General features: G+C 32.0%; 6 protein-coding genes and 2 long non-coding RNA genes across 12 annotated transcripts; 4 read left to right on the forward strand and 4 right to left on the reverse strand.

Moving 5' to 3' along the window:
• Positions 1 to 4,064: 4,064 nt before the first annotated feature.
• On the reverse strand, positions 4,065 to 4,649 carry LOC140176467 (uncharacterized). The gene has a single exon (XM_072207959.1). The coding sequence runs from the start codon at positions 4,647 to 4,649 to the stop codon at positions 4,065 to 4,067; it is 585 nt and encodes a 194-aa protein (XP_072064060.1).
• Positions 4,650 to 27,838: 23,189 nt separating this feature from the next.
• On the forward strand, positions 27,839 to 32,656 carry LOC112720841 (CBL-interacting serine/threonine-protein kinase 9). Of its 2 annotated transcripts, none has more exons than XM_029291113.2 (15): positions 27,839 to 28,258; positions 28,802 to 28,864; positions 29,300 to 29,371; positions 29,471 to 29,578; positions 29,673 to 29,747; positions 30,021 to 30,074; positions 30,161 to 30,286; positions 30,389 to 30,478; positions 30,596 to 30,718; positions 30,816 to 30,923; positions 31,098 to 31,214; positions 31,300 to 31,356; positions 31,642 to 31,716; positions 32,061 to 32,133; positions 32,412 to 32,656. In XM_029291113.2, the coding sequence occupies exons 1-14, from the start codon at positions 28,034 to 28,036 to the stop codon at positions 32,121 to 32,123; spliced, it is 1,356 nt and encodes a 451-aa protein (XP_029146946.1). In that variant the 5' UTR covers positions 27,839 to 28,033; the 3' UTR covers positions 32,124 to 32,133; positions 32,412 to 32,656. The 2 variants fall into 2 exon arrangements, with proteins under 2 accessions (XP_029146946.1, XP_072069669.1); XM_072213568.1 differs by having other exon boundaries at positions 27,886 to 28,258; positions 29,295 to 29,371.
• A 1,374-nt stretch (positions 32,657 to 34,030) lies between these two features.
• Positions 34,031 to 37,588, reverse strand: LOC112734210 (vacuolar-sorting protein BRO1). Its single transcript, XM_025783443.3, has 3 exons — positions 35,773 to 37,588; positions 34,570 to 35,671; positions 34,031 to 34,473 (listed from the first exon to the last, which is right to left on the reverse strand). Exons 1-2 carry the CDS (start codon positions 36,487 to 36,489, stop codon positions 34,958 to 34,960), a joined length of 1,431 nt encoding a protein of 476 aa, XP_025639228.1. The 5' UTR covers positions 36,490 to 37,588; the 3' UTR covers positions 34,031 to 34,473; positions 34,570 to 34,957.
• A 729-nt stretch (positions 37,589 to 38,317) lies between these two features.
• Positions 38,318 to 39,843, forward strand: LOC112734218 (uncharacterized). The gene is made up of 4 exons (XR_003168334.3): positions 38,318 to 38,647; positions 38,820 to 38,930; positions 39,060 to 39,172; positions 39,634 to 39,843. It is a non-coding gene; the product is annotated as an uncharacterized lncRNA (long non-coding RNA).
• Positions 39,844 to 42,206: 2,363 nt separating this feature from the next.
• Positions 42,207 to 45,356, forward strand: LOC112734224 (uncharacterized). 2 transcript variants are annotated; one of them, XR_003168337.3, is made up of 3 exons: positions 42,544 to 42,799; positions 44,248 to 44,402; positions 45,137 to 45,356. It is a non-coding gene; the product is annotated as an uncharacterized lncRNA (long non-coding RNA). The 2 variants fall into 2 exon arrangements; XR_011870512.1 differs by having other exon boundaries at positions 42,207 to 42,799; positions 44,248 to 45,356.
• A 1,369-nt stretch (positions 45,357 to 46,725) lies between these two features.
• Positions 46,726 to 48,152, forward strand: LOC140178232 (serine/threonine-protein phosphatase 7 long form homolog). The gene is made up of 2 exons (XM_072213563.1): positions 46,726 to 46,940; positions 47,364 to 48,152. The coding sequence occupies exons 1-2, from the start codon at positions 46,869 to 46,871 to the stop codon at positions 48,108 to 48,110; spliced, it is 819 nt and encodes a 272-aa protein (XP_072069664.1). The 5' UTR covers positions 46,726 to 46,868; the 3' UTR covers positions 48,111 to 48,152.
• On the reverse strand, positions 47,317 to 51,136 carry LOC112734232 (uncharacterized). 3 transcript variants are annotated; one of them, XR_011870515.1, is made up of 4 exons: positions 49,993 to 51,136; positions 48,888 to 49,892; positions 48,367 to 48,792; positions 47,317 to 48,057 (listed from the first exon to the last, which is right to left on the reverse strand). XR_011870515.1 is itself a non-coding variant. In XM_025783474.3 (3 exons), the coding sequence occupies exons 1-3, from the start codon at positions 50,716 to 50,718 to the stop codon at positions 48,460 to 48,462; spliced, it is 2,064 nt and encodes a 687-aa protein (XP_025639259.1). In that variant the 5' UTR covers positions 50,719 to 51,136; the 3' UTR covers positions 48,194 to 48,459. The 3 variants fall into 3 exon arrangements, 2 of the variants coding, with proteins under 2 accessions (XP_025639259.1, XP_025639250.1); XM_025783474.3 differs by lacking the exon at positions 47,317 to 48,057 and having other exon boundaries at positions 48,194 to 48,792; XM_025783465.3 differs by lacking the exon at positions 47,317 to 48,057 and having other exon boundaries at positions 48,194 to 48,792; positions 48,888 to 49,910.
• Positions 51,137 to 55,520: 4,384 nt separating this feature from the next.
• Positions 55,521 to 57,711, reverse strand: LOC112734242 (uncharacterized). The gene is made up of 3 exons (XM_025783485.3): positions 57,259 to 57,711; positions 56,049 to 57,157; positions 55,521 to 55,952 (listed from the first exon to the last, which is right to left on the reverse strand). The coding sequence occupies exons 1-2, from the start codon at positions 57,709 to 57,711 to the stop codon at positions 56,162 to 56,164; spliced, it is 1,449 nt and encodes a 482-aa protein (XP_025639270.1). The 3' UTR covers positions 55,521 to 55,952; positions 56,049 to 56,161.
• Positions 57,712 to 60,948: the final 3,237 nt, after the last annotated feature.

Below are 60,948 nucleotides of genomic sequence, written 5' to 3' on the forward strand. Positions count from 1 at the left end.
AGCAATTAGTGACTCTTGAGTTATCTAATTCCTTTGTTGATTGATAATTAGAAGTTGCTAATTGATTTGAATGCCTCTAAAGCTAGTCTTTCCTTTAGGAGTTGATTAGGACTTGAGGAGTAAAATTGATTCATCCACTTGACTTTCCTCCATGGTTAGAGGTTAACTAAGTGGGAGTGATAAACCCCATTTTTAGGGTTTATCTTGTATTGAATTTAGAGTATTTTGATAACCTTTTGTCACATTTAGCCTATGAATTAGCATGGTTTTGTTATCTCTCCCATATTTGTGCTTAAGTGTAAAAACATGCTTTTTAAGCCTTATTTTGATGAATTCTAATTTCTCCTTGATTCCATAAGATGCCTTGATGTGTTTACTAGTAATTCCAGGATTGAAATAGGCTAGGCATGGATCAAAGGAGCAAGGAAGGAAGCATGCAAGTGGAGAGAAGCACAAAAGAAAAAAGAATTGATCTCGGCTAAGCACGCGCACGAGCACAAGGCGCTCGCGCGCACATTGCAGAATCGGCCAGGGACGTGCACGCGTACCGTACGCGCACGCGTCGATGACCGCACATGACTTCATTAATGCAACACGTGCCTGGCGATTTGAGAGGGTTTCTGAACCCATTTTTGGCGCCAATGGCTGATAGGAAGGAATAAAAGGATCAAGGATTGAGGAGAAGTGATCATCATTGAATGAAGGAATCATATAGCATAATTAGGATTAGTTTAGAGTTAGTTTCTAGAGAGAGAAGCTCTCACTTCTCTCTAGAATTAGGATTAGGTTTAGGTTAATCTCTCTTCTTAGATCTAGGTTTAATTCATGCTTTAATTCACTTTTCCTTTATCAATTCTTAATCTTCTCATCTTCCTCTTTCTAGTTATGTGCTCTAATAATTGTAATTCTTCATTTTGTTTTGGATAGATTGTTGTTCCTTTGTTTTCTTTCAATAATGCAAGTTGAGGTAATTCATGATAATTGTGATTTCCTTGATTGTTGTTGTTAATTCTTTGCAATAATTGTTGTTAGATTCTATTCTTGTTCTCAATTTACTATGCTTTTCTTTTATGCCTTCCAAGTGTTTGATGAAATGCTTGGTTGGATTTTAGTGTAGGTTTTGTTCCTCTTGGCCTAGGTAGAGTAATTAGTGACTCTTGAGTTATCTAATTCCTTTGTTGATTGATAATTAGAAGTTGCTAATTGATTTGAATGCCTCTAAAGCTAGTCGTTCCTTTAGGAGTTAATTAGGACTTGAGGAATTAAATTGATTCATCCACTTGACTTCCCTCCATGGTTAGAGGTTAACTAAGTGGTAGCAATGAACAATTCTCATCACAATTGAGGAGGATAACTAGGATAGGATTTCTAGTTCTCATATCTTGCCAAGAGCTTTTATAGTTGTTAGTTTATTTTCATTGCCATTTACTTTTCATGCTTCTTATCCAAAACCCCAAAATAACTCACAACCAATAACAAGACACTTTATTGTAATTCCTATGGAGAACGACCCGAGGTCCAATACTTCGGTTTATAAATTTAGGGGTTTGTACTTGTGACAAACAACTTTTTGTATGAAAGGATTATTGTTTGGTTTAAAAACTATACTTGCAACGAGATTTCAATTGTGAAATTCTAAACCGTCAAAAATCTAATCATCAGGGAGCAATGGACAATTTGTCATCACAATTGAGGAGGATAACTAGGATAGGACTTCTAGTTCTCATATCTTGCCAAGAGCTTTGCTAGTTGTTAGTTTATTTTCTTTGCCATTTATATTTCTTGTCTAAAATCTTAAAAACCCCAATTACAACTCACAACCAATAACAAGACACTTCATTACAATTCCTAGGGAGAACGACCAGAGGTTTGAATACTTCGGTTTATAAAATTAGGGGTTTGTTACTTGTGACAAACAATCTTTTGCATGAGAGGATTTTTGATTGGTTTGGAAACTATACTTCGACGAGATTTTATTTGTGAAATTCTATACCATCAAAAATCCAATCATTAAGTCATCCACCCGAGATTTAAGCTGGAGACAGATAGAATGTTTGATTTACTATCTGACTTGATAATGGAAGGCTCTTTGAGGGTTTCTTATATCAGACTTCTGTTATTTCTCCCAGGCTTGGTACTTGCCAATTTAGAAAGGGCATCTGCTCGGCTATTAAGTTCACGAGTTATATATCGGACCTCGGTACCACTAAATTGCTGAATACGTTCAAGCGTTTTCTCTAAGTATCTCTTCATGTTAGGGTCCTTTGCTTGGTACTCTCAATTGATTTGTGAGGTTACTATCTGGGAATCACTAAAGACTGCCACTTTAGCCGCCCCAACTTCTTTGGCGAGTTTCAGTCCTGCAATCAGAGCTTCATACTCGGCCTGATTGTTGGAAGCAGGGAATCTAAATTTCAAAGAGACCTCTATTTGAGTTCCTTCTTCATTAACCAGTATGATACCCGCACCACTTCCGACTGGAATATCCATCTACATAGAGGTTCCAGGTCGTGGAAGTTTCAGTCTTATCACCTGTATATTCTGCTATGAAGTTGGTGAGGCATTGATCTTTAATCGCTGTCTGAGTTTCATACTTCAAATCAAACTCAAACAGTTCTATAGCCCACTGTACCATCCGACCTGCTATGTCTGTCTTCTAGAGGATCTGCTTCATTGGTTGATTCGTCTGAACTCTTATGGTGTGCGTTTGGAAGTAAGGTTAGAGTCTCCTAGACGACATAATTAAGGCGTATGCAAATTTTTCAATTTTTTAATACCTTAATTCTGGCCATTGGAAGACTTTACTAGTGAAATAAATGGGATGCTGTCCGACCTCATCTTCTCGTATCAGCGCCGACGCTACTGCCTTTTCGGCACCAGCTAGGTACAGCACGAGCTCTTATTCCGTTTCTGGCCGGGTAAGGATGGGTGGTTCACTTAAGAATTTCTTGAATTCTTGAAAGGCCTCTTCGCACTCATAGGTCCACTCAAATGAGCATCCCTTTCTAAGTAGTGAGAAAAATGGCAAGGACTTCAAGGCTGATCTTGCCAAAAATCTGGACAACACTACAAGTTGGCCATTCAACTGTTGGACTTCTTTTAAACAAGTCGGATTTCTCATTTCTATGATAGCTTTACACTTGTCGGGGTTGGCTTTAATTTCCCTTTGCGTGAGCATAAATCCCAAAAATTTTCTTACTTCTACTGCAAAGGTGTATTTGATGGGATTTAGTTTCATCCCATGTCTTCTTATGGTGTCGAAGACTTGTGAGAGGTCGGACAGAAGACTGGCCTCATCCTTAGGTTTTACTAACATGTCGTCCACATATACTTCCATTAAGTTTCCGAGGTAAGGTGCAAACATCTTGTTCATCAACCTTTGATTTGTGGCCCCTGCATTTTTTTAATCCAAAGGGCATGACCACGTAGCAGTAATTCGCTCTGGCTGTGATGAATGACATCTTCTCCTAGTCCGACTTTTGCATCGGGATTTGATTATATCCCGAGTAGGTATCCATGAAGGATAGGTATTGGTATCCTGAAGAGGAATCCACCAGAGCATCGATATTGGGTAGGGGATATGGGTCCTTCGGACAGGCTTTGTTAAGGTCAGTGTAATCAACACACATCCTTCATTTCCTATTTTGCTTTTTTACCACTACCACATTTGCTAACCATGTCAGATACTTGACCTCCCTGATGAATCTGTCTTCAAGTAGAGCTTGAATTTGTTCTTCGACCACTTGAGCTCGCTCTGGTCTGAGTTTGCGCCGTCTTTGTTAGACGGGTCGGGACCCGGGATAGACGGCCAGCTTGTGTGTCATGAGCTCGGGGTGTATTTCGGGCATATCGGTAGCCTTCCAAGCGAAGAGGTCGGAATTCTCCTGCAGGAGTCATACGAGTTCCTTCTTCAATTCTATTCTTATATTAACCCCTATGTTGGTATTTTTTGCGACTTCTTCCCTGATTTGAACTTTTTCTATCTTCCCTTCAGGTTGTGGTCGTAGCTCTTCTCTTCCTCGGATTCCTTTGATTTCAATGGCATTGACTTCTTTAACTTTGCCTCACAGGTTCAAGCTTTCATTATAACATTTTCTAGCCAGTTTTGAATCTGCCTTGATGGTAGCAATTTCTTCATGTGTTAGGAATTTCATGCAGAGGTGAGGGGTAGAAACAATAGCTCCCAGCCGATTTAATGTTGTCCTGCCAATTAGCGCATTGTAGGATGAAGCGATATCGACAACAATATTGTCAATATTTAGGGTTTTTGACTTCAATCCCTTTCCAAAGGTAGTATATAGGGAACTGAACCCTAGTGGCCTAATCGACGTATCTCCCAACCCAAAAAAGGTATCCGGATAGGACTTCAATTCTTTTTCTTCCAACCCTAACTTGTCGAATGTAGGCTTAAATAATATGTCGGCTGAGCTTCTTTGGTCCACCAAAGTTCTGTGTAAATTTGCATTAGCAAGTATCATGATAATTACCACGAGATCATCATGTCCTGGTACAATTTCCTTTGTGTCCTCTTTTGTAAAAGAGATGGTAGGGAGATCGGGAGTCTCTTCTCCCACATAGTAGACCTCTTTCAAGTATCTCTTTCGAGATGACTTGGTCAATCCTCCACCAGAAAAACCTCCTGCTATCATGTCGTTCCAGAGTTTGTGGGGGGTTGACCTCTTCAGCCGACTTTTTCGTCGTCTCTCTTCCTCTTTCCATGACTGTCTGACCTTTTCATGAGATATCTATCTAGCCAACTTTCCCTGGCCAATTTTTCTATCACATTTTTCAAGTTGTAACAATCATTTATAGAGTGCTCATACAACTTATGTTACTTGCAATACTCGTTGCAGCTTCCCCCTTTTTATTCTTGATCGGATGCCGGGGGAGGGGGGCTTCTCGGTATGACAAATTTTTCTATAGACATCCACGAGAGAAACTCGTAGCTGGGTGTAATTGTGATACCTCCTAGACTTCTTCGAGTTGTATTCTTCTTTCTTCTTAGGCTCTTTTTCTTTTTCCCGTGCTTGGTGAGGGTTCACTAGTCGCTAGTTCGGTTCTAACAGCCTGGCGTTTTCTTCCATATTGATGTACTTTTTGCCTCGTTATTGTACATCACTTAAGGAAGTCAGGTGTCTCCTTGAAATAGACTGGAAAAAGGGGCCTTCTCGGAGACTATTGACTAGTCCCATTATTATTGCCTCAGTGGGTAAGTTCTGGATTTTCAAACACGCCTTATTGAATTTCTCCATGTAGTCTCTGAGAGACTCGCCGACCTCCTGTTTGACTCCAAGTAGACTGGGTGCATGCTTGACCTTGTCCTTCTGAATTAAAAATCACGTAAGGAATTTTCACGCAAGGTCATCGAAACTGGTAACCGACCTAGATGGCAGGCCGTCAAACCATTTCATGGCCAACTTTGTCAAGGTTTTTGGGAAGGCCTTGCAGCGAGTAACATCGGAGGCATCAGCCAAGTACATCCGACTTTTGAATTCGCTCAGATGGTGTCTCGCATCAGTGGTTCCGTCATATAGATGCATGTCTGGGCTTTTGAAGTTTTTAGGAACTCGAGCCCTCATGATATCTTCGGTGAAAGGATCTTCTCCTCCCAATAGGGAACCTTCCCGAGTTGTACGTGAGCTCTTCCCTCGGATGTCAGATTCTAGCTTCATGAGCTTTTCCTCCAACTCTCTTCATCGTTTGATTTCACTTCTCAGATTTCTCTCTGCCTCCTGCTGTCATTCTAACTCCTGTTCTAGTTGTTCAAGTCGGCCATGATGTTCATGTAGTAGCCCCACGAAGTCAGTAGAATGGGGTTGTTCTCCTCCTTCCGGGTGACGAACCTCGGAGGGGATCCTTCTACGGTGTTGACCGTCCGAGGTGCCTTCACTGCGTGGTTCCTCCGTTATTGGAGGAGGTACCGTGAGAGCTTGGTCGTTGTTGACTGTGTCTTGGTCGGGATCCGATTCTGACGCTGTGTGTCCGTCTTCAAAGTGATCGTCCTCCATGGAGTGTCGATTTCCAGGTCCCCGACAACGGCGCCAATGATTCGAGGGTTACCTGAAATGTTGATTTGGGTCTGAACGTGAGGTCCAAGTCCCTTTAAGTGGCAGCGTCCGATCTCTTTGTTGCCGAGGTGCCGCCTATCCGAGTTCCGCGTGAGGAGGTGGGGGTGGTACCTGCAAGAGACTCCAATGCTTAAGTTAGTAAGGACTGTAAGCAGGTTTAACTGTATTGGGACTTAAGTATACCTGAAGGGTATCAGTGTATTTATAGGTGATGAGCCAATAACTACCGTTGGAGTAGTTCCACTTCTGATGGTGGATAACCGTCCTTTTATATTAAAGTTGTTGAGATCTCTTTTCTAGAAGTGAGTGAGAAATATTAAGAGTTAGTTATAACTCCTTTGGAAGTGAAGGGGTCGTCATGCAGTGCTTCGGTCCAACATGTGAAGTGGTCGATTATGAACAATTGTATTTTGGACTTTCTCTATTTTTGGGTCTGACTTATGGTTTGGGCTAAATATAAATAAATATTTTTTTAACTATTTTTAACCTGACTTGCTCATGGACTCTCATAATAATAAATTCCCCGTTGATTTAATCATTTATTAATTATTCACTCTTGTTCCTGTTTGATATTGGTTTGCTCTTTTTAAAACTCTTGTACTTCCTCTACTCTTCTAAATAATTGTACACTTGGAAAATTCAGTTTGTTCACAAATAGTTATTTATTTGGAAAATTGAAAATTTTATGCAATCCTTTATTTTCTCAACTATACCCCTAAGAATTACATATCTAGTCATGAATTAAAAAATATTAATTGGATGTAAAAGAGAAGAAATATAAAAAAATTAATTAAAGGTAATTCTATAAAATACCTTTTGGTTTTTGTAAATTATTTTAATGTTTCTCAATCGTTTTCTTAATCTAGGTGAAGATTTAACAGTGAATATTATTTGAAAACAGAAAGAGTGCATAATAGATGAGGTTCACTTGCCTTAGCAATTAATTTGTGGATAAACTATATTTTTGTCTTAAATATTTGTGATTTTTTTAAAATATTTTTAATATTTAATTTTATTTTTAATATTTTTGATTTATTTTAATATTATCTCTTAATGTTAATTTTATATTTAAAATATTAGGTACGAAATTAAAAATATTTTAGAATAGTTTTGACAAATTTAAAATATTAAGAATAAATTAAAATGAATAAAAAATATTATAGATAAAATTAAATAAAATTAACTGTTAGGAGTATTTTTTTTTAAAAAAATCATAAACATAAAAAAATGTAATTTAATTTCATAGTAAGTAGTAAGTACTTGCAATTTTAATCTAAGTCAAACACTGCATAATACTTTTCTAAAATTAAGCAATAAAGAAGAGTACATCAACCATTGATTGTTCAATCTTCTTTAGCCCTTTTTATCTTTGCCCCTCTTTTGAGAATCATGCAACACTCTTTATACGTTCTATCTATTTTCTCCTGTTCCTACTTTCTATATATATATATATATATCCTTCAAGATCACAATATATATGCAAGATAATTTAAATTAGGTTAGTGTAGTGGTTAACTCATTAGCTCATTTAAACAAGTGTCAGATACTTAAATAAATTCAGTACAATGACAAATTAATTTTTGGTTTGTTAGATTGGAAGATACCATGAAAAATCAAATAAAAAAAACAATATATGCAAAGATAGTATGACATTCCAAGTCAACAACAAATGTTTACATATTTTCAGAATACTTTTAATACACATATTCTAATTAAGAATAACTACCACTACTCTCTTAAGACTTTTTAACTGCAATAGACTTCTTAACTTTTTAATTATAAATTTAGATAGTATTGATACTTTAATTAACTGCAATAGATAAACTATGTAGTATTGTATTAAAATTAAATAGTTGGGGAAAAAAAAGGAAAATGAAGAACCTGATGGAATTTTCGGGTAAAACAAATTATGTGTAAATTGTGGCGGTTCAAAACTTCTAACAAATGTGTTTTGTATGTGACTAAAATTTTTATATATGAATAATTTTAATATAAAATACAAAGTATTTGATTATTTTAGTGTTTTACATAATTGTGATAATAGCACAAAATGTTATTAATGTTTTGTAATAAAAAAAAATTTAATTATGAAAGAACAAAACGTCACTGACATTTTATAATAAAAAATATTATTTTAATTGTAAAAATACAAAACGTTATTGAAGTTTTACAAATGATCATAGCAGTCTTTAACACATAATTTAGTCTATTATGAAAGATTTTACACTTAATAATACAATATAAAAAAGAAAAAGTTCTTTTGTATGTTGTAACATTTGCAACAGTTCAAAAGCGCTGCAAAAAATCAAAATGAAAATTTAAATAACTGTTACCAAAACTCCTACAAAAGATACAATTTTTTAAGGACTAGAGCAATGAGCCTGGCATTCTAAAAACCGTTATAGAAAATTGCCATAGATAACAATGGCAGTAGTTTAAAATTGTTGTACATAAAAGCAACTCTATACCTTTTTGTTGCATTGTTATGTGTCCTCATCCTCATTCACCTTCTCTAAAAAAAAAATTTCAAGTGGCAAATTTTTTGGAATTGTACATTGAGATAATATATTTCAGTTCCATTATATTTTGTCCTTCTTTCTCTGTGTTTCAATACATCCGTACCAAACATATTTTAATTATAATATGTTCATGTATTTTGTGCATATAAACTATAAAGTGTAGAATCTAATCAAATATAACCTAAATCTTAATTAAACCTTCATTAGGCTGATGGATTTTGTTGAAGGCCAACAAATTCTCCGGTATGTATGTATGTATGTATGTATTTATGGTTATTAAGAGATTGTAACGTTGATTCAACTATGAAATGTTGGTTCTTCACTCTTTATTAGGTTCAATTAGAGCTTTTCTAGTGAAGAGGATTATTTGTCCCCAATTGCATCCTGTTTTATACCCAATTTTACAATAATGTCATATCAAAATTGCACGCAATTTCAATGATTAACATTTCTATGCTATTTTTTCCCTTTGTCTCCATATTTTTGTGCATATATATATCACTAGCTAGGATTGTATGTGGGATTTGATTGATCAAAATAACTGTCACTACCATGTTTTCTAATCTTTTTCGGTTAGTGTCACCATCAATCCGATTTTTATTATCTTGCACTTAATGGTATGTATTCATTGAACAAAAATATAGTAATAACATGTCAAAATATTAAGTCCAAAATTCAGATTCATTATTGTTTACGCCCAATAATTGCCACATGCATGAAGATACATAAATACACAACACATTATTATCAATCCTTCCAGGCTTCCACTGAATTTTTCATTTTTTCCAACCCTCCAAATGGATCTGATATATATATATATATGAAGTGACAGTAGCATATTTGGTTTTTAGTTTGATTATTGTTTTGTAGAATTTTAAACATGTTAGGTCACTAATTCGTCTTGCATGACTATTATGTGATCATAGATTCTATGATCACTTTATTAGAATTTCAACTAATGCGACTTAATTTAAAAACCGAAATAGTTAATTAAGGGTGGTAAATTTTTGTCTCTCTAACCAATCTTACGTTAATACTAATTCATTTGTTTAATCGGAAATGTTTGATAACAAAAAAAATCAGCCAAAAACAGCCATAACTTACCTTATTTAGCATTCATTAATTGTTGCGACAATTAATGAATGCTAAATAAAACAAGTTTTGGCTGTTTTTTTTGTCTCCCTAATATTACCCATAAATCTTAAATTTTATATTCTATACTAAATTCTAATCTTAAACTCTAGATTATCTAAAAGAAAATCTTTCAATTAAAAAAAGTAATATTAATTATTTAAAAATTAATTTTCTATATTTATATATACAAACATAATAGAGAAATAATATACAATCACATTAAATACTTGAGAAATAATAATATTACTCTTTTAGCCTTTTACCTCTTTTTTTTCTCTTACAATTCTGTTTCATCTTTCTGCATAATCACATTGTTCTTTTTATACCTTGCACATCAAGAAACTTCACACTTACTATTGGGAATTCAACTGATATGATCTGAGAACCTATAACTACAAAATTTAGAAAGATTTTGTTCAATTCAAGAGTTCAAATAAACTCGAAATTACTAAGAAGAAAATGTACTTCTATATCACTCCACTATCTTGGTATAATTTTTCTCTTACCAATGTAACATATTGCTTTAAGATTATTAGGAATATTTTATGCGATTTTGATCAAATATCCTTTCCCTTGTATAACTAACAAATATGAAGAGAAATTCATACCATAGTAATAAGCACAATTTGATTAATAAATTTGGTGCATATTATTCATATAATAATAAATTGTATGTATCCATGACCAATAATATTATTTAATTAATTAACAATTTTATTCCTGGTGAAGGCTGCGCCTCCTTCCACAACCAAAGTGCTTGTTTCCCGTTGACCATATTCAACTAGCTCCAATTGTTTGGATAATACAATGTGATAGCTTTTAATTAATTAATTTAAAACGTTATTAGTTGGTTAAATGGAATCAATGACTTCTAGAAAAAGCATATAGTGTCATTTTCTTTTATGGATAACTATTGGGCCCATGGCTGCCTTGCTTTCTAGCCTACTTGCGGCTTGGGCCACAAGATTTTCTTTCTAATATACTTATCCGATAAATAAATTTAGATTAGTCGAATCGTCAGAGTGGGAATTTAAATTTTGTATTGTGCAGTAACTTACTAGCCAACCAAAAATACAATTGATTCTATTTTATAATACAGTAATCTATTGACCGAATCATAATAAATTAAAAAATATTGGTAAACTTTTAAAATAAAAAATTAATTATTTTTAATCTAAAATAATAAAATTTACATATAATAAAAATTATAAATTTAAAGGTGATTAATTACTCACTTTATTATTTATCCATCAAGAATAATACAAGTGATAATTGGTTGGATTGCTCAAGTGTTATGCAGAGTTTAATTCTTAAGGGCATCATGTAATAATAGATTTTATGACCAGTCTTCTACTATCGAAAAATAAAATAAAACATTATTAAAGATTAGTTATTAGCTTATGATTAACTTAATATTCAAAAATTTACTCTTAATTAATGACCTAAAAAAGTAAATTACCATATCATGTTATCATATTATATGGCCATTTTTTTTATTGTTAAGTTATAGCCTCGAATTAAATAGAGAGAATAGTTTTATGAATAACTTATGGTTGATTATATAATTCTTTTGATATTGTCATCAACGTTACGTAAACATTTCACAAGTCCTCTAACATGTTAAAAAGATAAAGTATTTCAATGCAAATATCAAAACAGAACAAAAGAATCAAAATACAATGCCAATCAATACATAATTTTCAATCTGAGGAGATCCTCTTTAAAAAATTGAATATGTTCTTAGTTTTTTTTGTGACATTAAAACCAATTACCTTAAGGGAGTGTTTATTTTGAGGTATTGATATTTGATATAGAGATTGAGAAACTGCGATTCAATATCATGTTTGTTAGTTGAGAGACTGGTATTAAAATTTATGTCTCTGTCCCTAAAATTCTAGTATTTCAGTACCTCCAAAAAATAGGGACACAAGGGACTAAAATTTTTAGAGATAGAGACTGAAATTTTAATAACATTTTATACTTAAAATATTCTCATTTCAATTAATTAATTCCAATTTTACCCTTTATACAAATTAAATTAGAGTTTTATTCTTGTTTCAATTTTTGTCTCTCACTTTACACCAAACAAAATATTGAGATTTATTTCAATCTCTATCTCTTAGTCTCTGTCTCTCAGTCTCAATCTTTCCGTTACTGTCTCTCCACCAAACACTACCTTAATGCTTAGCACATAACTAAAGAAATCTTTTCGCACCTAAGTTAACGATGACTCTTAATTATATCAACGCAACAAATATGTTTAGCTACCACAATCTCCTCTTTAAAATGGAGGTTCTAACTTCCGTTATATATGTTTGTTGTTCATTATTATACTAAAATTTGACTATTTATAATAACGATTAGCTCTTTTATTGTTATTATTACTTCTTCAAGTATAAATATGGACATTTTCTTATTATAACTTAGATTTTGCTCTTCATTATTAACACAAAATTTTGATTATTATTCAACAGTAAAATAAATGTTGATTCTTTAAACAAACGATGCTTAGACATCAATTATTCACGATTCTCTATTCCATTAAATAAACGTTGATCCTCTGGCGAATAAATTAAGTTTGAACATCAATCTCAAATAAATAATAAATTTGGTGCTAGAAAGATTTTGTTAATTACCTCAATGTACTTTTATACACGAACTTATTAATATTTGATTAATTTTATATTTTAGCGTATGAAATATAATTTAATTAAGGTAAATTTTATTCAATTCTCTTTAAAATAACATATAATTTATCTTCTATAATATCTTAATTATAATAGAACTATTTTATAATTAATTGTTATTATTTAAAATAAATAAATAATTATATAATTTTTTAAAATATTAATAACAAAACTGATCATCATCAAATTCACACCACACTCCACTACTTTTTTTATAGTATTAATAATTAGATGCAGTTCAATTTAAAAGAAATCTCATCTTTAAAATTCCAGTGTAATTTATTTACAATAAGCTACTAAAATTAACACTCGTATTTATATTCAGTGGCATATTAATCACAAACTGACACTTATTTATAAAGTAATTTTTGCGCTCCAACACCTCTTTATGAAAAGTAGCAAATGAATAATGAGTAGCATTTTAAACACAATCAATTTTATATATGAAGTAATCTATTAGTTTCCTAATACAGTTATATAATTTAATTAGAGTTGATTTTTTATTGATGAAATTAATTAATTATAAGTAGCAAAACTGAGATTGAGATTAATAATAAAGGGCAATGGTGAAGCTTGGAAGGATGAGAATATATAGAAGATTTGTTTTTAGGTAGAATAATTTAGAGAAAAGAGGAATTTGATTATTAATATTTTAAAAAATTATATAATTATTTATTTTAAATAATATTTTAATTATAAAATTATTTTATTATAATTAATATATCATTAAATTAAAAATTGACATATCATAACAGATAAATTATATATTATTTTAAAAGTAATGGGATAAAACTTTTTACATTTAATTAATGACTTGACTCTTAAATATATTTTGAACGTTGTTTCAAATAATAACCTAATCATATCCAAAAGTAAAAATATTAATATTTTTCTTAAAGTAGTTCATGTTCTTCCCATGCATCCACATCCTTATTGGCTTTTTAGTTTTTATCCCTTTTAAGCATTTTTTACTTTTTATTTTTTCTCCCCGGATTGCAGTTTTTTTATTATTGGAAAGCCATGTCATCCTTTCTGGAAATAAATTGAAAAATCAGGGACGGTTGTAAGAATCATGCTTTATTATTACTTTATGAGTTTGTATTGAAAGCTACCGTTATGTTACAATTAGACTTACCAAATTAATTAATGTGCTTAATTAGTCTTCTAATTGGATATAATCTGGTGAAGCTAACAACTCTTAATTATTTTTCTATCACTTCTTTGTCAATTCTTATGTTGCTTGTGCATCATGTTTGACTTAGATTATTCTCATATATTTTCGTTTCCCTCTTTTATTTTTTTTTTAGTTACACATATTTTGTTTTTAATCACAAAAAAATGTATGTTATAATAAAACTGGAAAAATATCTTGTCCCAGATATCAACTCATAGAAATAAGCAGGAAAGGGAATATAAATTAATACTAAAAAAAGTGATGGATCTGTCCTACATTCACTAAATCCAAATAAATAAACTTCACAAGTCTGATAAATTATCCTACAAGTTTATCACCAAATAATAATAATAATAATAATAATAATAATAATAATAATAATAATAATAAAGGAAGAACTAGAGATAATAAAGTAGGCTACAACATTCACCAAGAAACATTTTTGAAGTGTTTTTTCAAGCAAAATTAAAATTATTTGTAATTAATTACTCCGATCCTTTTAATTAGTAATCACTGCTATTTTGAGTGTTTTTTACACACTAATAAAATAAAATGCAGTATCATAACAAAGATTATGTCTAAATTTATTAATATACCAAAAAAAAATTCAAATGATCATTAATTATTATAAACAATATATAGAGATACTAATAATAAATTACTTGCTAATTAATTGCACAAGTCAAAATGAAGAAAAGAACATAGACTGTGGAGGTTCCTCAAAGTGATTGATCCAATGGATGAATTTGATGATGATGATTCACCATCCCATGTTCTTGTTTTTGCTCATCATCATCAATCTTGGAAATACAAAAGTCTGAGATGAATATTGAGAACCAAACAAAGGCTGGTGTGAGGAAGAGAATGAGACTAAAGGGTACCATCCAAAGATGCTTATTTGATGGATGATACTTATGTAACCACCATCCAAGCATACATCCTCCAAATATGCTTATCAACAAAGACAACAACAAAATCATCATGTATGTCTTTTTAGTTATCATCCTTTGTTGCCTTTCCTTGTAGTAATCTCCGATATTCTTCATTCCTTTAGACTCCGGTTGAATACTGTCTCGAAACACGACTTTAATACTTGTAATTGCTTCTATCATCTGATAAATAAGAAGTGCAATCAGTCGATCAGAAATTAAATAAAACCTAACTGCTTCGTAAATTAGATTCCGAATTACAAAAAATAATAATCCTACCTATTTTATGCAAAATTGTGTGTCTTAATATAAAGATATTTAGTATTTTTTGAAGAAAAGTTAGACCTCCCTCGTGATGAATAAGGACACAAGAAAACTTGCCTGCAAAAGGTGCTATATATAAGTGAAAGAATTAGATGAAGTATATAGAACATGATCAAGGAGATAGGGATGTTGAAGATCTAAATATGAAGGGACAAGAGAGAGAAAAAATAGGAACTTATTAGGTGCATGAATTTCAGGGATATATGTGCTAAGGAGGCAAGAGGGACATGAAGTGTGACGTTGTTTTTGTGCAAGTAAGTTCCTATTGAGGAATTGTAATTATGTGGGGATGTTAATGTTTTAGATTTTCAAGTTTGATAAATAAAAAAGTCTTCATTCTTTATTGAAGGACAAGAAAGAAAAAAATATATATGAGGGAGGAATTAAAGTGAATTGCGTCTTGGGTTTGGACACTCTTTAATAGAAGTGGAGTTAACTGGGGTAGGAATAATATAATTGATGGGTATAATTAATTTTGGTTGCATGTGTTGTTTGGTTCCTTTTTTCTACTTTGACAATTAGTTTGTTTATTGGGATATTCCGTTCCAATTTGGAGTATTCAAAACCCCACTAAAACAGCCCAAAACCACCACCCAAAGTATAAAATTCTGTTAGTGCTAGGAAATTACCAGGTTATTACATCATTGTTAATAAAATATCGTCATTAAAATATAGTGTTTATTATAAAAATAAAAATATGACGTATTATTAAAGATAAATTATTAAATTAATTATTATGTATTTAGGTATAAATATATATTATTTTATTTATTTTTAATTTATATTTTATATTTGAATATATATTCTATATATGAGTGGTTATTAACTGATTTTTAGTGTGTACGTATTATTACATAATATATTTGAATAAAAATATATGCATATAACAAAACAAAATTGATATAAAATTGTTATTGAATCTCTTATTTTACAATGGTTTCTTATTGAATAAGAGAGGTGTGCTTGTATAAATTTTGATACTTAAATAAATATGGATCTTAGAAATTGAAAAACAAAGATGAGTTATGTAAGATTTTGAATAAAGATATGGTATGTTAATTTTCTAACTTTGGATCCGTTACTTTTGCCTTTTTATTTATAATTTTGTATGCGTCATTTTTTTAAATGCTATTTTTTATTAGCAATTTCTACGTATTTTTGTTATATAATACCCCAAAACTTATTATCATTTTTTTTCAAAAAAAAATGAAAATTGATTATTCGAAATAAATATATATTGTAGAATGTAGACCGTCAATGAATTTAAGGTTTAATTACTCTACTAATCTTTATAATTTTATCAAATTTTTAATTAAATTTCTATACTTTTTTTAATTGAATCCCTATATCGTATCAAATTTTGTAACTAAGTCCCTGGTTTGTCGCCACAAAAATAGGAATCAATTGAATATTTTGTTAAATAAAATAGAATATTTATTTAAGTGTTAGACATATTCATTTTATTTAATAGAATATTTTTTAATTCTAACATTTTGTTACAGCATGAATTTAATTATAAAATCTGATATAATATAAAGGTTTAAATAAAATATATACATAAAGATTTAATTAAAAATTTAATAAAATTATAAAGAACTAAATTTAAAGACATATTAATATATTATGACATTAGATAGAAATAAATTGTCACTTTAACCTGATTTTTAGTTTGATCATACTTAAAATACGGGAAAATGGTGAATATGATTTGTGATTAGGGACCACTACAACACCATTTAATTTAATTTTGAAGTTCCGCAGATGCAACGAAATGCCACTCAGTTGGAACTTACGTATAAAGCATAAGTATGGTATAATTAATCTAATTAACATGTCAGCTAACCCAACCATATAACTTGTCATTAATTAATAATTTTTATATTATATAATAAGGATACATTCTGAAATGGATTTGGGATGAGATTTGCAGAGATATGGGGTGCACACCAAAACTACAATGGCCATTTGTAAATTATCGTCCGATAAAAATATCATGAACGTACAAATTTTGTCATGAAAAACAATAGTTATTTATATTTATGTATATTATTTTATATATAATTTTTAAAATAATTTAAATAATTAAATCTATTGCGACAGAATAATTAAATTTTGGTAGTTGGATTTTAATATCTATATATATAATATGCTTGATTTCTTAAATTCTATCGTATATTATTATTTTACATAAATTATTTTACATAAATTATACTATTATTAACGCCATATCTTAAGTAGTAGGAGTATAAACAGACTAAAACTTATCAGGTTGATTGTCTAATTTATTAAAAAAATTGGTTATTAAATTAAAAAAATTGAACTTGCTAAAATTAAAAATCCGCCCAAAGTGAAAAATCACTTAACCCACGGGCTTTAATTTAAATTTTTTTATTAAATGTAAAAGCCAAAATTTCAATGCTTCTTATTTTATTCAGTTTTTGCTATCACCATTAATTTCTAACATCTTACTAAGCCAACATTTCCTCGTTTTTATTTTTTCTATAGAAAAAAAGACAGATAGATCCCTATCTTTTTAAGTTTTTGACAAATATATTCTTGACGAAATTTAAATACAAAAAAATCCCTAATTTTCATAGATAGAGGATAATTTCATCTTTTCATTTATTTGTCTCTCATAAATCAAACAGAACTGATTGACATAATTATAATAGTGACCAAGTGTCCATTACAATGCCATATTGGATGGAGGCTAAAATTTGTAGGACAAAAAAGTTCTTGGTCATAAAAACAGCGTCGTTTTGCAAATTTTAAATTTTTATTAAAAACCTTTTTGAAAGACATAAATTACTATACATTACCTTAATCCTTTCAAAAAAAATCAGAGTTTTCAGCTCTCCAAAACGAAACTGAAGTGTCATCCAGGAAGGTGAAGTAAGAGAAACGAAGCTAGTTTGCTGAAGTAGTTCAGTCATCAAGCAAGATAAGCAAATTCGTAACCTTTTTTATTTCTTCGCGTTAGGATTCCATATAGTGTAGGGTGCAATGAATGCAAATGCCTATTAAGTTCTCTACTTTACTTTCTGTTTGAGTTTTGTTGAGAAAAGTTATTGCCTCCCCAGTTTAAAAGTTTCTGAAGTTTTGAAATTTGTGGTTTGATTTTATTTTTGTTAAAAAATTTCAAATGACTAAAAGATTTGTGATTCCTATTTTCACCATGGAGAAAATTTTATGAGGAATGGTAATGAGGTCTTGTTTGAAAAAGTAAAAAAAATTCAGAAATAGACGTAAATTTTATCAACTTTGGTGATTTGATGGTGAAGTTGTTTGTGGATTTAGGATATTCCGACTACAAGACAATATATTGGTTTGATAGTACGGCGAGTGATATTGAGTGTGGACTTTATCTTTTATCATGGGATAGTGAGATTCGTGAATTATGTGACAATTTTATGAGGAATAAAAGAAAATGAGTTTTACATTTATTTTGATCATGTTAGTAATGAACCTAAGTATGTAGAGGAAGCAAGAGCCGGGAATGTAGGAACTGAAAATGTTGAGTGTATAAAACTAAATGACATTTGTGATAATCTGATGACGGCTATAAGAGCACGGAAGATGAACCTTACAAACTTTCATCTCCAAGGTATGATGATGACAGTGATGATGAGGAGAAAAGTGGAGAAGAGAAGCATGCCAAAAAAAAAAGAGAACAAGAAGGATCCACTAAAAAAGAAGGATGCACCAATGAAGAATAGATCAAATATTACTGAAAAAAACTCAATATACAACCAAATGTTGGGCCCAATATAGACCAAAGAGTTGGGTCTTCTTTACAAATTGGTGGGCCTAGTAATGAGCTTATTATACACTCAAACTCCACTGATTCAGAGTATGACTATGAATATCATTTAGAGGATTTGCATACCCATGTTTCTTCTTATGAAGAAGTTGAGAAGCAGCATTGGCCCGAGTTCAATGATGAGTATGGATTTGGAGAAGGCCACTTTGAAGTAGGGACCAAGTTTGCAATTCTTGATGATTTTAAAGAAGTGGTGAAGGACTTGTTCATATCTGAGGGCAGGGAGTTTCAATAGGTTAAAAACGATAAGGAAAGGGTTCGGTGGGTTGCAAAGGAGAAGAATGTCCATGGGTTGTATATGTATCCTACAATAATTCTCTTAGATATTTTAGGTTAAAATTTTTAAATTTGAGCAGACATATGCAAGGGACATGGACAATAATGCTACTGACTAGTACTGGCTAAACAAGAAAATTGAAAAATACTAGCTATCTATCCTCAAATAACTAGGAAGGAGGCAACTAATTTTCCGAAAGATGAGTTTGGCATACATATGATAAAGTGGTTTACAGGACATTAAAAAAGGTAAGAGATAGAATTGTCAGAAGCGAAAGAGAACAATATGGAAAGCTGAAGGATCATCTATTCAGACTCCTATGCAGCAAGCTTGGATCTACTGCACTCCTAGAAACGATACCAATTCTACAGTTTTCACTAGTGTTTGATAATATATATATATATATATATATATATATATATATATATATATATATATATATATATATATATATATATATATATATATATATATATAAGAATTCAAGAGTGTAGACCTCTAATAAGCTTGGATGAATGCTTTTTAAAAGGATACTTTGGTGGACAGTTATTTTTGGCAATGACACAAAATGCCAATAATCATTTTTATACCATTGCTTATGTTGTTGTTAGATTAGAAACAAAGGAGTCGTGGAAAGAATATGGTATGACAATATTCCTATGTTATGCTTTAGGTTGATTGAATGAATTATATATGCTTGTTTAATATTATATAGTCCTTATCTATGTTATGCCTTATTTCTGGCTTAGGTTCATTGAGTGAAAATAAACATTAATTTACAAGAATTCTATATCTATTCAAGGCAATAAGATATGGATAATTCAAATCTTCATTCTTTCATTCATATTAATTAAATAGTCAACTGACATAATTCACTACAATCTCCATTTTTTTCATATCTTAAACAAACAAATACCAAAAACTACAACAATCAAGCCTATCTCTATAATCCAGAAGTTATTGTTTTTCTTGTTCTTTAGATAGATTATTCTTTATTCTATATCAACCATTCTGTTCTCCAATTCTTTCTTTCTAAAATGTTCTTCAATATCTAAGCTCTGATTGTCTCCTAATGTCCTTGTTATTTTCATGCACCCAATTATTTTAATGTGATCATCAACCCACACAAAGAATTTACAAAGGTGGTTGTTTCACCTAAATCAATTCAGATAGAATAAAATGTGTTGGTAAAAAGAACTTTTAACTTTATCTATATACATGAAAAATTGCTAGCTCACCTTGAAGAATGGGAATCCAAAACATAGCTTGTTTGGATTGGTGTTTGTTTTCGACATATAAAATATGACATACACTTTCACATAAGCATTTAGGACAACGCCATCTTTTTCATCCCCAACTTACACTGAACATGGGTCCACATTTACGACCGAGCCTTCCTGTCATCTGCCACCACCTTTCGCATCGTCTCATGCTTGATGAGCTCCAATCACTGGTCATCAATATAAGCAACACAACCATGAACAATTATAAACAACTGCTGCATATGTTACTTTAGAAAATTCAATTTAAATCTCATTAGGGCCACTTTTGCAAAACGACGTCGTTTTTATGATTAGGGTTTTTTTTGTCCTACAAACTTTAGCCTCTTTTTAGTATGACACCGTAAAGAACACCTAGACACCGTTATAATCACGTCAGCTAGTTTCGTTTGATTTGTGAGATGCAAATAAACGGATAAATAAAATTTATCCTCCATTTGTAAAAGTCAAAAAATTTTTATATTTAAATTTCTTTAGAAATATATTTGTCAAAAACTTAAAAGGACAGGAATTTATCTATTTTTTTTCTTTTTTATAAATCCATTTGATTTTGGTTATTGTTCTTTGAATGGAATTTTTAATTTTTATTGTTTACCATTAAAATCTAGATAATGAATAATTAGTAATCAAAAAAATTAATTTTTTCTTTAAATCACATTTTTTGGTAGGTCGATGTGCCTCTTACTGTGTTGGCCAAAAAACAAGAATAATTTAACATTTTTAACCTGGCTATTTGAATATAACACATACAAATTTATTGTTTAAAGACAAACTTATTGGAAACAAAACGGTGCGAGACATACAAATTTGTTTACCAATCCTATATATTATCCCATATATTTGGGTCTAAAAGAAACCATTTAAGTAGAAAAAAACCATATAACAATAAAAACTTAAAAAGTATTCTTTTCGGGGCTCCATGAAAAGGAAGTTCAGTTTTTTAAAATAGTTGTACGCAATGTTCAGACAAATATGGGCAATAAATTTGATATGGGCAATGATGTATACCTATAGGCCCAGTCAAATTCTAGTGGCTCTACTTTAAAATCTTTTTTGTTTCAAGACCCAAAAACAAATTTTTGTTTGGATTCAAATGTACGTTAGCACTATTGACAAAAAGCCAAATCTTCATGGCAGAATTTACAAGTTGGAATCTTTTCTAAAAAAGGGAATCTTCAATTTTCTCTCTTGATTTTCCTTTCATATAAGGATACGGTGTTCATCGATAGTATTTGATCAGCATATCCGTCATATTTATGTGAATTCGATTAAAAAATTACTGATATTGATTCAATCTGTAAGGTTATTGCATCGGATCCAATTCGATTTACACATTAATAACATCGAATTGTATATTTCATATATCGAAATTTTGATTATATTCAATTTAATCCGATCCGTATTCACTTTTACTTTCATATGCTTTTATTTCACAAATTTGCACGGAAAGTAATTAATCGCATACAATAATAATACCTTTTTTTGGAGAAAATTAATTATATCAATAGTAGGGTAAAATAAGATCTTACACTCGAAACTCAAAATTATTTTTTTAAATAATAATTTAATTATATAAATTAAATAATTATTATTTACAAATATACCATGTACACACACGCACACACACATAATTTTATAAATAACATGTTTTAAAATAGAGAAACTTACTTATTGATGTATTGTTCTAATTAGTAATGCTATACGAGGTTAAAAAATTTACTTATTTTATTTTTATTGGAATAATATTCAAAGATGAGATTTGATGGTTGAAGTCTTAGCTTCCCACATCATATGAGATGCAGGTTTTTTATTTTTATTTTTAATTAAAGATATCATCTCTTAAACTATGAGAAGCTTTTGGATTAATCTTTTTTTTTTTAAATAAATCTGACAAGATACACTTATTGGTAATAGAGTCGCTCATCATCATTATCATCATCGATTCTCCTTTTTTTAGATCCTTTAAATTTAATTTTATCATCATTATCACTTAATTCAATTCTAATTTAAAAATTAAATAAATCGTATCTTACTCAAATTGATAAAAAAAGTTGAATTATACTAAAAATCAGTAGTAGAAAATCGAAATAACTAGTTATAATGGACATAAAAAAAAACTATATTATTATTTTCTTTTCAACAATTATTAGATCCTCATTTTTCTAATGGCATGTAGTAATTTTTATTTTCTTTTGCAACAACACCATTAGCATCAGTATCAATTTTCACTCCCTATTATATTTCATTTATAGCTAATTTATCATCATCAACAATCATCAACAACAGTAGTGGTGAAAAATAATAGTGATATATTAAGACAAATAAACTATATTCAGATCTTGAGTTTCTAAGATGCCTCATTCCTTTATTCCATTATTTTCTCTTATTGTTTCAATTTTATTACAAAACGGATCTAAAAGAGTAATAATAATAGTAGGAATTGATTTTTCATTATTTGCAACAATAAATCAAAATTACATATGGAGTTATATACATACACCTTGGGGTTGTCTCAAAAAATGTCTATCTACGATGAATAGGGTATATTTAGAAAAACACAACAAAAAATAACCACAAAAATACACACGACCAATTAATTAAATATCGAAAGAAATATCTGGTCCGATATAAATATAAATTATATGGTATATATATAATGTGGACAATGTTCATCCTATTGTACTGAAGGTGTACATAATCATCGATAGCAATACTCCAATAATGTTTATATCTTTTGGACCACCTTTATTAATAATTTAATATGTATCATTCATGGGCCATCTTATTTCTAAACATGTGGATTCTTGCACCTTTGGGTGTATGCTTCTTGTATTCTTTCATGTTATCAATCAATCAAATATTGTAACATCATTATCCCCGCTTGTTTCTTTCCACCTCTACAAATTTCTAACCATACATACACATATATAGTCAAAAAAATTATAAGGAACTAAGATTTTATTAGTCATTATTAATTAATTTTTATTCTTAAAATTATTTTTAATCCTTATCTTTTAAAAGATTTAGAATTTAAAAATTTTAGGCTTATAATTTAATATTTATAATTCAGAATTTATTGTTTACAACGATCGAAGGAGGTGAAGGCAGAGTGGTTGATAGCAGTGGTGGTGGAAACTGCAACATGGGTTGTCAGCAACAAAAAGTGAAGTTGTGATGGTGTTAAGAGCAATGTTGGAAAAAAGAAAGAAAAAAATACGATAAAAAGAGTAAAAAAAAATTTTAAGAATTTTCGGTGCATGTGTGTTGATAAGTTTTTCATAATTTAAAACTCTTCTTCTTCTTCTTCATCTTCTGCTCCTTGACTGCTTCTTCTTCTTCTTTTCATTATTATCATCATCTTCTTTCTTTTTCTTATTTATCTTTTTTTTTGTTTTATCTTCTCAAGTTTCTTCTTGTTTTACTCTCTTAACAATAATAAAAACAATCAAACAAAGAAAAAGAAATACATAATGCTACAAAATTATTTGGAAGATGATGAACTTACATTCATTCACTTAAAAGAAAGAAAGAAATAAGAAAAAAAAGAAAAAGATAAAAATGTAGCATTAGAGGAAATATGTTTCTGTATTTATAGCATATTTCGGTGTAACACGAAGATATTTAAGTATATTGTTTAAGAATTTTCGGTGTTTTTGTACCGACAAGTTCTGCATAATTCAAAACTCTTCCTCTTCCTCCTCCTCATCTTCTGTTGCTTCTTCTTCTCTTTTTTCATCATCATCACCATCTTGTTCTTTTTTTTATTTATCTTTTCCTTTTTGTTTTATCTTCTCAAGTTTCTTTTTGTTTTACTCTTTTAACAAGAATAAAAAAAATCAAACAAAGAAGAAGAAACACAAAATGCTGTAAAATTATTTGGAAGAATATGAACTTACATTTATTCAACTAAAAGAAAGAAAGAAATAAGAAGAAGAAGAAGAAGAAAAAAAATGCAACATTAGAAGAAACAATTTTCTGTATTTGCAGCAAATTTCGGTGTAACACGAAGATATTTAAGTGTATTGTTTAAAAATTTTCGGTGTATGTGTGCTGATAAGTTCTGCATAATTCAAAACTCTTTTTCTTCCTTCTCCTCATCTTCTGTTGCTTCTTCTTCTTCATTTTCTTATTTTATTTTTTTATAATTCTTTTCGAATTCAGTTTCGCAACTTCCTTCACTTCTCGCGATGATTTTAAAAAAATTTTAAAAATTTTTGATTCTTGTTTAAATTTTAAACATTGCAATTTTGATTGAAAAAGAAGAACTGTTTGTACTATTCAAAAATTAAAAAAATATGTATTTACACATAATCTAAATTAAAAATTATTTTTATTAGATTTAGACCAACTTGAATAAATTTACATTATATACCAAAAAAACATGTATATATAACCGTCCTCCTAATTTTAACACACCCTAAACTATTACTGATTTAAATATTAGAATATCTTGCCGTTATACTCCATCTCTACAGAAATGCCAACTTGGATTACGAAAATTCGTTATAGTCTTACGTCCCAATTCCACAAATTCATGTTCTACTATCATAGGAAATAATCCAGTTCTCACGTCTCGAATAAAACTTATTTATATATGTAACGGAAGTTGTATAAAAATATTTGACTCCACTATACCTGCCTACCTTTCTACTAATATAAAAGAGAATTGTATTAATGATATATCAAAATTAATTTGATTTGAATTCAAGATGAACTACTCTGATCTCTTTCGTTACGGGAAAAAAGAAGAATTATTTGTTATTCATGTTGGTGACCATGTCATTAAAAAAAAAAATAAATAAACGTGTTTTATAAGGATAAACTAACGAGCAATTTTAAAGGAAAGAGTTTTTTATTGAAAAAAAATTATTATAATGTATTAAAAAATTTTGAGAGAACAAATTAATTATGGTGAAAATTCAGGTGCAGTCGATTTTACGTAAAATTAATAATTGAGAGTTGTTAAATAAAAATTTAATTAAATCAGTTAAATTATTTAACGATTTTCAATTATCAACTTCACGTAAAGTCGATTGTACCTGAGTTTTCACCGTTAATTATTATGATGAGAGAATTTAAAGTCTTATAATGTGAGGTTTTTTTTTTAATATTAATCCTATAAAACTCATAATATAATATTCTTTTTTTTAATATTAATTTAAAACTCATAATAAATGACACTTTATTTGATCTTTGACCGGTAAAAATTCTCTACTAATAATCAAAACCCTACACAGGTAACCCAAACTCTCAATAAGAGTACCAAATATAATGATTAATGAACTATGAGATTTTAGGATTCACAAAAACTAATTATTATAGTGAGAAAATCTAACATCTTATATAAGTTTTTTTTTTTTTTTTTTTTTTTTTTTTTTTTTTTTTTTACCTTAAGTGACTCATGTCAGTTTCTTGGAACCTTCATCCAAGTCCAAATAATTAATTGGTCAATTTGATGCAAGAATAGGACACGGTAACTTAAATTTATACCATATATGCATGCACCCAATTAAGGTACATGATAAGGAAGATTTTAACCTTTGAAGAATAAAGCAAAATAGCAAATAAATCCAAATTCAGTCTATCCACACAATTAAAAGACAGAAGATGACAAATTAAAGAAAGAAACATTGAATGTGGAAAAGATGGCGTTAGGACTTAGGAACACATGGTTGGTTTGGCCACTTGTTTTTTTCTTCATCATCTCTTCAACCAACAAGAACAACCCATACGTACCCTAAATCACATGTATGTTTTTGGGTGTTAAAATATAGAAATCAAAATCTCAAATATTTATTTTATAAGAAGATTAAATTTATCTATAGTATACAAGATGCATGATTAGATATTTGTTATTTATTGACGTAAGAACATAACTAACTTTTTTTCCTACAGAACGTAAGAACATAAATTTAATTATGTGTTATTGTTCCTTTCTAGTTTTTACTTTTTTACAACAATGTAATTCAGGTAGATTGATAGATACAGCTTTCTTTTTTTAAATATTTTTTAATTTAATTATAAATATAAAACATTATTGTTCAAAAAATTATTATGTATGTGCTAAACTAAATAATTTAGCCACCACTTATATTTTATATTTTCCCTTGCCAAGATTGTGAAACCCCCTCACCACCTTCCTTTTTTTTTTAACCAAGAATTTGATTACTTTAACTAAAAATATTTTTAAAAAATATTAGATAAATAAATCATTTTTATAATTAAATTTGATCAGTTCAACCAAATCTTTTTTTTTTCTTATGTCTTTTTTTTTAACTAAAATTTTTGAATATCAATTGTTAAGTTATTAGATTAATTTAGTTAAATTTAATTACTAAAATAACTTAGTTATGCAGTATTATTATTTCGTAATCCAAATTAGAATTTAATTTGACGCTGACAAGAAAATGGTACGAGTTTGCCTAATACTTTACTAATAAGAACTTAGTAGTAATCTACTTTAAAAGTAAACAGACATTTGTACTATTTAGATTTCTGCATAATAATTTTCTCAAAATAAAAAATTCAAGATAAAGTAGATAAACAATCATTAGTGCATATGAAGAATAAGGAATATAAATAAGCCAATTATTTTAAAATATTAAAAATTAAAAATTATATCGTATAACCAATAATTTGGGATAAAATATGTTTTTTTTATCTCTAAGGTTTATGATTTAAAAAAAAAACATTCTTAATATTTAATTTTATTTTTAAATTCTTTTATTATATCAAAATTATTCTACAATATTTTTAATTTGTGTTAAAATTATATTCTTAATTTTATTTCTAATATTTTAAATAAAATTAACATCCAAATATAAATTTAAAACAAATAAATAATTTTAAACACAAAATTAAATAAAATTAAACGTTAAAATTATTTTAAAAAATACAAATATTAAAAAGATATTTTACCCTTTATAGTCAATACAATAGAAAGCTACTACATATCAATTACGGAATATAGCAAAAAAATCCTAAATTTTGTACTTCACTGTTATACAAATTGACATAAAATTACTTGATAAAAACTATAAATAATTATATATGAAATATAAAATAATTTATATACAATTATTTTTATATTAATAATTAAAAATTATTAAATACAATTTAATTAATTATGTTAAATTATTCAACAATATTCAACTAACAATCTTATATAGATTTTTATTAACATTCAATAATTTATAGTTAGAAATTTAAGTGAAGTCAATTTTAGGTGAAATTGATATTTAAAAGTTATATTAGATAAAAATTTAATCAAATCAATTAAATTATCTAACAACTATTAAATACTAACTTCACTGATATCATGTATTAAAACTCGCATATTAACTTTTGTTAGTTTATGAAAAATGCAAATACAGTGATAAATACTATGATAAAGATAACGAAAAAGTTATAACTTTCGCATCTAAAATTTCTTTCATTTTAAAAGAAGTTTAAAAATAATCTTAAATAGAACGATCTCTCTATTTAAATAATTTTTTATTTTATTTTTTTTGTTTAGTATATTTGAGTCCAAAAAAACTTTACTGCACTAAGTTTTAGGTGCAGTATAAAAACAAAAAATTTATATGTCCGAACAAAATGAGGAAAGTGTCCCCACACGCTTTCGCCACGCACTCACAAACACACACAAATCCATTCCGTGCAGTTCGTAATTCGTATATATCTCTCTTCTCTTCTCTTTTCTCTTCTATCTTCAATTATTTGATTAATTTATTATCACACTCTCTCCGTTTTGTACTCATTCACTTGCAACTTCTTTTTCTGTTTTCTTTTCCTATTCAAAGAGCTCAATAATATATAATCATGAGTAGCAGCAAGAGCAACAAGAAAGGAGGAAGAGGAGGAGGAGCGCCACCGCCTCCAAGGGCGCCGGCTCGCACCTGCGTGGGGAAGTATGAGCTTGGAAAGACTATCGGAGAAGGAAGCTTCGCGAAGGTTAAGTTCGCCAAGAACGTTGAGAATGGAGATCATGTTGCCATCAAGATCCTTGACAAGTCCCATGTCCTCAAACATAAGATGATTGAGCAGGTACTACTTTCTCATTTTTATTATTCATCATTTTTTCATTTTCACCAATGGATTCTCTCCTGTCAGATAGTATTATCAATATTCTGTTTGGTCTTTTTCCTTTTATGCCAAAGTAAAAAAATAAAAAATAAATGTGACTTTAAAAAATAATAGAAAATACTATCTATACGCTATAAATGTATATATTTATATACGCTATAAATGTATATATTTATATATAAATTTATGAATAATTTAATTTTTTAATATATTTTATATTTTAACTGCTGATGTACGCATGTACACATAAGATAGTTGAAAAATAATAGTAAACTAAGAATTCGTTCTGATCTTAATTCTATCTTATTGGTTTTGTTTTTGATTAGTTTAAAGAAGTAGTTGAGAATTTTGTATTAAAAAGATTTGCACTTGATCCAGATAAAGTGTAAAATATTACATTTTTGTGAGAGTAGTGTGTAGTGAATTATTATTATTTTTTTCTTGGCTTCAAATGAAAAATAATTTTTTCCTTTTTAATTTAGTTTTTTTAATCAATGTTTGCAGCTGAAGAAGGAAATCTCGGCGATGAAGCTGATCAACCATCCAAACGTTGTAAGAATATTTGAGGTAACCAACCACTTTTCCCAAAAAGTGTTCCATTTTGAGCATAAATTGCTGAAAGCTAAAATTGAATGAATTAAGATATTATTTTATGTTATTGCTAAACGCTAATGTTTATAATTTATTATCATTGTTCTTTTTGGTGACACTGTGATACACCACTATTCATAGTGAATTTAGAATCACCTTAAAATGTTCTTAGAATTTTTGTACTGTTATGCTGTGCAAGATTTTTCCTTGTTCTGGCATGGTGGAAAAGATTCTTCTGATTGAAAAATTAGTTTGTTGCGGTTTAATCTAAAATTGATACATTTACTGGAAGGGACATTTATTTTAAAACAGAAGAAGTATTATTTTCCTTTCCTAGAATCATAATCAATTGCAAACATTGTTAAATATGTTATATTCTAAGTTAAATACGTGTTCTATGTTTAAGAATAGGTGATGGCAAGCAAAACAAAGATTTACATTGTTCTAGAGTTGGTTAATGGAGGAGAACTATTTGACAAAATTGTAAGTAATTGCTCATTTATCCTTTTTTTTTTCTATGGATCTTGGATTAGAATCTAAACAATTCCTCTGTCACATGCTGGATCTTTGATTATTATCTAGGCGAGATATGGAAGACTAAAAGAGGATGAGGCAAGAAGCTATTTTCAACAACTAATCAATGCAGTTGATTATTGCCATAGTAGAGGAGTTTATCATAGAGATTTGAAGGTAGATAGCAACTAAGTTAGTCCCTTTTTAATAACTTGCGATCGAGTTAAGAAATAAAAAATCGGTAGACTAATATTCAGTGTGTATTTTGCAGCCTGAGAATCTTCTTCTGGACTCAAATGGTGTTCTTAAAGTTTCGGATTTTGGATTGAGTACTTACGCGCAGCGAGTAAGATCATAGGGACAACAGCTATTAGTTCTTTATGCAAATTTATGTCTTAGGATACAATTATTCTAAGATCAACCATGCCAGGTGTATACTAAAATCAGCCACCAATTTAAAATACATATTATAATACAAAATACATGTTAAAAATGAGTTAAACTACACATGTAGAATACGGGGGTGACTGATTTTAGTGTATAAATAGCATTTTTGATTTACAGATAGAATATCATCTGTGTCATTAAGACAATAACCAAACACGACTATTTATTACAGGAGGATGAACTTCTTCGCACGGCATGTGGAACCCCGAATTATGTTGCTCCCGAGGTAGCTAATACTTTATGTGCATATATATTAATGGAAGATATGTATATATATAGATGTATGTAATGTGAGTGTGGAATTTGAATAAGGTGATCAATGATAGAGGCTATGTTGGATCTGCATCTGATATATGGTCTTGTGGAGTCATTCTCTTTGTACTCATGGCTGGATACTTGCCTTTTGATGAACCAAATCAAATGGCACTTTACAAGAAAGTAAGTTTAGTAACTGTCTCAAGGCAAAAAAAACAGAATTGCTTGGCGAAAATTTATCTTTAGAGTCTAATTTGGGGACTGAATTCTGTGCATGTGTTTCAGATTGAAAAGGCTCAATTCACATGTCCATCTTGGTTTTCGCCCGAGGCAAAAAAAATTCTGAAGCGAATTCTGGATCCAAATCCTCTCGCAGTGAGTTCTAAAATCTAAACTGAATTTTTTCCCCAGATTCTTAGTCTTAGTTTTACAATGTTATACTGTTTTTTTTTTTTTTTGCCTTTTTATTTATATTTAGTTGCATTTTCGCAGAGGATAAAAATTCCTGAACTCTTGAGAGATGAATGGTTTAGAAAAGGATACAAGCCACCAAGTTTTACAGAGGAAGAAGATGTAAATGTAGATGATGTAGCTGCTGCTTTTGATGATTCTAAGGTACTACTTCTTTATTTGATTAAAAGATTTAATTTGCTTATCATAAGAGAGTTTTGATCTGTAGAAATGTCATTAAGTTAATTCTCTTTATGTGTAGGAAAATCTAGTGACAGAGAGAAAAGAGAAACCGGTTTCAATGAATGCTTTTGAACTCATTTCAAGATCTCAAAGCTTTAACCTTGACAGCTTATTTGAGCAGCAAACAGTAAGTAAAATATGAGATTTGGTCTTTAACTTGATCATATTAACAAATTTATTTATATTTTGAATGAAAACTCTCTTTTAAGAGAATTATTTTTTATCTGTGATTGTACTTGATTAATGATGCATTGATGCTTAGCTTGTTTAATTATATTTTCTTAAAATCAAATTATTATAGGGAGTTGTAAAGAGAGAAACACATTTTACTTCACAACATCCTCCGAACGAAATCATGTCGAAAATTGAGGAAGCTGCCAAGCCTCTTGGATTCAATGTTCGCAAGCGAAATTATAAGGTAAAGATTCAATCTTAGGCATTTATTTTGTTGCAAGCAATCTTTGAATCCATTTCAAATTCTAACTTCGAGTTAAATTCTGCAGATGAGGCTGCAAGGTGATAAGAGTGGAAGGAAAGGTCATCTTTCGGTGGCTACCGAGGTATATAAAATTTCCAATGTTTTCTAATTTAAGCATTTTCTGAATAAGAAAGAGGAAATTGTGAAAACAATAAAGTAGATGAGAAATACTAGGGGATCATCAAAATTTATTGTTTGTGGCGATCTTTAACGATCAACTCAATTTCTTTAGTCTAGTAATCTAACAACATACTTTATCCCATACTTTTAAATATTGATGGCCAAAAACAATAAATTCTGACGCCCCCTAGCAATCCTCAAAATAGATTTTATGTTGATTGCTAAAATAGAAAATCTACTTATTTAGGTTTTCGAAGTGGCGCCCTCCTTGCACGTGGTGGAGCTGCGGAAAACCGGTGGCGATACACTGGAGTTTCACAAGGCATGTTTCTTAGCTCTGTTAATAACAAAATATTAATCACCTAATAATTAACCATTGTTTTTTGTAGTTTATATCTCATTTGCTTTATTTTTTTCTTATATTTAAATCAATATAGCCAATTTTGAACTTTTTTATACTAAAAATGTTGGTACTTTTGCGTTTTCTTTTTTTTATTATTATTATAATGGCTTATGATTAAAATTAAATTTCAATTGGTAATAATAATAATAATAATAATAATAAATTGTTGTAAAATCACTTTTTTGAAAATTAGAAACAAATACATATTCTCCTAGTTGTTATTTATTGAAGCTAACCTTGGTCATTACTGATTTTATATGCAGTTCTACAAAAACTTCTCTTCAGGGTTGCAAGACATAGTTTGGCATACTGAAGAAAAAATTTGAGGAATAAAAGGTATAGCCTGTTCTTTTTTGCCCTAATATAGTAATATGTATCTTATTTTTAATAACAAAAAGTTCAAATAGTTTTGATGCCAGTCAACTCACTAAAATTAAGATACATTCTAGTATCAAAGAATAGTGATAATATGCATGTTTTATACTATAGAATCAGGAAATAGATTTTGGCGAATTTGTTATACCATTTTATGGTATGCTTTATCTCAGAGTTTTTTTCTATTGGTCTTTCTGATGATTAAATAATTGGATGTAATTATGTGTTGTGTTGCACAGGTGCTGTAGACATGCAATTATCCCGGTTCATGGAATTATGAATGAGATAGAGTAACTTTTTAAATTTGGAGAGTTTTGAAATTAAATTTGAGAGTAAATTAAACTTTTGTAAATAGTTCTTTCATATCTTAATTTGGATATAGTTCACTCTTCCCACAGAGAAAAGTAGTGATAAGAGACTCCGGATTCTGAACATGTAATACAATTGAACATAAGTATTCTATGAACTACTATGTGTGTGACAATGTTTTGGATTCGGTTTTGGAACAACAGTTTCATTGTAAATTCTATTTTTTCCAGCATAGTTATTTAATCTTGATCATAAAATAACATGCTGGTTGTGGCATTATACTACTGTTCTCATAGTTAGGAAATATTTATTCACACGAAAGACAACACTATCCTCAACACAAAAAAAAAGGACAACACATCACCTAATCTTTATTATTTTGAGACATGCTTAAGGGGTCTTTTATTTATTTAAAAAAATGGTCACTAAATTTGATAATTGACCACGTAGGACAAAAAAGGATCCACAAAATAGAATTATAAAAAAGATATTGAATTTTTATAGTCACTAATCTTGATTTGGCACAACATAGCATCAATATTATTGTTAATGGGATCTACATGGCCGGGTGAAGTTGAGTTCATCTTAATTAAGATTCGTCCTTAAATAATGACCGGGTCTATTTTTGAAACTCTTATTCGTTCTTAAACCCGGTAAAATCATACTACTTTCGGATCACACTAAAACCGACTCTAAATCGGTGAAGTTCGGATTTTGATAAACTTTATGTCAAAAATTTATTATGCATTTATTTATAAAAAAGAAAAAGACATATTTATTACCAAAAAGTTGATATCCATATTTGGACTTGAATTTGTCCATAAATTCTAATTTCCTATTTCTTTAATCTATTTTCTAATTCAACTAAGTGTGATTAAAAATAAAACAATAAGTTTATAATTAATATAACATAGTATTGGAATTAATTTAAAATATATATACATTTTTTAATTCTCTTAGAGTGTACATGAAATCGGGTGAAGCCGGATTCGCCTTGACCCGGACCAGGTCCTAAATAATGACCGAGTTTATTTTTTAGACTCTTACCGTCTCTAGAAATTATGTGCATCCACAAACAGTAAGAATAGATTTTGACATTTTGTACATATATAGTAAAAAAACTGTCAGAAAAATTATTCAATACCAGAGAAGAAATTTCTTTTTTTTTGTTTGTTTGTTTTGAATTTGGGATTATCCAGGTTCTTATACAAACAAATATCAACAGGAAAAAAATTACTCTACCAGATGACATCAAACTAATTTAATCATGATACAAAATGACTAGTGAACCTTCAACCTGGTTTAAGTAAGAAAAACAAATGATGCAGAAGCAGAACTCATCAATGGATCTAGCAGCACATCAGGAAAATTGTGTAGATACAAACAATAAATTTTGAAGGATTTGAATGACAACAGAAGCAATAATTTGATACCTTCTATCTACCAATATGCAACAATAACTAACAAAGGCTATGGAATCAGAGGCTTATAGATCACTACGAACTAGTGAGGAATAAGAAAGAATATATTCACACATCAACAAACAAAATTGCAAAGATAATATATTCACAAAAATAGTTATAGGCTTCAAGCATCAACAAACAAAATTCCGACATCCAATTTTAAAAAGAAACTAAAAAGTTAATTCCTAAAGTTTGTCTAGTTTCTGTCTATGGTCATGTTATTGTGGTTTCCTGGGAGCTCATCTCCTCCAATGCCTCTAAGGTTGATCACAAGATTTCCATCCTTAATCATGACAGGGCCAACCTCGGAGAGAAGGTCCAAGGATGGTGTTTGACATGCCTCTCGAAGCAGGGATTGAGCCTCACAATACCCTGAAAGAAATTGTTCAGTGACATCACTAGGATCAGTTTGAACATGGCGGGTTTTCATCTTCGACTCAAGAAATTGAGGTATCGAGGATTGAACAAAATTCTCAGCTAAAGGCCCCAATGTCGACAGATCATAAGCTTTCCGACAACGCAGAGTAACCTACATCATCCCAATCAAACACTTTAACAAATCAAGATTGACATCAATCAATTGCACCTAGAAAAAATCAACTGAAAAGTTGGATGATATACATACAAGATATTCAGCTAATGATGATCCATCAGAATGGGAATGAGGACAATTCCATGTCAAGTCGGCAATCTGAGCAGCTATCATCTCGCGCAGCATCTGGACACAGTTTACTGACAAGTCAATGGTGGCAGATGACTTCTCAGCCTCGAGCTTCCACAGTATGAAGAACCAATATGAAGCGTCATATAATGCATCCATGGCAAGGCGATAGCCTTGGACGGTGCTGAGATCGCAGGAGAGAGTAATGTGGGTGGAGAGGGCTCCCAGGTTGAAGAGAACAGAGGCCTTCTCGAAATGGATGTTGTGCTGAGAAGAGTCCTCTTGTGGGTTGAATGCATTGTACCATACAAAGATAGGTGGATTGGGTGAGGTAGTCATGGAGAACAAAGGCTCAATCATGCAAAGGCATTTCAAATAGAGAATGAGGCAGTCGCGGCGAACGGGGAGACAAGTCATCACGCTGCATTTCACTGCGCAATTTGTCTACCGTTTTGAAAAGGCCTTCTACTCTGTTTGCCTCGCTCTCAGAGTATTTAAGGGCAACATAACTGCGAAGGGACTCATAGAGGTCCAAGGGCTCACTCTTCTTCAAAGGGATCGGAGGCATAATTGACAAAGACGAAGAAGAGAGGATTTCCAAATATGTTGGATAAGGAGGAGGCATGTCCCAAGGGTTGGCCACTAGCTTTCCATCATCAATAATCTTGAAAGAGCTGTACTCAGAGAGGAGGAGGTCAAGGTATGGGATTCGTTCTTGCTTCGGTATAGACTTGTGTTTAAGCTTCCAAATCTTTCTAACTAATTCTGCATCAAGATCAAGAGGACAGGAACGGAACAATGAACTCCAGCAACAAATCCCTCTAACTAATTTTTCAGTGACAGATACCGCATCATGATCAAGAGGACAGGAACGGAACAATGAGATTGTTTTAGGTAGCTGGGATTTGGGTAGGATGGATGATCGCCTCCGATGAGCCTCCACCTGAAAGAATTTCACCTTCTGATGAAGATGAGTCATCCATGTTCGGTCAAATGAGAAGACATGTTCGGTTGCAGCCGAATCATGTAGTATCAGATCATATGCTATTTGATAATTCACGGAAACCTACATCATCATCGTCGTCATCATCATCATCATCATCCTCATCCTCGAAAATCTAAAATGAAAAAAAAAAAATGTAAAATCAATGAAGAGTCAAGACTGACCAATCTAAACGTAACGGCACATCGATGTTGTTGAAGAGCGGAACTGGCGGCAGTGTCGTTGTTGTTGTGTTCGAGTTGTTGCTGTAATCTGATCTCCAAAGCCTGAGCGCCGCAGAGGCGGTACAGAGTCTCGGCGAAGAGGAGAGTCAAGTCGAGGGTGGCAGAGACGTCCTTGGCAAAATCCTTCCAGAGTTTGAAGAAGAAATTGGCGGCGGCATTGAAGGCGTCGATTGCAAGGTGACGGCCAAGGGGGGTGGTGCGGTCGCAAGAGGCCCCAATCTGGCTGCACACGGCGCCAAGGTTGAAGAGAACAGAAGCCTTCTCCAATTGGATGCTGTTGCGCTGCGAGGAGACCCCATTCTCATGCTCAGAGTAGAAGGCGTCGTACCAGACAAAGACGATGGGGTCGGAGGAGATAGCGGTGAACAGTGGGTCAACCATGCAAAGGCATTTGAAGTAGTGAATGAGGCAGTCACGTTGCATGGGAAGGGAGAGGTCCCCTCGCTCCACCATGTCGCTGCGGCATTTGTTGAGGGTTTCCAGAACGCTTTCAACTTTCTGTGCATCGCTCTCTGAGTATTTTCTCGCTACCAAATTGCGTAACGGCCTGTACAGTTCCACCGGATCACTCTTCTTCACCGGGATTGCCAGAAGCCTTTCTGGATTCGGGTTCGGGTTTGGGTTCGGGTTCAACAACCTCTGATTATCGTTGCTCATGGCGACGGCGAACCAGGATTGGATTAGGAATCAGGAAATCGATGGCTAACCTTGCTCGTTACTGATTTTGAAACTATCTAGTTGTTATTCCGCACCCCCTAGTTCCGTTTTTTTTTTTGGTCATTGTCTGGGCCGGATAACCCAGCCCAAACATTGGTGAGGAATTCCACTCCTCCTTCTCCAGTTGCTGTGCGCTCCTCCGTGGTCTTCATTGATGGTTTCTAGATTCTACTCCATGGTAGCCACCATTCATGCCTAAGATGCCATTGAAGGTCTGAAAAGGAATCTCTGATCTCCCTATTCTCCGAACATCTGCTTCACCCACCACCGGCGTCACCATCATCGCCAGACCACCGCCACCAGCTCCCTTATACCGCCGTAACGTTCCCACTCATTCCTCTTTAACTTATTAAATTATCCGATAAAACATTTTTTCTGTTTTTAGTAAAACGGGCCTAAAGACACACCTTGGATTGGAGAATCCTTCTTCAACAAAAATTGAATCCACTAGAACTATTAAGAAATCTTGGAGCAAACCCTAAACCCTAAACACACAATTCGCATGATTTTTCGAGTCAACCAAGCCAACCATTGAGTTTGGATTCGTTTTGAAGGCTCTACGTGCAACTATGCATTTTCACCAAATATTTTTCTTGGAAAAATTTTAACAATTCATTCCATGCTTAAAGATTGTATTTAGAATAAATACTCAATTCAGTCAATGTTTATTCACACGAAAGACATTACAATTCTTACAACTAACTCCTAACATTTGTTTAAGCACTAATCACTAGATCCGTCCGATTTGATTATAGAAAGACAACATATCACTTAATCTTTTTTATTTTGAGACATTTTCTTCCGATAAATGTTTATCAAACGTCATAAAAATTAGTTTAGTTGTAGTTTTATTTGTAATATGTAAATGTTTTATTTGGTGGAGAATGATTATTACCTAAAATGACGTTGCAAGAAGCAGCAGCCAGCGAGACTCTTTGGAAAGGAAGAAATCGCGTTGAACGAGATATATGGTAAGAGAATAGTGACACTTTCTCATTAGAAGACTTGAAAGAAGAAAAAAGGATGTTAAAAAGAACATAGTGATGGTGATGAGGTACCATAATATATAATAGAAATAATAGAAGTAGAAATTATGATGATAAGAGCGAGATTGCTAGCGGTGGTGATGATTGGACATTTTGTTGTATCTAACTTTGGGGAATGAGGGTTTAACATTATAAATAAAACCACCACTAAATTAATTTATGTTAGTATTTAACATGCTTTTTAGTAGAAAAATTGCATTGTCTCATAATAATAAATTCAGAGGTCTTATTCCCCTTCTTTTTAATTAAGAGTCGCGTTGGCTTTTGATTAATTGTATTCAAATGCATCACTCTACACTCACCAAATCAAATACTAGCTGTAATTAGCAAATTTGGGACAACTTAAAGGTAAATGGATCAACAGCAATAGCAAAAAGATAATCAAACTTTGGGGATTATCATTCTTGATACTAGTTCAACCACCAATAATACCAACCTAGTTAAATTCTGTAGATGAGGCTGCAAGGTGATAAGAGTGGAAGGAAAGGTCACCTTTCGATACCGAGGTATAATTTCCAATGTTTTCTAATTTAAGGATTTTCTGAATAAGAAAGTGGAAATCGTGAAAACAATAAACTAGATGAGAAATATTAGGACATTATCAAAATTTATTGTTTTTGGTCATTCTTAGCCATCAACTCAATTTCTTTAGCCTAGTAATCTAACAACATACTTTATCCTATATTTTTAAATATTAATGGCAAAAAATAATAAATTCTGACGGTTCCTAGCACTCTTCTAAATTTTATGTTGGTTTCTAAAATAGAAAATCTACTTATTTAGGTTTTCGAAGTGGCGCCCTCCTTGCACGTGGTGGAGCTGCGGAAAACCAGTGGCGACACACTGGAGTTTCACAAGGCATGTTTCTTGAGTTAAGTCTCAAAGTGGTCCTTGAAATTACACTCGAGTTTCATAATAATCCCTGAAGTTAATAGTTACCTATATTCGTCCCTGAAGTTGCACTCCGAGACTCAGATTCGTCCTTCCGGCACATTCCATCGATCTGGCGTAACTAGAAAGCTGATATGGACTCCTCTGGACATGCTGGCCAGGTAACCGCTAGTTGACGTGGATTAGTAAACTTTTATAGTGTAATGTGGTCCCTAAATCAAAGTTGAAAAACCTAATCCCTAAATTTGATTTAAGGATAACTAGATGACCAATTGTTGGTAGTGTTTTTATTTGTATTGCTTATTTGTCTCAAACTCATTTTCCTTCATTCAGGCTTCACAACTTCAGAGCAGCATGATGGAAACAATGGAAGCTGCTGAGTTAGAAAAGCAGAAATATAATAATACCAGAATGGAAGTTCTTGCACGATTAGCTAAACTAGAGGCATGTTAATTTAATTAGTTTAAGGATTAAGCCATTTTATTCATATCAATTGGAAATGGTAATGTTCATATGATGTATAACTGGCTACACCTTTGGTAAATAATTTATAATGATGTTTAAACTCCACAGATATCTACATAAGCTTATTGTTGATGAAGTTTGGACTGGTTGCATTGTTGCAGACTGCTAATCCTGATCTTGCGAAATATCTTGCAGCAGTGCAGTGAAACCTTGAAGTAGAGGTGTGTTTAAATTTATATCACTTTCCACCACCAAATATTATCCGCAGAATTATAAGTTTTGTAGCTAGTATTGATAAAATGTGTAAATTTGTGCATTAAAATCAGACCTGCTTGCTGCTGCTAATTATCACAAGGATTTTGATTTGAGTACTAATATTGTGTATGAAAGCTGATAAGAGCCAAATATCCTAGGATCTTATACCCTCTTACAGGATTTAGAAAATTTTCCAAGTAGTTGCATTGAAAATATAAAACTAAATGAAGTTGATTAGTCCAATTCCTGAAGATGATGTGGCTGCAAGTGTAACTGATTTTAGAATTAGAATCAGAATGTTGTATTGGAATTTAATCAACTAAATAGTGTGCTTTGCTTGAATTCATATATGATTTTTATCCCGGAGTGATTCTTATCACTGGGCAACAATGCTGAATGAGTATTAACTACTAAACTTTTGGACCAGGTTAAACAAGTGGCTGAACTAAGACAGCAAATTGCATTTAAAGAGTCTATTCATGAAGATACTGCCCCTATGCAAATTCATCAATTCATTATGTGATACATTATTTCCTTACAACATATACTAGTGTTTTTCACTGGACTTGTTGACTACCAACGTTTTGTACCCTGCTTTGAACATCTATTAAAATCTTAAAGATTATAAGAATTTTTAGTAAGGTTTGCAAAAGATTAATTTAGGCCTATAAGGTTAATTTCAAGCTTATTCATATACATATTACTATGGGCATATTCTGTTATCAAGAGACTGGTGAATATTCATGATTCAAAAGTATTAAATGCTTTGGACAGAATAGGTGGTTAGTATGCAATCAAAGGACTTCATTTAGGTGTGAAGCAAAGTTATGCTAGGCTACTATACGATATAGGCCCTTCATGTCTTCAAGTAGATTGTTCTTTAACCTTGCCTAGGAGTATGGTTGATATAGAATATGTATTCATACTGGATTTCTATTTGCAAGGCATGGTCAGTAAAAGATTAAAATTTTTACACATGGTTGCACTCCAATTAGTTATGCTCCGAGCTTAGTCAAAATTATGTTGAAATGAGCTGGTCTACTAATAGGTTAATGATCCTTTAAACTTTTGTAGAGCTCAAAAGGAACACGAGCAATCTTCATCAAGCTCTAGCTTCACAAAATCAAGTTATGCTATTATTTTCTGATTTGGGTGTGTAAATATTTTGATTACTTTTGTGAGCAGAGCACTCTATAATTGGTGATAAAGTTATACAATTACAAGAAAAGGTAAGCTTTAGAACTTTTCAACTGATCTATATTTGATTTTTTCCTCGAGCAATGCTAGGGGGCAGCAATTTTTGTGATTGTTAGCCATCAACTAGCCATCAATGATGATTTGATGGTGTGAGATTGGTGTGAGATTTCATCTAATGACTCACCTTCCTCTGCTGGTTACATGCTGGCCAAAATTTAACAAAACTGCTGGTCCCCTAGACTTTTCCTTTTCCCTCTTGAAGAGCTTTTGCCTTTCAAATGCTGTATGTTTTATTATTTATAATATCTGTTCTTGAATAGTCTTTTATATATCTCATTTTGTCTAATTTAAAGATGGAAAAGAGAAGAGAAGAGAAGAGAGGGGGTACTACAGAGAATGATGATCAAATTTGGGGATTAGGATTTTCAACTTTAATTTAGGAACTAAATTGCACCATAAAAGTTTACTAATTCACGTCAACTAGTTATTACTTGGCCAGCCAGCGCGTCACAGAGGAGTTCAGATTAGCTTTCCGGTGGCGTTAGATGGACAGAATGTGCCGGAAAGACGAATCTGAGTCTCGAAGTACAACTTGAGAGACGAATATAGGTAACTATTAATTTCAAGGACTACTAAGAGTCTCAAGTATAACTTCAAGGATCATTTTGAGGCTTAACTCCATGTTTCTTAGCTCTATTAATAACAAAATATTAATCACCTAATGACTTATGATTAAAATTAAATTTTAATTGGTTTAATAATAATAATAATAATAATAAATTGTTGTAAAATCACTTTTTTGAAAATTGGAAACAAGTGCATATACTCCTAGTTGTTATTTATTGAAGCTAATCTTGCTCATTACTGATTTTATATGCAGTTCTACGAAAACTTCTCTTCAGGGTTGCAAGACATAGTTTGGCATACGGTTGAAAAAATCTATCTATTCTTAATATATAAAAATAGATACATAAATTTATCCACATTATTTTAAGTTATTTCTCTTCTCCTACTAACGCTATGTCAGTAGCATTGTTTACTTAGCAAAATTTTAGAATCAACCACTCAAATCTTATCAAATCAGCTATTATTTCCAAATAAAAAAAATATACAAAAAAAAACTAAAAAACACAATAAAAACTAACAGTTTAACACAATAAATAATTTTTCCCAAATCAATCCTTATTTTTAAAACAACAAAAACACAAATTAACATTTGCCCAAAAAAAATTGGGAAAACCAAAGAGCCTATTACCTTTCTTATACTTCTCGAAACCTCTTCCTCTCAACACCTCTCCATATCAAAATCATATTTCCTACATCATCTTCCGATCCCATGAGCCATTGCGCTTTTTCCGAAACAAATTGTCCATCATGATATCCATCTCCGGAGGAGCCGCATTGCATAAATTGCAGAAACCAAGCCAAACTCCAGTCCTCTGTTGCGGTTTCCCTGCCGGAGCTTGATTCCGGATCCCAGGTATTTTTCTATAGATTTTTCAATTTGCCCTTTACTCTTCTCATTCTATTGTTCAATAACATTTTCAATAATCCTATTTATTTGTAATTAATAGTAACATTTTAATTATAAAATCATTACAAGTAGTACAGATTTATGTATTCCTCTTTTTTAACGGGTTCTATTCAACAGTCACAACCAAAATTAATATCCATTTAAAATTATTGCTCCCCATTGCCTTTCACAATTTAGTTGGAATGGATTATCATTCTTTGACCATGTCTTATTCTCTTTGTTGTAGAAAAATTTTCAGTAACAATGACAGAGTGGAAGACTTAATATCCAAAATAACTAGATTAAAGAGGCGGAGAGTAATCCTTTCAAAAAAAAAAAAAAGACAAGAAGATATGTGCCTCCAACATATGATTATCCAATTTGGTTTGTTTAACATATTCTATTTGTTCTTAGTGGAATTATCTCACATGCTAGCTGATCTTCCTTTTAATCATTTTTTATTTATGGCTTCCACTCAACTTGTATATTGTTTTGCTAATAGTTAAAATAAAGATAACTATGTGCAATTAAAATATGTGGCAATTAGGATCACGGATAAAATGCTTTATGGTTTTGTTAAATAAAATACTCAATTATGCAACACAACTATTTCTTATCCTTCACTTTTCTTACCTTTAATTATGGAAGGAAATATGATAAATTGTAATTATAAATATTATTTCTCCATACAAATAATTGTATCCGTTCACCCTGTTTCCTTCAATTCATTCTATTCTATTCCACTTCGTTACCCTACTTCCTATTGATTCAAACATAGCTTATATATGTTTTTACATGTAAATATACAATTCTCTTTAAAGAATCTATGGTCACCAGGAACCATTCTCTCTATCCTTTCTATGTTCTACATAATTGGATTAAGGTATAAATATTTTTACGTTTTGCAAGAACTGTGGTGATAGAAAAGTTTACTTGTTGCTTTGGCTTACTGATTGTCCTTGCTTTTGTATTGTAATGTAAGTAGTGCTTTCGTAGCAACGCTAAGGAAATTGACTTCATCAAAGCATCTCTGTCCCTAAACTTGATCTTCAATAAATTGATTGCTTGGAATTTATTTGAAACAATGAAGCGGGCTTGGGATTATTAATTGCAAGGAATTTATTGTAAAAAAATTTTTGGTATTATGTTGTTTGTTAGAAAGTTCAGAGCTTTGCTGTGTAGTTGACTATTTCATATGTGGTAAGTCTTTTAAACTCCTATTAAGTCCTTAGCTAAAGTTTCTGAATTGTAATCCCTTTGTGTATGCATGTTTTAGTTGATCTATTCAACAAAGGAGTATAAAAATCTCTCTGTACTTTTGCAATGAAAATTACTTCATGATGTGATAAGTTACTGCAATAGACACTTAGTGCATATGTATTTAGTACGTAATAATACTAATTTCTGTATTTTACTAATTTTCTATTCGTTAATGAAGTTTATCCAAAAGTAATAATAGTGATTTCAATTTCTCAATCATTTATTTCATCTACAAGAATTGAATACACAAGTTCAAGCATTCAGGCTTCTATTTTGTTTAAATTCTGTAATAAATAAATAAAAGCAATGATTAATAGAATAATATATCAGTTCTAATATAGACCTAGAGTCTAAGCTTGTGATATGAATTTAAGTTTCTTTTATACAACTCTTAATTCTTTTAGTTGCTGAGGATGCGAAGGGTGTGGATATGGCGTGCTTTGTGCCTTGGCTTTCTCAGTGAGAGAGAGTAAAACCAACCATTTCTCCATTTGAACTGCAGCCATAGAAGAAATTGTTGAGAGTTAGTAGGCTGCGTGTAAAACAGTAGTCAGTGACACTCAAATGAGGTCTAAGCATTGAATAAAGGAAAAACTTTTATTATAGCCATTAAGATCTACCATACCATCATGTTGAAAAAGTTACTTGCTACCTCCATCTTTGTCACTTTATTTTAAGTTTAAGACCCGGTGCATGAAGCAAATAATGAAAAACTATGTAAATTATTATCTATAGTTCTTAAGGAAGTCGTACCTTTTGATGCAATGTAATGGTTTTAAAAGTTTTTACTACAATAGTATTTTGTTTCTGAGTTAGTGTTGTTTAACTTGCGGTTGAGTGGGTTTGTACTAAAATGTGTTAACAAATTTAGAGTAAAGAGGTTTACGCCCAAAAAAAGGAGCAAAGAGGGCAATATATTTAAAAGTTACTCACATAGAATTCTTCAACTAAATTCCATGCTTTTGTAGCTTTTATCGAGCAAAATTTGCCAATTATGTTTACTTTTCTTCTTATTTTGTTTAGAAATTATTTTTTCTAAAATGTTGAGTGATTTCTTTTTGCATTCCTTAGACAGAGTGTAGTTCTTTCTCAAGTCACAAACACTATCTGCAAGTTTAGCTGGTGACCGTCTGCAAATAAAAGACCTGGTAATAGATGTTGAATTATCAGAGAAAAGTAAATCACAGCTACTATGTCTCCTTCACATCCAGTGGGATCAATTTCTGGTACGGAAAATGACAAAAAAATAAGTCTGTCTTTTTTTTCCCCAATATCCAGACACATTTAGTAAAAAATAAATATAGTAGTTATTTGTAGATTAATAAGGGGTATACATATGAACAAAAGTCTACTCAGAATGATTTTTTTATGTAGTTATTAGTTTTTATTTTGGGTGTGTTATATATATATGAGTCAATGTGAAAGAATATAACCTTCATATGATGATGGACAAAAATCAACCATAGAATATCACAAGAGTAGATTTTGGTATACAAAAGATAGATGATAATAAAATGGAAAAAGTAAAACGTGTTGTAGCAGCAATAAAGGCAAAAATTCTAGCAAATGAGAAAGATGACCAAATTCGAGAACTAACTTCTTCATTGATTGAAAAGCAGGCAATCTCTTAGCATATAAGGTAGTTTCTTATGTTACTCATTCTGTTAGTGATGGATCTTACATATTTTTTGCTTATCTTACTTCATCATGGAAGTGTTTATTTACTTTTGGTTTTTTAGAAAAATTCTATGCTCTTTGGTGTTATTACTTTAAGTCTTTTGAATTTTATTGCTTCATTGTACTAAGTAGTAGTATTACTGATGTGAAGTTGAATCATTTCAATTAAACTGAATTTAGCCCTGAAGGCATGAATTACAAAATAGTCACTTTAAAGTTTAGCTATTTAGATAGTAATATACTACTATGTATGTTGTGCTTATGTTCGTTTGATAATATGCAGTTACAGGTTACACCAAAGACAACGATTATGGCCTTGCTAGTGAGAAATGGTTTTTTATAGTTTTTTAAGTAGTTTTGTCAATAATCCTATAAGATATTTTATTGGACCTATAAAAGTAATAAAAAGTTGAGGACATCTCCTTCATTTTTTATTTTCATGAACGGATGGCTTCAGATATCCCATGTATATACATACCAAAAGCAATGGATTACTTTCATAATTTCATTTTCAACTAATTTCAATTAAACAAGTCATGTATCTTCAATCGAGATGTTAATAAATTATGTTGAATGTGAAAGCCATAGTTTTATTGAATGAATAAATTTTCTATGTTGGTGTCATTTTAAATTTTCCTTCTATTCTCTTTGCTAATTGTTACAATAGTTATGGAAGAAGCTGCATGATGTTATGCTTTTTTTATTATTCGAAGTTGTCTTATTCTTTTATAATTGTTATTTGATGATAATCTCTTTTATTATTTTAAATTGTTTTTTTTTATGCTTTGGAGTGCCAATGTCTACAGTATGGCTCTCTATTCATATTTCATTTGAGAAATTTGGTTTCAATCATTATAAGTTTGCTGATAATATTTTCAATGTATTTTGTAAAAGACTTCATTTACAACTAAAGAAAGTAAATCAAATATTTTATTACTAATTTATAGGCAAATTATTATCGATATCTCTTATTATGCTAATTTTAAATGCTGCAAATAAATAATATAAAATTATCTTTTAAAAGTAGAGTTATCCATTTATTAGCCAAGCTTAAATTTGAATTATGCAAATGACTTTTTTAAAGAAATAACAATTGTGTATTTTATTAGTGAAAGTAATTTTGAAAATAGTTGCTATCATTAAAGAAATAACAATTGTGTATTTTATTAGTGAAAGTAATTTTGAAAATAGTTGCTATCATGACAAACAATAAATTAAATATTTTTTATTCAAAATTTTGGTGAAAGAAGGTTAATTTGAAATAGTTAATTTTATCTTTATATAATAGTTAATTTATCTAATTTTTTTTAAATTGTTAAAATATATTTTAAAGGTTACCATTTAATAAAATTTTAAAAAATATAAATTAGTTGGATTAAACATAAGTAAATTAATTCTTTTAATAAATATATATTAATATTTTTAGTAAACAAACTATACATAATACAATAAAATTGATTAAGTACACGACTCACGCAGATTATACCCAAAAGTTCTAATAATATATCTAAACGTCACTTAACTTAGTTAGTATTTATTCTGCGTGTGATTATAAAGGCAATTTACGTTTTTAAATTGTTTGAACCCCAAATTTACGCATATGCATTGTTTCAAAAATGGTTACGCAATTACGTTGTTTCACTATATTATATAAACCGCTATTGGCAGTAGCGGTTTATAATTGCACAGAAACCGCTAGAGCCAGCAGCGGATTCTGTTCAAAAAGTGCAGCATAGAAACCGCGGCAGCCCATTGCGATTTATGTTTGAGAGAAGTTGGTCATAAACCGCTGCTGGCAGCAGCGGTTTATGTGCGTGGGGATGTGTGCGTAAACCGCTAGAGGCTATAGCGGTTTACGTTAAGTATGCATGACTATATAAACCGCTGAGCCAGCCGCGGATTATGCAATTGTAAGTTGGGAGAGGAAATTCTAGAGAGAGAAAATTCTAGAGAGAGGTCAGAGCAAGTTGAGAGGGGGTCCGAGGTATTTGAGGGGCGACTTCTGGCGGGATATCATGGCAGAAGACAGAAGGAGCATGTACCGATTGAACGGTGTTGCGCATGTTGCCGGTTCCATTGGTGACGAGGTTAGTTAATTGTTTTGGTATTTTTTAAGGCTTAACACTTTTTTAGCTAGAAGAATGATATGAATGCAAGCATATACGGATTTTATGGATTAGTCCCTTTTAGTTTTAAAAATAGTATGAAGGTTAGAATATAAAGAAATTTTTTTTTTTGGAATTTTATTGTTTAAGATTTGTAATACTTTTATAATTGTGGTTGTTATCTAATAAGTTAAGTTTGTTGTCATTTGTGCTATTGTAGTAAGTATTTTACAAATTAATTTCGCTAGTTTATTGACTTCTAATTTATAGGTTTTAGGGATTAATTTGTTTACCGGTCAAAAATTTATTGACATTTTTAAGATATGTGTTATTATTAGATAGAAAATTTTGTTATGGATTGGAGAATTTAATTGTATCCTGCATTTATTGTGCTGTTTTTTGCAGCCCACTAGGTGTATATACAGTGTGAGACGGCAACAGAATATGCCTATGCATGATAGGATCATCCCGTATTTAGAGAGGGTTGGATTGTACCATTTGGCCAGGCTAAACAGCCATTGGTTCTGGTTGGATGAGCCATTGGTTAGTGCGTTCGTTGAGAGGTGGCGTCCTGAGACGCACACGTTTCACATGCCTTTTGGAGAGTGCACAGTGACATTGCAGGACGTGGCTTTTCAGCTTGGGTTGCCTGTTGATGGGGAGGCTGTGAGTGGTTGCCTAGGTGAGTTTGAAACATACATTGAGGGTGATCGACCAGCCTGGGAGTGGTTTCAGGACCTATTCGGTGAGCTGCCACCACCGAATAAGGTCAAGCAGATGACGGTCCACTTTACATGGTTCCACGAGAGGTTTAGTGTGCTACCACCAGATGCGAACGAGGAGACAGTTCGCATATACGCACGTGCCTACATCATGATGCTTTTATCTACTCAGTTATTTGGGGACAAGAGTGCGAACCGAGTACATATACGGTGGTTGCCATTTGTAGCGAACCTTGATGAGATGGGGCGATATAGCTGGAGTTCGGCTGCGTTGGCTTGGTTGTACCGATGTATGTGTCGGGTAACAAACAGAAATGTGACTAACCTTGCGGGTCCCCTCCAGTTGCTACAGAGTTGGATATTCTGTACCTATTGGTCTATCAATGGATCCAGCAGCAGATCAGGAAAATTGTGTAGTTACAAACAATAAATTTTGAAGGATTTGAATGACAACAGAAGTAATAATTTGATACCTTCTATCTACCAATATGCAACAATAACTAACAAAGGCTACGGAATCAGAGGCATACAGATCACTAAGAATTAGTGAGGAATAAGAAAGAATATATTCACACATCAACAAACAAAATTACGAAGATAATATATTCACAAAAATAGTTCTAGGCTTCTAGCATCAACAAACAAATTCCGACATCAATTTAAAAAAGAAACTAAAAAGTTAATACCTAAAGTTTGTTAAGTTTCTGTCTATGGTCATGTTACTGTGGTCTCCTGGGAACTCATCTCCTCCAATGCTAATTCCTAAAGTTTATCTAGTTTCAGTTTATGGTCATGTTACTGACGTCTCTTGGGAGCTCATCTCCTCCAATGCGACCGATACTGCCTCTAAGGTTGATCACAAAATTTCCATCCTTAATCATGATAGGGCCAACCTCGGAGTGAAGGTCCAAGCATGGTGGTAGACAACTCTTTCGAATCACAGATTGAGCCATACAATACCCTGATAGAAATTGTCCAGTGACATCAGTAGGAGCAGTTTCAACCGCGCAGGTTTTCATCTTCTCCTCAAGATATTGAGGTATTGAGGATGGAACAAGATTTTCAGGCCCAGATGTCAACAGAGCATAAGCTTTCTGATAAAGCAGAGTAACCTACATCATCCCAATCAAACAATTTAACAAATCAAGACTGACATCAATCAAATGCGCTAATGAAAAAGCTAGATAATGATAAATAGAGGATATACAGGTAATGATGATCGATCAGAACGAGAATGAGGAAAATTCCATTCCAAGTCGGCAATCTGAGCGGATATTATCTCATGCAGCATCCTGGCACAGTTTACGGACAAGTCAATGGTGGCAGATACCTTCTTAGCCTCAAGAGGCAGTATGAAGAACCAATGTGAAGCATCATTTAAGGCGTCCTTGGCAAGGCGATGGCCTTGGATGGTGGTGAGATCGCAGGAGATAGCAATTTGGGTGCAGAGGGCTCCCAGGTTGAAGAGAACAGAGGCCTTCTCGAAATGAATATGGTGCTGAGAAGACTTCTGTTGTGGGTTGAAGGCATCGTACCAAACAAAGATAGGCGGATTAGGCAAGTCAGTCATAAGGAACAAAGGCTCAATCATGCAAAGGCACTTGAAATAGTGGAGGAGGCAGTCACGGCGAACGGGTAGAGAGAGGTCATCACGCAGCATTTCACTACGCAATTTGTTTAGCATTTGAAGAAGGCCTTCTACGCTCTCTGCCACGCTCTCAGAGTATTTGAAGACAAAGCAGTTGCGCAGAATCCCGTAGAGGTATAAGGGCTCAGTCTTCTTCAAAGGAAATGCCAGAATATGTGACGGAAACGAAGATGAGCGGATTGCGAAATTTGTTGGATAAGGAGGAGGCATGTCCCATGGGTTAGCCACCAGCTTTCCACCATCCATAATCTTGAAAGGGCTGTACTCGGAAAGGATGAGGTCAAGGTATATTCCTTCTCGCTTGGCTCTCCACAGGACCGCGTGGCTGCAAATCCCTCCAATTAGTTTTTCAGTGACAGATTCTGCATCATGACCAAGAGGATAATATTGGAGCAATGAAAATGTTTCAGGTAGCTGGGATTCGGGTAGGATGGATGATCGCGTCTGACGAGCCTGCACCTGAAAGTATTTCTTCTTCTGACGAAGATGAGGTATCCAAGTTTCGTCAAATGAGCAGACATGTTTGATTGCAGCCGAATCACCAAATATCAGATCACCTGCTCTCTGATAATGCTTAAAAATCTACATCATCAATTCATCATCATAATATTAAAAATCTAAAATGAAAAAATAAATGTAAAACCAATCAAGAGTGAAGACTGACCGATTCAAACGAAACGGCAATTCGATGTTGTTGGAGAGCGGGACTGGCGACGGCGTCGTTGTTGTTGTTGTCGTCGTGGAGTTGTTGCTGTAATTTGAGCTCGGAAGCCTGAGCGGAGAAGAGGCTGTGCAGAGCCTCGGCGAAGACGAGAGTCAAGTCGAGGGTGGCGGAGACGCCCTTGGCAAAATCCTTCCAGAGTTTGAAGAAGAATTTGGCGGCGGCATTGAAGGCGTCCATTGCAAGGTGACGGCCAAGGGCGGTGTTGTGGTCGCAAGAGGCCCCAATCTGGCTGCATACGGCGCCAAGGTTGAAGAGAACAGCAGCCTTCTCCAATTGGATGCTGTTGCGCTGCGAGGAGACCCCATCCTCATGCTCAGGGAGGAAGGCGTCGTACCAGAAAAAGGTGATCGGGTCGGAGCCGGCGTCGGAGGAGACAGCCGTGAAGAGTGGTTCAACCATGCAGAGACATTTGAAGTAGTGAATGAGGCAGTCACGTTGCATGGAAAATGAGAGGTCCCCAAATCGCTCCACTATGTCCTTGCGGCATTTGTTAAGGGTTTCGAGAACGTTTTCAACTTTCTGTGCATCGCTCTCTGAGTATCTTGTCGCTACCAAATTGCGTAACGGCCTGTACAGCTCCACCGGATCAGTCTTCTTCACTGGGATTTTCAGCACCCTTTCTGGATTCGGGTTCGGGTTCAACAACCTCTGAGTACCGTTGCTCATGGCGATGGCGAACCAGGGTAGGATTAGGAATGAGTAAATCGATGAAAATCGGAATTGGATTTGTGATTCCTCTTTAACCTATTAAATATATATCCAATAAAACATTATTTCTGTTTTTATTAAACGGGCCTAAAGACACACCTTGGATTGGAGAATTCTTGTTCAACAAAAATCCAATCTACCCGAACTAGAAATAAAACTTGGAGGCCAAACACAAAAATTTATTCCTATTTTTATATATTTATACAATGCAGATAGTAGAGGTGGAAATTCTGACTATGAAAGCGAGGTTGCTAGTGGTGATGGTGATCGGACTTTTTGTTGTATTTAACTTTGGAAAAGGAGGGTTTAAGATGCTTTTTAGCAAAAAAATTACATTGTCTCGTAATAATAAATTCAGAGATCTTATCCCCCTTCTTTTTAATTGAGGGTCGCGTTGGCTTTTGAATAATTGCATCCAAATGTGTTAATCTACACTCACCAAATCATAGTTTGAGTTTTCTCTGCGCCAAATCAAACACTAACTATAATTAGCAAATTTGGATAAATGGGTCAACAGCAATAGCAAAAGATGTAACACTACAATATTATTTTACATGGTCCAGATAATATATAAACGGCAAAGCAAGATAATCAGACTTTGGGGATTATCATTCTTGATACTAGTTCAACCACCAATAACACCAACCTAGAGAACAAATCTTGTTTATATTAGAAAAGGTAATAATAACAGTAATACATTCTGTAAGTAATTTTTTAATGACCAGTAAGCATAGACAAATAAGAACATGCATACAAAAATAAAGCACCAAGCAGATAGATAGTCAGAATTGAAAGGATTAGACATGAGGAGTGCCTTGGGTGACTTTGGATCCTCGCATCCATACTTTCCATCCGGACCAATTCCAAAACCTTTTGGGTCAGCAAATATGTTCTCCAGAAGCTAGCTGCGGGGAGGGGGAGAGCTCTCATCAGCAAACTCGACTGCATCTTCAAGGAGCTCCTCGATTTTCTTGTCCACAGCCTTCAATTTCAGAGGCTAACTTCTTGTCAAAAAGATATTTCTTCAATGCTCTCCTTTATGACACACTCTATCCGACATATTACAAAGTAAAACCTCGACTCTAAGTCTATTCCCCTCCCTAACTCAACTCGCCAACCTCAGCTGATCTACACTTTGCTCATAATCAAATAACAACACCCACGATTTAACACTTTCACCAGCCCAAGACACAGGATTCGTCTCATCTATGGCCACCTCCATTTTCTCTTCCAAAACCTAATATTTTCCCTTATTCTTCTTTTTTCCCATTCTAAAACACTCCAAGCCAACACTTTCTCCTACAGAAATAACAGAAAACATTAACCTCATTTTCTCATACTCCAAAAGCCTTTCTCTAGTAACTTGTTACATCAAAAGAACTAAAAATGAGACCATCAGATAGAACTCCAAGCAAACTCCCTCTGGAATTCACAAACATTGCAAGTTATCAAATAGATGACCCCTGATAAAAACCATTCAAATCATAAATAGCATCTCCACCGTCCATTACACCCACTCCCCTTTTAGTATCAATTATAATGGCATAAGGATTTGTGACTGTAACTGCCACCATTTATTATAGACATCCTTTCATATATCACCTCAACATTACTATGTTACAATCTTTTTCACTTCTATTTATTATTTTTATTAATATTTTTCTCTCCAGTTTTTAGTCTTTCAAAAGTTTTATTTTATTTTTCCTCTTCTGGTATATATATATATAATTAACTGATATTGAAGACTAATTCTCATGTTATTATATTATAATTCTTCATAATAACTATTAGTTTCTTTTTTATTTTGTTATTTTTTTAACTCAAAACCTCAAACTCTTCTCTCTAACATAACTATTATTTTTCAACATATAACACGTTGAACAAGAGCTGCTACTACTACTACTATTATTATTATTATTATTATTATTATTATTATTATTATTAGCACCATTCCGATTCCCCTATTTTCAGAATTTTCAATAAACAAGTTTTGGGGGCTTCTACTGTCCCAATTTTAGGGGTGTCCATGGATCGGATCGTATCCGCAAATCCGCGGTAAATATCCGCATCCGATCCAAAAATTGCGGATACGATTAGATCCACAAATTGATCGGATCAGATCCGATCCGCACCCTTTGCGGATCGGATCGCGGATATCTGCTCTACATCCGCGTATCCGATCTGCAGATTCGCAACATAATAATTAAAAAATAAATAAATAAATATATATGTTTGATATTATATTTACTTGTTTGTATGTTTTAGTTAGAAATTATTATTCATATATTGTATTATTTTATTTTTGTTATTTAGAAAGAGTTTGATTAAAAATATTTTAGGAATAAATAAGTTTAAAAGTATGAAAGAAATATTTTTATCGATTTTTTTTTACATAGAAATATGACTAAAGAGAAGGTTTAATTATGCAGATATATCCGATATCCGATCCGGCACTAAAAAACGCGGATATCATATTCGATCCGATTCGCGGACACCCCTACTTCTGAGTTATAGATCAACAGCTCAACCTGTTTATAGTTAAACAATCCCACAAGTCAAGTTTGGGAGCTATGATCCATCTGTCACAACTCGGTTTAAAAAATCTATAAACTCGAATCAAGCTAGAGTCAAACATGTGCCAATCTCAACTCACCAAAAAGATTTCTCCGCAAATCTCTCTAAACAAACCCATAACAAGCCATCAAAGCTCAGATACTGAATAATTAGAAAAGCTCTAAGGAACACTTTTAGAAATATCTATAACTGTTCCAACCACAACAAATTTATATATACAAGTGACACACTAAGTCGTAGGTACATTACTCACTCTTAATACCATTTCTATTATTTCGTACTCGCATCGGAGTGACTTTACAGTACTCACCATCACCGTTCTTGGAAACGGTTATTCACACAGGAACATATCTTATTTTTAGAATTTGGATCCTCTAAATTTTGTATTTTAACTTTAGAGAGTAAAATTTGATCTCTCACCCTTGAATAATTTCTCTCTTATATTTTTTTTTGGTCTCACTTATAAAATAAATGGTGAGAGATCATATTTTATTTGTTAAAGTGAAATTTAAAATTAAGATGATCCAAATCCTTATTTTTAATAACAAAAGGTTCAAATAATTCTAGTATCAAAGAATAGTGATAATATGCATGTTTTATACAATAAAATTAGGAAATAGATTTTGGCGAATTTGTTATACCATTTTATGGTATGCTTTATAGAGGTTTTTTTTTATTGGTCTTTCTGATGATTAAATAATTGGATGTATTATGTGTTGTGTTGCACAGGTGCTGTAGACATGCAATTATCCCGGTTCATGGAATTATGAATGAGGTAGAGTAACTAGTTAAATTTGGAGAGTTTTGAAATTAAATTTGAGAGTAAAAAACTTTTGTATATAGTTCCTTCATATCTTAATTTGGATATAGTTCACTCTTCCCACAGAGAAAAGTAGTGAGAAGAGACTCCGGATTCTGAACATGTAATACCATTGAACATAAGTATTCTATGAACTACTATGTGTGTGACAATTCTTTGGATTCGGTTTTGGAACAACAGTTTCATTGTAAATTCTATTTTTTTCAGCACAGTGATTTAATCTTGATCTTAAAATAACGTGCTGGTTGTGCCATTGCACTACTGTTCCCATAGTTAGGAAATATTAATGATTTATTCCATGCATAAAGATTATATTTAGAGTAAACACTTAATTATGTCAATATTTATTCACAAGAAAGACAACTCAATCCTTAACCAAAAAAAAAAAAAAAAAAAAGACAACACGACACCTACTCTTTATTATTTTGAGACATGCTTAAGGGGTCTTCTATTTATTTAAAAAAATGGTCACTAAATTTGACAACTATGCATTTAAGACAAAAAAGAGATCTACAAAATAGAATTATAAAAAAGACATCGAATTTTTATAGTTGCAGATAATGAGAAGCCAACAAAAGCGATACTTAGTTCAATTATACTTTTATAATTTTAAAGACACCATGAACCTCACAATTTACTTGCGCGAACTAAAGCCAAAAAAGTTTGAACAACATAGCATCAATTTTATTGTTAATCTCATCATCATTCAGAGAATGGCAATTGCTTCCTCTAGTTTTTCCTTCGTAGAACTGTTGACACTAGCAAAGTCTTGCCTTACATAATACAATGAGAAAGACTAAGTGGAGAAGCCAAAAAAATAGAAGAAATTATGCGCATCTACAATCAGTAAGAATAGATTTTGTACATATGTAGTAAAAAAACTGACAGAAAAAATATTCAATACCAAAGAAGAAATTTCTTTTTTTTGTTTACTTTGAATTTGGGATAATCCAGGTTCTTATGCAAACAAATATCATCAGAAAAAAATTACTCTACAAGATGACATCAAACTAATTTAATCATGACTAGTTTACGACCAATACAAAATTTAGAGGATCCAAATTCCAAAATAAGTAGTGAACCTTCAACCTGGTTTAAGTGTGAAAAACAAACCATGCAGAAGTAGTCATCAAAGGATATTGATCTAGCAGCACATCAGGAAAATTGTGTAGATACAAACAATAAATTTTGAAGGATTTGAATGACAACAGAAGCAATAATTTGATACCTTCTATCTACCAATATGCAATAATAACTAACAAAGGCTACGAAATCGGAGGCATACAGATCACTACGAATTAGTGAGGAATAAGAAAGAATATATTCACACATGAAAAACAAAATTGCGAAGATAATATATTCACAAAAATAGTTATAGGCTTCTAGCATCAACAAACAAAATTCCAACGTCCAATTTAAAAAAGAAACTAAAAAGTTAATTCCTAAAGTTTGTCTAGTTTCTGTCTATGGTCATGTTACCGTGGTCTCCTGGGAGCTCATCTCCTCCAATGTGACCTATACTGCCTCTAAGGTTGATCACAAGATTTCCATTCTTAATCATGACAGGGCCAACCTCGGAGAGAAGGTCCAAGCATGCTGTTTGACATCCCTCTTGAAGCAGGGATTGAGCCTCACAATACCCTGAAAGAAATTGTTCAGTGACATCAGTAGGATCAGTTTGAGCATGGCGGGTTTTCATCTTCGACTCAAGAAATTGAGGTATCGAGGATTGAACAAGATTCTCAGCTAAAGGCCCCAATGTCGACAGATCATAAGCTTTCCGACAACGCAGAGTAACCTACATCATCCCAATCAAACACTTTAACAAATCAAGATTGACATCAATCAATTGCACTAAGAAAAAATCAACTGAAAAGCTAGATGAAATACATACAAGATATCCAGCTAATCCAGCTAATGATGATCCATCAGAATGGGAATGGGGTCACTTCCATGTCAAGTCGGCAATCTGAGCCGCTATCATCTCGCGCAGCATCTGGACACAGTTTACTGACAAGTCAATTGTGGGAGATGCCTTCTCAGCCTCAAGCTTCCACAGTATGGAGAACCAATATGAAGCGTCATATAATGCATCCATGACAAGGTGATAGCCTTGGACGGTTCTGAGATCGCAGGAGAGAGTAATGTGGGTGGAGAGGGCTCCCAGGTTGAAGAGAACAGAGGCCTTCTCGAAATGGATGTTGTGCTGGGAAGAGTCCTGTTGTGGGTTGAAGGCATTGTACCAAACATAGGGGGATTGGGTGAGGTAGTCATGGGGAACAAAGGCTCAATCATGCAAAGGCATTTCAAATAGTGGATGAGGCAGTCACGGCGAATGGGTAGAGAGAGGTCATCACGCTGCATTTCACTGCGCAATTTGTCTACCATTTTGAAAAGGCCTTCTACTCTCTCTGCCTCGCTCTCAGAGTATTTAAGGGCAACATAACTGCGAAGGGACTCATAGAGGTCCAAGGGCTCACTCTTCTTCAAAGGGATCGGAGGCATAATTGGCAAAGACGAAGAAGAGAGGATTTCCAAATTTGTTGGATAAGGAGGAGGCATGTCCCAAGGGTTGGCCACTAGCTTTCCATCATCAATAATCTTGAAAGAGCTGTACTCAGAGAGGAGGAGGTCAAGGTATGGGATTCGTTCTTGCTTCGGTATAGACTTGTGCTTAAGCTTCCAAATCTCTCTAACTAATTCTGCATCAAGATCAAGAGGACAGGATTGGACCAATGAACTCCAGCAACAAATCCCTCTAACTAAATTTTCAGTGGCAGATACCGCATCATGATCAAGAGGACAGGATTCGATCAATCTGTCTGTTTTAGATAGCTCGGATTTGGGTAGGATGGATGATCGCCTCTGATGAGCCTCCACCTTAAAGAATTTCACCTTCTGATGAAGATGAGCTATCCAGGTTCGGTCAAATGAGAAGACATGTCCGATTGCAGCCGAATCACCTAGTATCAGATCAGATACTCTATCATAATTCTCATAAACCTACATCATCATCCTCATCATCATCGTCATCATCATCATCATCATATTGAAAATCTAAAATAAAAAAGTAAATGTAAAATCAATCAAGAGTGAAGACTGACCGATTTAAACATAACGGCAATTCCATGTTGTTGGAGAGCGGAACTGGCGGCGGCGGCGTTGTTGTTGCTGTCGAGTTGTTGCTTTAATCTGAGCTCCAAAGCCTGAGCACCGCAGAGGCGGTGCAGACTCTCGGCGAAGTGGAGAGTCAAGTCGAGGGTGGCGGAGACGTCCTTGGCGAGAACCTGCCAAAGTTTCAAGAAGAATTCGGTGGCTGCATTGAAGGCGTCCATTGCAACGTGACGGCCAAGGGGGGTGGTGCGGTCGCAAGAGGCCCCAATTTGGCTGCATACGGCGCCAAGGTTGAAGAGAACAGCAGCCTTCTCCAATTGGATGCTGTTGCGGTGCGAGGAGACCCCATTCTCATGCTCAGAGTAGAAGGTGTCGTACCAGACAAAGACGATGGGGTCGGAATGGGAGTCGGAGGAGATAGCGGTGAAGAGTGGCTCAACCATGTAAAGGCATTTGAATTAGTGGATGAGGCAGTCACGTTGCATGGGAAGGGAGAGGTCCCCTCGCTCCACCATGTCACTTCGGCATTTGTTTAGGGTTTCCAGAACGCTTTCAACTTTCTCTGCATCGCTCTCTGAGTATTTTGTTGCTATCAACTTGCGTAACGGCCTGTACATCTCCACCGGATCACTCTTCTTCAGTGGGATTGACAGCATCATGTCCGGGTTCGGGTTCGGGTTCAGCCATCCCGCATCCTCCTTGCTCGTGGCCATGGTGACGACGATTGGGTATATGATCAGGAAGGTGAAAATCGATGAAAATTGGAACCAATGTATGTATGTATGTGATTTATTTCAAATTTCAAATCTAAAACAAGCAGCAAATTTTGGAATATATATTTTTCTTCTTTTGGTAACGAATATATATTTTACTTATATCAGATTAATAAATAAATGGGCCATTTGTTAGTAAACTAGATAATAATAATAATAATAATAATAATAATAATAATAATAATAATAATAATAATAATAATAATGGTCACTTTATTAATAAAAATCAGACTATATCTACTTAATATACTAAAACTGAGTTTTCTTCTAATTACTAAAGGTGAAGTGTCGATCTCTCATGCCTCTATTTTCCCTCTAAAATGAATGAAATTTTTTACATTCTAGATTATTTTATAAAAAATATCTTCATTGTAATTATATTATAATTAATATTTAATGAATAATATATAATTATACTATTTTAGAAACATATCTTCATTATAATTATATCAAATCAATATTTAATACACTATTAAACTACTTATTAATTAAAAATACTTTTAATCATTTTAATGATAATAATAATTAGTATAATTATATTATAATTAGTATTAGAAAATGAATGATAATTATATATTATTCATTCAAAGAAATTAAGATTGAAATTATAATTTTAAAATAATATATTTTTTAATAATTATATTGTTATGCATTTAATATCAAGTAGCATTTAATGAATAATGCATAATTATAATAATTTAGAAAAATAAAATAAAGTCCAGTAATTTATCTTTCGACTGCACACGTATGTAGATTAACTGTTAAAAAGGAGTCACGTATAGTAAATAGTAAATACGGTCGATGATTGTAAAACTGTATACTAACATTGATATAATATTATTTTAGGTATATGTTTTGAAGGTATCAAAGAATAGTGTTGAGTTTTTTTAGTGGATTTAAATTATTTATTGTTTGTTAGAGAATTTTGTGCATTAAAATTCTCTAATAATTTATTATTTATTTTGAGCTGATTTTGATATGTTTTTACTTGACAGTAAAACAACATATAAAAAATTGTTGGTAGGTCTAAGTATTACTAGATTATTTATGGTCACATTTAGTATATATGTTTGATTTATTAAAAAAAAGTAAATTACTAAAATTAATTAATAACTATTTTAAAGTTAATACATTTAATACTAGCTTAAGAAAAAATAAACAATACATAATATGTTATATTTTTATTAATCAAATTAATTTTAATAAAAAAATTTAAAATTATAATTTCAATCTTATTACGTACATTGTACAGACTATTACACTTGTTCAAACATTTGAAAAAAAAAATGAGAGAGAGAGTTGTATTTCTCTTAAATTGCAGCCACCATGAGTCACAACAAAAACACATAATGGTAACCTAACAATGAAGATTTATACCTTTGATCTAAAACAGTAAATATTTAAATATGGGGTTTTGATATAAGCCAAATTCATCATTTTACCTTCTCTGTCTGTTTGTATTTAACTTGTAACTTTTGTTATTTATATTATTTTTTTATCAATAGTAAATGTAGTCTTATTTATTATAATTTTTTTAGTAGGAGTACATAAGAAGTACATACAATATAAAGTATAATAATTTAGCAGATAAGAAAATTTTTTTCATCCTCTTTAATAATGAGAATAACTTATTTTTTTCTCTCTTAATTCCTTTTAGTTCATCAAATCATCAATATTACAACTTGAATAATTTAAAATACGAGATTTTCTTTAAAAATATCGAACTTAGCCCGTTTGGGATCGGTCCCATCAAACGCATTTGCCGCAAAGGCTTCCAAGTTGACAACTGAAAAAAACATGTTTGATCCAGTTGTCAACTTGGAAGCCTTTGCGGCAAATGCGTTTGATGGGACCGATCCCAAACGGACTAAGTTCGATATTTTTAAAGAAAATATCGTATTCTAAATTATTCAAGTTGTAATATTGATGATTTGATGAACTAAAAGGAATTAAGAGAAAAAAAATAAGTTATTCTCATTATTAAAGAGAATGAAAAAAATTTTCTTATCTGCTAAATTATTATACTTTATATTGTATGTACTTCTTATGTACTCCTACTAAAAAAATTATAATAAATAAGGCTACATTTACTATTGATAAAAAAATAATATAAATAACAAAAGTTACAAGTTAAATACAAACAGAGAGAAGGTAAAATGATGAATTTGGCTTATATCAAAACCCCATATTTAAATATTTACTGTTTTAGATCAAAGGTATAAATCTTCATTGTTAGGTTACCATTATGTGTTTTTGTTGTGACTCATGATGGCTGCAATTTAAGAGAAATACAACTCTCTCTCTCTCATTTTTTTTCGAATGTTTGAACAAGTGTAATAGTCTGTGCAATGTACGTAAAAAGATTGAAATTATAATTTTAAATTTTTTTATTAAAATTAATTTGATTAATAAAAATATAACATATTATGTATTGTTTATTTTTTCTTAAGCTAGTATTAAATGTATTAACTTTAAAATAGTTATTAATTAATTTTAGTAATTTACTTTTTTTTAATAAATCAAACATATATACTAGATGTGACCATAAATAATCTAGTAATACTTAGACCTACCAACAATTTTTTATATGTTGTTTTACTGTCAAGTAAAAACATATCAAAATCAGCTCAAAATAAATAATAAATTATTAGAGAATTTTAATGCACAAAATTCTCTAACAAACAATAAATAATTTAAATCCACTAAAAAAACTCAACACTATTCTTTGATACCTTCAAAACATATACCTGAAATAATATTATATCAATGTTAGTATACAGTTTTACAATCATCGACCGTATTTACTATTTACTATACGTGACTCATTTTTAACAGTTAATCTACATACGTGTGCAGTCGAAAGATAAATTACTGGACTTTATTTTATTTTTCTAAATTATTATAATT

The sequence above is a fragment of the Arachis hypogaea genome, chromosome 2, assembly GCF_003086295.3.
Source record: "Arachis hypogaea cultivar Tifrunner chromosome 2, arahy.Tifrunner.gnm2.J5K5, whole genome shotgun sequence".
In the NCBI taxonomy this organism is placed as follows: domain Eukaryota; kingdom Viridiplantae; phylum Streptophyta; class Magnoliopsida; order Fabales; family Fabaceae; genus Arachis; species Arachis hypogaea.

Excerpts from the sequence above, each read along its gene's own strand:
- LOC140176467 (XM_072207959.1), bottom strand. The coding sequence starts at position 4,649 with ATGATAGCAGGAGGTTTTTCTGGTGGAGGATTGACCAAGTCATCTCGA.
- LOC112734210 (XM_025783443.3), bottom strand. The coding sequence starts at position 36,489 with ATGAGCAACGATAATCAGAGGTTGTTGAACCCGAACCCAAACCCGAAC. Across the intron at positions 35,672-35,772 it reads GTGCCGTTACGTTTAGATTG|GTTTCCGTGAATTATCAAAT; the intron begins GTCAGTCTTGAC and ends ATGATGATGTAG.
- LOC112734232 (XM_025783465.3), bottom strand. The coding sequence starts at position 50,718 with ATGAGCAACGGTACTCAGAGGTTGTTGAACCCGAACCCGAATCCAGAA. Across the intron at positions 49,911-49,992 it reads TTGCCGTTTCGTTTGAATCG|ATTTTTAAGCATTATCAGAG; the intron begins GTCAGTCTTCAC and ends TTGATGATGTAG. Across the intron at positions 48,793-48,887 it reads CTGATCGATCATCATTACCT|GTTACTCTGCTTTATCAGAA; the intron begins GTATATCCTCTA and ends GGGATGATGTAG.
- LOC140178232 (XM_072213563.1), top strand. The coding sequence starts at position 46,869 with ATGGCAGAAGACAGAAGGAGCATGTACCGATTGAACGGTGTTGCGCAT. Across the intron at positions 46,941-47,363 it reads CCGGTTCCATTGGTGACGAG|CCCACTAGGTGTATATACAG; the intron begins GTTAGTTAATTG and ends TGTTTTTTGCAG.
- LOC112734242 (XM_025783485.3), bottom strand. The coding sequence starts at position 57,711 with ATGGTTGAGCCACTCTTCACCGCTATCTCCTCCGACTCCCATTCCGAC. Across the intron at positions 57,158-57,258 it reads TTGCCGTTATGTTTAAATCG|GTTTATGAGAATTATGATAG; the intron begins GTCAGTCTTCAC and ends ATGATGATGTAG.
- LOC112720841 (XM_029291113.2), top strand. The coding sequence starts at position 28,034 with ATGAGTAGCAGCAAGAGCAACAAGAAAGGAGGAAGAGGAGGAGGAGCG. Across the intron at positions 29,372-29,470 it reads GAGAACTATTTGACAAAATT|GCGAGATATGGAAGACTAAA; the intron begins GTAAGTAATTGC and ends ATTATTATCTAG. Across the intron at positions 30,719-30,815 it reads CTGCTTTTGATGATTCTAAG|GAAAATCTAGTGACAGAGAG; the intron begins GTACTACTTCTT and ends CTTTATGTGTAG.